Here is a 72,089-nt window from a genome sequence, read left to right on the forward strand (position 1 = left end):
CGTTATGTATAACTCTACCTAGGACCAACCGTCAGTAAAGTTAAAGTGCCTCCTCCTCACACTACTTTTAGCCCGGGGGGAGGAGTATCCAGCATTGCAAGAGTGGGGAGGGTAAGGGGCGAGCCACGAAAAAAGTCCTGCTACTTTTGCCCCCTAATGGAGTGCGCGCAATTCAATATGGTCTCATTTGCACCCCCAAACAGTCCACCCCTGTCCCAATCTACCTTTTTATCAACATAAGTGGCAGATGGCATTTTAATACATAACAAAAAAAGAAAACTGCAGGATCATTACAGATGCAGGAAACCTATATATTACAGCTCTGTCCAGGCGCTCTGGGGAAAAATACATGTAAACCTGAAAATGTACATATGGATTGCACCAACAGAAGTGACTACACAGAAAAGAACATTGCAAGGAGCATCATCAGTCTTTCATACTTGGAGGCACCATGGAAGTGACTTCAAACTGCTATAAGTAAGCCAAGTAGCAAATAACTTTGTGGTGCAAGATACCCACATTGCACTATTATTATATATGGAGCAACTATATAGTGATTAGGTCTTTTTTAAAATGATAGCATGATATATTAACATAAACTATGAAGTGAATCAGAATCACTTACAGAGCTGCAGATGGGGGCATGGCCTGAGCTCATGCAGTGAGGCTCTGACTGTTTTGAGCTCCCACTGGGATCCTGTCTTGATCCTTTCAGCACCAATTATTATGGTTTAAATATGCAATAATAGGACACCCTGGTGTGGGAGAAACCAGCGCCTGCCTGCTGCATTTCAACAAAATCAGTGCCAGCAACCTGGAGAAACAAGCGCCGAGAACTGGAGCCCATACCACCCAAGATGGCGCCCGCTGTAGCGCACCACAAGTAGCCGTCGGGACAACCGCTGAGACAGATTTTGCTGTCCACAAGGGTATGCTCCCACCCCTATACCCCATGGACCACAGGCTTGGCACTGTTGGATGCCAGTGATGGGACATACCGCAGCTAGGAGCCTGCCCTCTTGAGCTGCGTTCACCCCCGGACTTCAAGGGAACATGCCTGAGGGGGAACCACACCTGCCGCCCATCCAACGACCTACAATAGTCCCCTGGAGTACGGGACTGTGCCGTCGCTGGGCAGATGGGGCTGACGAGTCTACAACAGACATAGAACGAAGGAGAAGCCATCCCGCTGCCACGATGCGCTGCCCAGTAGCAACACAGAATCTGCAGGTACCTTCAGCAGCCCGCCTGCTGGGGCTTGTCATTACTGCACCCTTTACTATTCGCACTTGTGCCAAACAGCACCATCACACACGCAGCCTCAGCCCTTGAGCTGGGCTGCATAGACACATCCCCACCTACTGGGTAGCAGGACCTACACTAGCCATGTCCACCTCTGGACCCCATTGCTACACACTCATTCAGGACCTGTGCTTGCTGCCCACCCAATGCCCTATAGTCTGTTCCTGGAATGCGGGACTGAATTGCCGCTGGGCGGACCCAGGCCTTACCACCCATTATTTGTGCGGGGGCTAATGAGGGAATGCCGGATCTAGGACAAGAAGAAGCTCCCCGGCTGGCACGGCACACCGTTCAGTAACAGCATAATAGCTGCAGGTACCTTCATCAGCCCGCTTGCTGGGGCTTATAATTACTGAATCCTCACTACTTGTGCCTGGGTCCAGCAGCACGATCACACAGGCGTACCTGGCACTTGAGCCAGTGGGCACAGACAAGTTCCCCATCTTGGACGACGGGACCTACACATGCAACTGCTACAACAGACAACTCCCGGTGGGCACATGGGGACCTGGGTTGATGGAGGCGAAGGTTAGATATTCAGGCAAGTCGGCTCTCTCCCATTGAGCTGTATTGACAAATGGAAACCCACTCAGCACACCAGTGCGGCTCCTCTAACAGTACTTGAGGGGGCTGTTTGGATTCACCCCATCTACGCCAGCAGCACTACCAATAGTAACTTGACCTGTAAAGCGACACCACCCCGGAAGTGTCAGTACTATCAGACCCTGTGTGCACAAAGGTCACTGTTGAAACAGTGGCACACCCCCCACACCAACTTCAACAAAACCAGCTCCCTAATATGTTACAGACAAAACATAAAGGGAAAGCCACCACCATGGACTTTTTCGCTAGCCAGGGGAAACACGCTGGTGCACCCCAGACGTCAGGCGCTGAGCAACCGCCACCTCAACCGCCCAACCTTGACCCTCAGGAAAATCAAGTTCTGGCCACAATTGCCACCCTACGTTCCTCATTAGAAGCCAGGATAGACGAGGTGAAGGTAGATGTGCAACTTCTATGGCAGGGAGTCAGGCAACTATCAGAGAGGGTCACTTCGGCAGAATTGACACTAAATGACACCGATACCACAACCAAAGATCTGGAGGGAAGAGTTATGGAGCTAGGAAGAAGGAATGCCACATTGGAAATGCGTGCTGAAGACACCGAGGGCAGATCACGCAGGAATAACATACGCGTGCTTGGCCTACCAGAGGGCTCAGACCTGATCCGACCTCGCATGTCAAAAATCTACTGTTATAAAAGATTGTCCCAGGCAAATGATCACAGGGGTTCGCAGTGGAGAGAGCCCATCGGCCCCTCCAGTACAGGCCGCCCCTGAGATCTCACCCTCGTCCAATGATCGGTAGGATTCTCAATTTTCGAGACCAGGAGGTAATCTTATGACACTCCAGGGCAGGCGGGGAGATACTACAATATAACTCAAGAATAGCCTTCTACCCAGACTATACTCCTGCAGTACAAAGAACCAGAAATATATTTGTGCCCATGAAGGCAAGGCTCAGGAAACTAGGGCTCAAATACATGCATATGTGCCGCAGCAGTCTGAAGATCCTTTACAATGGGAAATCGTATTTCTTAGACAGTCCTGAGGCGGCTACCATGCGGATGGAACACACCAACCTGTCCAGTAACAAAAACCTGGACACTTGAATAAAGGATGGGGGCCGCAAACCACACTTCACCACCTTTATTCTGTAGCAACTGAACTTCCCACATTGATGTGGGGGTCCTCCATACGTACTGCGGGGCCACCACTGAATGCAAACCTGGCTCTAACACCGCTCGTGCAGCAGCCTCCCCACTCCCGGCACTCGCATACAAGTTTTTCCCACTGGTCTGGCTGCCTGTGCCGCTGTTAATGTCCTGCTTTGTTCAGTGGGGGCGAAACCCAGTTACCTACTGTTGGACTCACCAACCCACTAATAACAGTTAACGGGATCTAGCCTTTGCCTGGGACGCTACAGCCACTCCAGGCACCTGCGGTACCGGTATGCCTGAACAAAGTGGTTTTGTTGGGCAATGTTTCATGATTGTATTGTTAATGTTACGGTCCTGTTCACTCCATACATCTTGACTCACAAAGGAATATGTTTGGCCCGACTGGCGGGTGCTACCAGGGTCCAGTGGACACACATGGAATTTTGTCACACCCCCATCAACTAAGCACAGTAGCTCATCCACACCATGCAGGGAAGGATTGGGCAGGAAAGTAACAGGGTACACTAGAGGGGCTCCCCTGGCCTCCTCAGGCCTACCCAATACATGCCAATGACATGGCTACTATCGGAATACTGACCTGGAATGTGCAGGCCTTAAATCTTACCTGTGAAGGAATAGGGTGAAATCGTACATAGAGCGAAGGAACATTTCTATAGCATTACTACAGGAGACCCACCTAGTAGCTGAAGAACAGGAGGCATTACTGAACCGCTGGGGCGGAATAGGTTACAGGGCCACGTACTCCAAATATTCCAGGGGAGTACTTACGTGGTTTGACGGGTCGCTCCCCTTCCACCTGCTTGAGATTGTGAAAGATAGAGAGAGGACATACTTAATCATACGGGGTTACCTTAATCATAGGGAAATCTGCATTATCAAATCATACTTCCCGAATCATGCTGTCCCACCCCACATACGCATACTCTGCAACCTTGTCGTGCCCAGGCGAGAGGGCATTCATATATGGGGTGGCGACTTCAACTGCGTTAGCGATGCAGTGCTTGACAGATCTACCCCCCCCCCCCCTTTGTGGCCCTTCCCTGACAACTATGGCCCTGAATGACAAATGAACAGATTTAGACCTGGTCGATGTTTGGAGAAAGATACACCCCACTACACGGGGGTACTCCTTTTACTCCTCTCCCCACAAATCACACACCAGAATCCTCTACTTCTTCGTCGGGTCAGGGCAATTACATGAACTTTGCAGTGTAGAATACATGGGTCGCTCGATGTCGGATCATTCCCCTTTGCTGGTTGAGTGGAACTTTACAGGCCCCAGACCCCCTATCCCGACTTGGTGCTTGCTGGTCGAGGCACTGACCGACAAGCTCTTTAGGAATAAGTTATCAACCTCCCTGACTCATTTTTTTTTCCTCAACATTGGGAGCGTGGACAACTGGGGCACCATCTGAGAAACCATGAAAGTGGTCACCTGGGGGGTGGTTATATCAAGCGCTGGGGGTATTCGTCTGCAATTGCGGGAGGAACTGAAGGCCACTGAGGACGAGATCAAAATATTAGAAACCCATCACCAAAAACGGCCAGGCGACTAAAGGGGAAATGGCGGAGGCTAGCTCCAGGTGCCAAAACACATGAGATAGACTTTCCAAATTCGATTACGCCACACGGACAGCCTGTGCCCACAAAGATAGGGATAAACCTGGTAGGATACTGGCATGGCCCTGTAAACACGAACACCTTAGGCCATTGACTACATTATTACTAGATGAATGCAGAGTCCCCTGGAGATCCCAAACGGCAATCAATGACACCTTCACCACTTACAACACACAACTATACAGTCACAATGACCCAATTCACCAAGAAGAAATAAAGGAGGCTCTCTCACTGATCAGACTACCTAGGCTTGCAGTGGACCAGCAAACCTCCCTAGATCAACCAAACACTGTGGAGGAAATAAGTGTAGCGATCACCTCCCTTTCCACCTGTAAAATGCCGGGCACCGATGGGCTTCCGCCGGAATTTTATAAAGCATTTGAGTCCACCCTAGCTCCAATGCTCCTAAGAGTATATGAGGAGGCCTATGAATGTGGGATTCTACCGACTAGCATGAGAGAGACCTTGTTAATAACTATCCCCAAACCCGGGAAACCAACAGACATATTTGACTCCTATAGCCCTCTTGGCCTATTAAACTACAATATCAAGATACTCACAGCGGTTCTGGTGGCTCACCTGCATAGAGTTATTTATTTATTTATTATATATTTGTTTTAGTTCGTAAAGTACCTTTATAAAATATAAAAACATACATTACATCTTAAAAACACCATTAAGACAACATTTAAACAACGTTTAAAACATTTAAAACAACATTTATATTACATGTAGTACAGTTTACCGCAATACGAGGGTGCATTCCTGTATACTTATACTGGCCTATTACATGTATCTGCTCTGGTGTAGGTACATTTTAGTTTTTAAGTCAAAGGCCCTCACCTACATCCTGTCGTTTTATTTCTTATCAAAGATCAGAGACCTTTCGCTCCTATTTCTACTGAGGTTCTAAATGTATTCTTATGTTCTTCCAGATTTGATAAAGCTGTTTGTATCTTTTCCAAATCTGCATTCAGACAGAAGTCCCAAAATTCATCTGTTTTGATAGAGTCATACCTCCAAACAAATTGGCCCAGTAGAGTCATATATGTGGGTCCCATTTTCGGACATAGCGTTAGCACATGACACAGAGTTTCCATATTTTGTTGGATTCTACAGATACAGGATATTCTATGCGCATTTGGTACTTTAGTCCTTGCCCCTTGTAGTGCTAATAGGGGAAGTTGTTTAACCGGAGCTGTAAAATAAAATGACGCAGTGCCGGGCTCGGGCACTTAACGAGGTATCACTGGGAGTACAAGTATGTATGTCTCACTATATTTACATATTTATACTGTTTTAGTGTCTCCAGGTGGTCATAGTTACTGATCCAATCCCATTTAGCAACCATATTTTTATACAATATTCTCATGGTGTCGTAACTTGTACCCTGGTAAAATCGGGCGCACACCCCGTCCTGGTAAAACTTTCCTCGTTCAATTCTACATACTTTCGAGCCACCCTGCTATCATTGATCGTTCCCAGAAAGTGTAATAGGGGGCATTTTGGATTAGATTGTGATTTGATATAGCACAGACCTCTCTGTAGCAACAAATGGCTCTTCGAGGATAAGAGGCCTAATTCATGTCTAATATAGGTGTTGAGTGGGGCAATTGTAGTAGTTTCTTTCCAAAACAGGCCTTCGATAACATTTAGCCAATCAATATCCTTCATGCTAATTGCTTCCAAACCATACAGAATGGCAGGTATAAAACTCTGTTTATAGAGTTTCAATACCCTCTCAATCGAGTACCCTGCCGTACCCTTTACAAACTTATTTATTACCCCTGTCAATTGTCTGGCCTTTCTTTTTTCCCTTCTAGTATAGTACTATAAATTGCATGGGCCCTTAACTCTAGTCCAAGGTAGGAGTAACCATCCACATACTCCAATGGACGCTCGCCGTCCTCCCCGATGTTAACCCTATTTATTTTCCTTTTAGTTACCACCATCATTTTTGTCTTGTCCTGATTTATTTTCAAGTCATTTTGTTTGGCATACTCGCATAGGTCTTTATCTTTATTTTTGACCCCCCTACCGTACGGTCTAAAAGCACAAGATCGTCTTCATATAGGAGACTCGCTATATAGCGGTTACCTAGTTTGATTGGGCATCCTTTGACCAACAGTAAGCGCCAAGAGAGATCTGCCAGGTACAGACTGAGTAATAATGGTGCCAAAGAGCACCCTTGCCTGACTCCCTTATTAATTACCATAGAATATGTCACCACCCCTGAGTTATTCATTCGTACTTGTGCTGTATTATTGGTATAAAGATGGACCACCAAATCCACTAGCCCTGCTGGACATCTCCATGTTATTAATTTCTTCCAGAGGCGTGTACGGCAAACCGTATCAAAGGCAGAGCTAAAGTCCACCCAGATCACATACAGCACATGGTTCTCCTTTTCGGTAGCTTCTACAAACAATGCGTTCAATAGCCTAATGTTATGGGTGGTAGCAGAGCGCGGTCTAAACCCTGTTTGTGTAAAATGCAGTATATTGCTCTCCTCTACCCATTGTTGCAGTTCTCTTAATACAAAGTTTGCAAAATGTTTACCGGTTACGTCTAATAAAGAAAATAATCTATAGTTCAACAGGTTTTCCCTGTCTCCCTTTTTGTAGCCAGGGGCAAGGGTTACCTGCTGCCAGGTGCTTGGTACCTCTTTATTGTGGCAGACTTTATTGAATAATATTTTTAGTACCCTGGCCCACAACCTCTGTTTGGCCTTTAATACCGCATTTGACAAAGCATTCGGTCCCGGGGCACAGGACCCCAATAACCTCACAATTACATCACTGATTTCAGCCTCAGAAGGTGGGTTCATCCACTTCCCCTCATATTTTACATAGGCACTTTCCTCTATATTACTCACATATGTGTTATGACATCTCTGATGCATGCAGACCAAACCAGCTTTGTGCCAGGCCGTAATACCACTTTGAAGCTCTGCAGACTGCAACACATTATCGACCAAAGAAGCACACGTAAAGAACAGTATGTAGTGGCATCCCTTGACGCCACTAAGGCATTTGACTCTGTATACTGGGAGTGGCTGATCACCTCACTACGGTGCTTCGGTCTTGGGGATGGCTTTATCAGATGGGTGGTGTTGCTGTACACCTCACTGACGGCCCGAGTGAAGTCAGGTCTTTAGATTTCTGGAGTCTCGAACCTAGGCAAGGGCACCCTTCAGGGTTGCCCTTTCTCGCCCATGCTATATAGATTGTCCATGGAATCCCTGGCAGTATTCCTACGCCAGGAATACTTAGCAGTGGGCATTCAGATTGGGGGCCACAACAACTTGATATCCCTTTATGCAGATGACGTCCTACTCTACCTGTGTGAGCCGCAACACAACCATCCCTATGATCCTGGAAGTACTAGATAGGTTTGCAGAACTATCTGGGATCTCCTTTAACAAAAGGAAGCCCTGCCTCTTCCCGTTGGGTGGACTCGGGGAGGAAAATATGGCAGAACTACCTGACCTTGCCCTTACCTGGGAAAGAGTCTTTTAGATACCTGGGAATCCAAGTCACCCACTCACTGAAACACACCCATACCCAACAGGCTTCGGGTGGTGGAGGGCCTCAAGAGGTCCATGAACTTCTGGGCTTGGCTGCCGTTGCCGCTCATGGGCAGAATCACCATTGTCAACATGATTGTCCTTCCTACGTTCCTCTACAACTTCACTAACATTCATCACTATATTGAGGCTGCTTTGTTCCGTTCACTAGACTCACGAATTAGAGACTTCCTCTGGGGTTCGGGTCGCTGCAAACTGTCCCTCGCGGCGCTGAATCTTCCCTATAAAGATGGTGGGGCACAACTGCCGAGATTTGAACTCTACTACTTAAGCGCCCAATTGAGTTTTGTGTCAAAGTCGCTGTCTGACACCCCCACGACTGAAACTGCACTGCTCCAGCAACTGGTGTCAACAGCCAAACTCAAAGAAGCATTATGGCTCCCAGCTAGTTGCATGAACTCCCTGCCTCAACTGGTAGTTATTGGCAGGCAAATCTGGTCCAGAGCTCTGTAGGTACTCAAGTTGACCCACCCCTACTCCCCTAGCACCCCAATAGTGGCTGATGTATGTATGAGCAGGGAAGACCTGGCCGGGGCTAGGCGCTGGAAGGAATTTGGCATATATACCTGGGGTGATCTGTAGGACAATGGGAGCTTTAGGGGCCTGGAAAGCGTGAACCACAGTCAGGCTTGCCCAAGGGGCAATATTTGAGATACGCTAAGGTGAGGGGGGCTGTTAGACGCAGATGGAATGGGTGGCCTGAAAAACCGGAGGAAGCACCACTTCTGCCTAGGCCCAAATGCTAGAAGATGGCTTGAGGCCTGTATTTGAGGCTATACGGCTGCCTGCTGGGGTGCTATAGCACCAAAAACCCTAAACGGAGATTTAGCTGGGAAACAGGTGTGGGTGAGGGAATTACTGATTTGGAATGGGACTGTGTGCTAGGTTTCCCCCAAAACGCCAGGTTCAGACTGTTACAGATAGATATTCTCCACTGCATGTACATGACCCCTGACAGGTTAGCCACATTTTGTAAAAACACATGACCTATATGCCCCTGGTGCCATAAAGATAATGCAGATCTTATTCATATGTTCTGGAAGGGTGTTAAAATACAGGCCTTTTGGGACCATATTGAACAAGGGTGCAAGTCTGCCCGAATTACTAGATACGGCTGGACCGTGAAAGAATGCCTACTGGGCACATATGTTAGACATAGCAAATTGAAACATATCAACATGTTTATGGACCTAGCGTGAATACTCGCCAAAAGGCGGAACACCATGTCCTGGCAGTGTCTGAAAGGTCCCCAATTCAAAGCATGGCTCTGTGAGTTGAAGTCTTGGAGCGAAGCTGAAACAAGAGCATGGGGAGCATTGATACACTCTTATGGTGATGGTCCCCCGAAACATTTACGGCTAGTAAGTCACGGATCTAAACCATGTTCCACCCCTCTGATGACAAACCACCATGAACCCCCTCCCCTGGTCGCTTACCAAAACTGCAACTAAAATTCAAGTAACACTGTTCCCCACTCTTCAGATCCTTAACAAAGCACAGAGGTCGATTCCGCCCGGTTCCCTAACTAGTGCAGCCCATGCCAATGCTCCGTTTAGTTAATTCAACAGCCGGACTCCTCCTTTTTCTCTTTTCTTGTGTACAGGCCAAGATTATGTATGGATTATGTATGGAAAGTTAAGTTGCTTAAGTTTTGTTCATGGAACTTGTTGCAGTGCAGTGAACGCCTTGGACATATAATACTGTAACGTTGCAACTCATATAAGAATCTGTACCATCTCATTACTATATGTGCAATAAACACATTTAAAAAATAAATTACATAGCTGCAGGTGAGACACAAAGCGATTAAGTGCTTTGCCCAGGATCACACACTTTGGCTAAATGGTGAAACTGGGATGTGGACAATTTAAGCAAATAAGCACATCTCCACAGGTTTAGTTGATATAGATATTTATTAAGGTTTGGCTTTGCATTTCATGTGCTTAAATAATACTTTATTTATAGCAATGCCTTGGAAGCAAAGCACATTACATAAAAAACTAGCCTTTCATAGTAAACTAACTATACACTATATGCATTGTCATCGAAATATGTTGAGCAATAAGAGTATGGCTTTAGTTTTATTCTCCCCATTCTACATGCAAAGTCAGAATAGCATAACGCATATTAATGTAAGCCTAACGAATCTGCCTTGGGTTCTAAAGCCATAGTCATTACTTCATAAAGCATGCAGCATTATTCACCCTTCTCATTCCTGATCACTCCCTCTGATTCCTAAAGAGACAAAAGTCCCTGCTAATAGTCCCCCCCCTCTCATCAGTGCCTCATGTAACCTTGTTGGTCAGACGCCTTAAGAACCTTTGAGTGGTCAAGGCATTTCACAGACCTTTTCTCTCGATTTAAAAAACAAAACAAAAAAACAACACAGATCTGTGACCTATATGGTGCACGGATCTTTTCAGCAGCTGCTCTATACAATGAGATATCTTGACCTTTGATTATGTATCCTGCAGGTCACATGGGGGTAACTAGTTTACTAGGATGAGAACTGTGGGCCCTGAATGTTGTATATAGATCTCTGCCGCATCTGCTCAACCCGCTGAGTTGAGCATGCGCTCGCAAACCCCAGTGCTTTAATCCATCTGCCCTGCCCAATGGTAACCAACCATAAACCAATATTTATTATATTTTTATGATCAAGGAATATCCTGGATACCTCGCGGTATCCAGGACGAAGATGCACTGACGGCACTTAAGCATCCCAGGACCCCATTGGGGGCATTTATCCATATTAAACAAGCCTTGATAAAGACCCACGGGTCGAAACACATGTCGGCTGACCATAACTGGGACCATGATCCCACGTAACAAACAACTTGATGAATAAAAATGTTCTCTTTGCACTTATCACTAAATAAACGGTGTGGAAAATCTATTTTCTGGAAAAATAAACAAACTGCGAGGTATTGAGGATATTCCTTCATCATACAGCAAAGTAGATGTGGGCTTCGCCTCTAAAACACAACCTGTGACCTTGCACTAGAAAAAAGGACACCTTAACAAATAGCAGAGTTTAGCAAGGACGGTTCCACATCTAGGGCCCCAATACAGAAATCTTATTATATTTTTACTCTGAGAACACAGGAGTAACTCATGCAATGTTTTTAAGTTTTGTATTTGGTTTGTACAAAACATTTACAATTTTTATTTAAAGATTTAGGTTTCGTTAAAACACATGTCATACATCTACATACATTTACATAAAATATGTCATCTATAAAATACATCTTGAAACCAAGACATTGAATACAATTTTCCATAGTACATGTAAAGTACCGGTGGGGGGTGGTCTGTACTTCTGCTCTCTATATGGTAGAGGGGAGGCACAGAGGACCCCAGCCTAGATTCTCTATTCGATAGCTATGGTCGAGCAATCAAGGCCCAACTTCTCAGGAGGTGATGCAGGCTGGTTCTTAAGTACAGTGTAGTCCCCAAGCCCCCACAAAGGAATGTCCACACACTGTATTGGTTAGAACACAGTCTTTATATAATCAATATTCAAGGTTATGTACACTTATCATAATACCTCACTTTGTACTTAGGAAAATCAACAATGGCAAATATATACAATTCTAAAGTGGTACCACCCTTTGTGTTAGATCTCATTAAAGTGCATCAACAATACTGTAACAATGTCACACAGATCAATAGAGTGAAACCAGCAATAGAGAGAGGAGAGAAAATAAGATGGTTGAGCAATAGGCAGAATACTGGCCCCTATCACTAGACACAGTTCTGTGTGGAGATCCCCCCACCTGGGCAACCTGTAAAATAAAGATATAGCACAAGCCCAGTCCATATATTGTTCTGCAAGTCTTATTCCCTCCTATAATGTTTTTACCCCCCCAATGTACCTGGTGGAGTCGAGTTCTTCGAAGAGGCGTCGACAGATCCTTCTTGAGCGACCCCCTTTCAAGCGGGAGTCACGGATCGTCGAGAGGTGTCGAGAAGCGTCGAGGAACTCGGCGTTCGGCGGCGGGGAATCGACGGCCCTTCTTGAATGCCTTCCCTTTCAAGCGGGAGACACGGGGCGTCGAACGTCCGTCGAGGAACTCGGCGTTCGGCGTCGGGGAATCGACGGCCCTTCTTGAATGCCTTCCCTTTCAAGCGGGAGACACGGGGCGTCGAACGTCCAACAACAAACAGGGTAGAACGGCGTCGATGAGGCGGCAGCTTCGATCCAAGCGGTGCTCGTCGACGACGGAGCGTCGGCGTCCTGCAAGGCAGAGGCGTGCGGGGCACCTCGATGACAATTGTTCTGGACCGCAAAGATTGTGGAGACGGGGGCCCAGCAAGGGCGTCGAGTCGTTCGAGTCTTTGTGGTCTTCGGGTGGCGGGAAACCCACCGGTAGGATTCTCCTCGGCGCGTTGGTCGTCCTCGACTTTCTCCGGTAGGATAAAGCGGTCGACGGTGTGGACGAGGGAGTCCTTCGATTCAAATGTTCTTAGGCAAGGAGCGGACGGCTCCGGTCGTCGGCGGCACGGCGTCAAGTGGTTCCCACGGCTGGGCAACACAACTTCTACGGGCCTCCAGCGGTTACACAGACCTGCGAAACCTGGTCGACGGCAATGGACTTCGATGGCGGCGATGTCCGGGTGCTTCACTTCGATCTCCTCGGCGGTCCCGTCTCGGGTCGGCAGCCTTTCGAGGGTCTGTCTTCCAGGGCGCTTCGGCGAAGATGGAGCGGTGCTCGATGGTCCCTCGGAGCACGGGAAGAGGGCGCCTTACCAGGTCCACTCTCGGGTCAGTCCTCAACGAATTCGGCAGCCTTCGGATCGGTCGAAGCAAATGCAACAGCAAGTTTTCTTCTTCCAGCTGGACGTCGAGGATCAGCAGTTCCAGTTACTCTTAGAGTGGAGACTCAACTCCAGAATGCTTCTGAACGCTTCTGAACGCTTCTGAACGCTTCTGAACAATTACCAGTGGTGAGAGGTCCCCAGATATACTATTCTGTCTCTCATCCACACTACTGGCACACACTCAGCAGCCAATCATACAGAAGGGCATTCATGCAGTCAGTCAGCCAATCAGGCACACAGTGCATTCAGGCCACACTCCTCCCTTTCAGACACTCACAACAAGGAATGTGGATTGGGACAAGTACCCAGCCATTCAACACTACACACTGCATTCAGGCCAGTTTCGGGCAGGGCTGTCTCAGTCTTTGTCTCTCATGCCAGAAACCAGACAACCACAACAAGGAGTGTATATTGGTCACACACTCCATTCACCCAGGTCCCACCCACAGAAGGTACCCACAACATACAGTCACTGGGAAGGCTCCAGTCAGTCTAGCTGGGCCTTCACAACAACACCAAATATGGAACTTCCACCCAACAGCCAGTCAGGGGGAAGGGACAGAGTCAGGGCTTCCCAGGACTTTGGGAAACCAAGGTAACAGGCAATAGAAAGCAAGAGGCCACAGGGGCCATCTTGTTTCCTATCAGGAATCAACTGATCTCAATGGCAGGGCCTGGGTATCCCAAAATGGAGGACACCCAGAGCACCTGTCAAATTCAGCATGGAGCTGCCACCAGCCCATACCCTGCTCTGTGGGCCACCCACAGGTGCCCAAAAACATACACTAGGGGTACAGGGTTGTACCCATACCCATGGGTGCCATAAGGGTATCCCATGGGTCTGTTCACCAAACCAAAAGAGAGAGCTGCACTGCCAGGAGTCCCACATGGACTCCTGGGCAGAAAACACGACAGAACACACGATAAAAAGCAGTAAAGGACAAGGATTCAGAGGCCCTGTCCCTCTGATGCATTTCCAGCATCACAGTACACTCTGCAAATCATCGCATATCTGAAAAAAGGAAAACATAATACAAAAATGAACATCATACAATACAAAGTTATTAATGTCACTAGACCACACAGTTAAGCATAACCAGTCTTACTAAATTACATCAGTTCCTTATTAATAACAGTCAAAAAACGGGCGAGGGCAATAATTAACGAGTTGTTTCCCCCCCCATATACATCTCATCCAAAGAAAATGTTTTGAGTAAATTGTGTCACCAACGTTCTCTGCGCCAAACATTTTTTATCCTAACTAGTTCAAAGTAAGGACATGTGATGATACGATACAATTGTTATGCAGCATTTTATTTCTATTTCTTGGTGGGGCTTTCCTAAATTGTGCTCTTTCATGGAGCAAACTTTTCCATCGCCATCTTCCTATGATCCTCCTAGTCTCGCCGATAGAGCAACGCAAGAGCCCCTCTGCTGCCCAGAGCTCACTGGGACCTTGTCCTGGCACTGGGACACCTCTCCCGTTGGAAAAGGGTAAGGTGTCTTGCTGCCGGCCCAGGTCATTGAGCGTGCTGTGCAGGAATTTGCTCGCCACACAGTGTCCTGGCAGCGGGAATCCTTTCCCGATGGGCACCCTCATTGAGGTGCAGCACAGGAGAGGTGTCCCACTGAGAAATGTCCCGGTCTGGCTCTCAAAAGAGCCACTGGGGGGCAGCTTGCCCCCCGCCACCCTTCGGTACGTCACTGGCTTTTAGCCATATCAACTTCAGGCTTTGCATCTAGTGCTTCCATCTCGCCTCTTCCATGTCTCCTCCCTCACTGATGTGTCACGCCTCTAGCTCATGCCTCTCACGTCTTCACCCCATTGGTGGGTACAATTCTGGATCTCATTACTGTTTCTCTTTGGACTTGTGAGGTTGGAGGAGATGATAGGTTATTTGATATGATAAGGTTATTTATAACGCGCTTAATACCCAGAGGTTTCTAAGCACGGGGATTGCTCCGTGTCGTCTTGCTTCCAAGGCGAGCACATTGCCCCTGAGCTATCCTCCCGAGACAAAGAGGAGCGTGCTCTCAGTTCCATTGGTTTATCAAGAGTAACTGACGATATCTCTGACGGCTTGCGTGCAACAAGTACATACTCCATACTGTGCATTTGTGAAGCTATATGGGGTTTTACGTGTGTTTGTGAATGGGTGCACAATAGCTCAGTGAGTTAAACACTTGTCTCAGATATCTGTGCAAACTGCAGTCACAGGTTTAAGTCCCAGCAGGCCTGAGGTCAACGAAACACCATTAAAAACGGAAGCGTAGGAGCTCCTATTATAACAGTGGGTGTGCGTAAGAGGATGAAGACATGTACGAAATCATTATTATTTTATTTACAGAAACTTCATAATATAGTGCTTGCCATCAACTGGCTAATGTGTTATCATATCTAGTTACTGCTGTAAATCCGTGCTCGGCAGCCTGAGGCTCTCTTGGTGTTTTGAATTACAACTCCCATAGACCTATGCTGTCAATCAATGTACACACAGCAGTAAAACCAGTAAAAACAAAAGACAACTGGGCAGAGTGGAGCACTTAACTGATCACACAAACACATATACTCCAAATTGCAACAAAGTTACCCCATTGCTATCAGCAGTGAACGCAAGGGCATGACTTTTATAGCAATCTATTACATTTTTTTTTTTTAATAACATATTTTATTGATTTTAAACATACATACAATGCATCTACCTTACCGCCCCCCCCCTCTCCCTCCCTTCAACACTCCGGTTGGTACATCCCTTGACTCCAGTCATTGCTCCTCCGTACCATTGTTTCCGAGGCGTGTGTTTCTTTCCATGTCTCGTATGTAGAATGTGTCCATCTTTCCCCCCCCCACTTCACCGGCAATTTCTACCACATACAGTCTTCCCATTTCCCCCAGATCTTGCGAGCCTTTGCCGGGCATCCCCGTGCTGTGTATATTCTATGCTCCTGTGCTGCACAAATGTCCATTTCATTTTGATTGTAGTAAAAATATTTGAGTGATGTCATTAATAAATGCTATTATTTTACCCATCTCACTCTTACTCAAATTATGACCTCAAAAGGATGAGTGGCTGAGTCGCCAAGCCCACGATTCGAACCTGTAATTGCAGTCTGCACACAGCTGCCCACGGAGTGAGTTAACTGGCTGAGCTCTCTTGCCAGGCTTCATATGAGTGACTGGAATGTTCTTTTTGGACCAATATTTAATTACATCCCACACTCGTGCACCTATTGAGGAAGAGGCATGTGAACCATTTGCAGTGAAAACATATTTTGGTGAGTCCCCGCTGCGAGGTAGCGTCTCTGCCCGGGGCGGTTTGTTGGCAGTTGAACGTAACCCAGGGCCGTGCAACTTCCTGAATGAACCATAGTGACGGGCAGCCGTAGGGAGCGGCTGATGGAAAATGGATATCGGCCTGACCTCTCTGCTTCTGGGAGGAAGTTCTTCCTGTTGCCAACTCCACGCTTCCTCATTTGAGTTTTAGAACATTCTTGGCATAACATAAAAGACATCGGTTCCATCCCGAACGCAGTGTTATCGTTCATTCATGGGGTGAATGTGCTGGTGTTACACGAGCTCTCTCGATCCTGTTCCATTCATTCCCCAACATGTGAAGGCCCACGGCCCTGCCTGTTGCCCATGGACAATGCCTGCTGTCTTCTCCATGCTTTGCACGTGCTTTGTTCCCTGCTCTATTGTGCTTTACTGACCTGCATGTGTTCCCTTGACTCATATTGTACTGTCTTCTTACTCGGCTAATCCTCTTTCCAAGATTGCAGGTACTCTGCTTCTTCCTCCACTAGCTCTCACCTGATGGTTGCTGGTATTCTCGCCTGCTGTGCCTACTAGCTGTCACCGGAAGGCTGCTTTATTCTGCCGCTGCCCCTGCTATCTCTCATCTGAAGTTTGCTGTCTCCATTAGCTCTCATCTGAAGGTTGCTGGTTTTCTCTGCTGATGTTTCCACTACCTCTCATCTGAATGTTGCTGGTACTCGCTGCTGCTGTCTCTGCTGTCTCTACTAGGTCTGATCCGAAGGTTGCTGGTACTCTCGGCTGATGTTTCCACTAGCTCTAATCTGAATTTTGTTGATGTTCTTACTCTCTGCTGCTCTCTGTTGCTGATTCCACTAGCTCTCATCTGCAAGTTCCTGGTACTTGCTGCTGCTTTCTCCACTAGCTCTCATCTGAAGGTTGCTCGTACTCTTGGCTGATGTTTCCACTAGCTCTAATCTGAATTTTGTTGATGTTCTTACTCTCTGCTGCTCTCTGTTGCTGATTCCACTAGCTCTCATCTGCAAGTTCCTGGTACTTGCTGCTGCTTTCTCCACTAGCTCTCATCTGAAGGTTGCTCGTACTCTTGGCTGATGTTTCCACTAGCTCTAATCTGAATGTTGCTGATGCTCTTACTCTCTGATGCTGACTCCACTAGCTCTCATCTGAAGTTTGCTGGTACTCACTGCTGTCTCTACTAGCTCTCGTCTGAAGGTTACTGGTATATCTGGTGCGTTCTTTACTACCTTCCAGCATCCATGTGTCAACCTCTCCTTTTCCCAGCAACATCCTCACAGCTACTGACTAGTATACAAGCCAAGTCAAATAAAATGCTACAAAATCCTTGTCATTTTTCATTATTTATATATTGTGCATTTGTAAGGCGCTTGTACGTCGAGTAAATTGTGTTTCAAAACGCCCACAGAGCAGCAGGAAGGGAACATGGGAATGAAATGCAAATATAACAATGAAAGAGAGAGGCGGTCCTACTAGGCCTTGTGAGCATTCAGAGCGTGTAAGTGCAGGGGGATATTAACCTATGGCTCGACCAACCACATAATTCAAATTCCAATCCATTCTGCCAAGCCATGAATAATATGGGTTTGAAACCCTGGATTAACAACTCTACACAAAGATGACATACCCTTGGCATCATCTACTTGTTTGAGCTACACCTCAAAAAGACCACACACATGGAACAGTTATCACCATCTGCTGCTAAATCCATGGGAGATCCATAACCATTATATAAATAATCTAAACAAAAAGTACAAACAAAAACACCATATCCATAAAAGGACAACAACATTTTAAAGAAAATTTCACAGCATCCGAGAAGGACAATAAGGCCGAAAATGACCCTTCCCCCCTTACTAGAAAAACAGAACATGCAAATCACTAGAAAACACTGGACATTAGCACCCATGGCGGGGGAGCCAACCAATCAGGTTGCTCGGATCGCGGGCTAAATCCCACAATATCAGTTTACGTTCCGAGCAGCTTGATGGCTGCTTCCTCTGCCCCACCATCTTCCCCCACACTTCCCCCCTTCCCCTCAATTCTAAACTCCCTTCTCTCCCCACAGTCGTACTTACCTGATAGATTTTGCTGGCTGCCATTGAAATGGAAGAGGCGTTCCGCATGGAGCCCCGCCTTCCATCTCCACGGCAGCCATCTTGAGTAAGTATTTTGTTTGAATGAACGGGACAACGCAAGGCGTCCCGTTCATTCAAACCAAATACTTTGCTGTTAGCACCCCAGGTTTCTAGATTGCAAACCCGGGGTGCAAATAATAATGAGATCCTCACCGGCAGGACCGGAGGTAATGGCGCCGGGGTCCATCGTTATTACCACCTGATCTGGCCCGCCAGCTCGGGTCTTATTGCTTATTGATTGCAACAAAGAAACAAATACAAACCCTAACCAAAATCAATACTAAATGGTTTAATGACGATCTAGACTCCATTACAAGTACAGACTGCAATCTACAACATACATGGATGAAATCAGTCACCTAATGACTAAGTAGCACTCACAATTTATAGCAGGGACTACCATAGCATACCATTGTAACAAAGATACAACTATACTATCAAAACCATATCTCTTCTTCACAGTGTAAGACTAAAAAGGTTTTCAAAATGTACTATTAACTAACCGACCCACAACAAACTAGTAATCAAGCCAAATACACAAACGAAATGACCAACACTCTTGCTAGGGCCTTTCAAAATACAATTCCAAAATATAACCCAACATTGATTACCAGAAATGAACACAGAGCAGCCACCAGAATCCAGGGTCATCTGCCTATATTTATGGAATTCAACTCCCTTACAACTGAAGAGTTGATTAACATCATTAAAAAACGAAATGCCTCAGCTGAACAATCTGACCCATGCCCAGCCACCCTAATCAAGGAAAACATAGCCAACATTGTGGAACCAATGCCCGCAGCATTTTTAGGGGTTCTGTCACTTCCAATGGCAGGGTGTGGGGTACTAGAGCCTCAGTTACAGTAGGCCATGTCCACATAGCAGTTTCACCATGCATGTGTCCTTTGCATGGTTAAGGAGAAGAGCTTTCCTCTTCTTTGGAGTCTTCTGTGTTCATCCTGTGGTAGGTCTGAATCAGGAGACAGGCAAGGAGGCATGATTTTCCACACGTTTATTCTGTCTTCATAGAAAAGAAGCCTACTGTCTCCCCAAACTAGGAAGAAGTGTTGTGCGCTCTCTCGCTGTCACCGGCCACACACCCTCTGTGGGCGTTGGCGCAACTGAGCTCTGAGCGCTTTGTGGAGGCTCTGCCCTGATTGGTTCTCTCCAGTAAGTCCCTCCTTTGGTTTGTTTGTTCTTCGGCAGCCTTATTTATGGGCTGGCCCAGTCTTGGCCAGAAGCCTAGTAAGCCATGGTTAAAGGGACTATAGGATTTTCATACACTTTAACTCCTATATAACCCATGTAGGTGTTAGTGTCTGGGGGGGAAGTAAAGTGACTTAAGTTTCTCTCTGGGCTTTCCTGTACCCTAAGGGGGAGTTAACTTCAGAGGGATCCCGATTACACTGACCCCTAGGGGGTGTTAAGCATTGCAGGCTCACCTCCATAGTCTTTGGGGAGAGGTGACAAACCTTTCCAATTTGTTACAATTCCTATGGCAGAGGACTTTAGGATGTACTGTATCCCCAGCAAAATTCCTTCTAGTCTTGAAGTCCAAAGATGAAATCAACTAAGGGGAATTTCCCCCCCTTTAAAAAGGAAAAAGGCTACAGAGAATTGGCCCAAAGAAAGCCTGTTGTCAGGTATCCAATCCAGGCTGCCATGACAAGTGTCGTTTGCTTTCTGATGTCATACCCAGGGTGCTTTGTCTGCCGTAAGTGGGGGTGGGTGGAAGTTTAGGGATCCCTCAGAGAATCCAGGATTGCAGAACAGAACCCCTCTCTATGTTAAACCTCTCTTCTGGGATATTATTAATCCACCGTCCTTCCTGTCTGCCAACTTCAAAAGGACTCCAGTAATCAATATGGCGTGAGAGGGCCTTTGTCATGTCAGGACTGCCTTTAATGCACCAGTTCCCAAGGGACCTCCAGGGAAGGGTTCCTGTGTCCTTGAGGAATGTGTCAGCCTTCATTAGGGGATAACAAAACAGAAGCTTCCTGGGTAGGGCTAGGATCACACATGGTAGTTGTGGGTAAACCCAGGCAAGACGGCGAAGACACACCAACCCCTGTCATGAATAGTTCACCTCGCTAAGCTGCTAACAATATGACATCTAAATGCTTGTGGCTTTATAAGTGCAACTTCAGTAGTTCCCATAGTACAACTAGACATGGCTTATATTTAGAGTTGAACATGCCACCAGGCGGCTGGGGCACACAATTATTATGTTTGAACTTTGTGTTCCAGAAACTGCTCAGGAATGCACATGTGACCTATGAACCGACTTTGTTGCCATAGTAGGCCAACTACTGGGATATATCAGTAGACAGCTTCAGCCAGGTACATTGTACACTATGTGTTTTGGCATGGAACATTTATGAAAGAGAGCCTGGTTAGCAGAGCTCACTTTCAAGAAAGAATTACCTCATTTTATTTCTAAACATCTAAAAGGGTAAAGCTTTTACACCCTTGCAGATGGCATTCCAGCATATCCCACTCCTCCCCCTGAGCCAAAAATGGTTTAGCACCAGCCTTCTAAGGGTCTGGCTCATCCCCAAGGTGAGACCATCTATTTTCTTTATTTTTTTTAATTTTAAACAACCCTTTAATAACTGGTTCACATCTCCATCTGCCACCATATCACATTTACATCAGTGAAATACAAGCTCATCAGCTGGGTAGCAACAAATAACACCATGTAACCTTTAGGACTCATTTGGCGCACCTACTGAATGTCCACTTCACCCCACACCTCCATCTGCTGGGTGAGGGAGTGTGCCTCCCGATCCCACCCCCCCATCATTCCATGTCCTCATCCCTCGCCAACAGATACGCTGTCAATGGACCCCATATGTCCTTATGTCTATTCTGCGGTCCACACAGGGCGGCATAGTCTTTATCGGTATCGCTCAGCCGAAGTAGGTCCTTCAACCACCCTTTCACCTCCGGAGGGGGAGGTATGTGTCCATTTCATGAGAATGCATCTTCTAGTTATAATCATACAAGATGCCAGAAGTTTACTACACTTCGTGGGTATACCCGGAAACCACCCCAGCATGCCACGAAGCGTCGTGCGTGGAACATTCTGCCCCATGATTTCCATCATGATCCCAAACACCCACTCCCAAAAGGGGCGCAGAGCGACACACTCCCATAGCATGTGGATCATATCCGCCTGATCTTTCCTACACCTCGGGTAAGCACAGATTTTGTTGCATCAAATATATGCGCTCGTGCTGGTGAGACATAGACCCTGTGGAGTGTCTTGAGTTGAATTAATTGCAACCTTGAACTGAACGCCCCAGTGTGCATGATTTCACATATTCTCCCCCATTGCTTGTCCCCAAGAGTGACCCCACTTTCTTGTTCCCATTGCCCTTTGCTTGGGGGGGATCCCGATGTGTATCTGCTAGTATCATTTTATATATTGTCGATACCACACCACTGCACCCCTGAGAGTTGCGTATGTAGTTCAGCAAGGGCGCAGTCCGAGGGACCTCTGGGAAACCGGCGACCACACCTTAAAGGCCACCCTCATCCTGTAATACTGTAATGTGCGTTGAGGGTCTTTGCCCATCATACCCCCGAACATCTGTTAAGACATAAACTTCCCCTCACCATACATGTCCTCCAAAGTTTCAATCCCCACCCCTCCCCAATCTCCTACTATGGACTTGTCACATGTGGGCGCCAGGGCCTCAAACTGCCATAGCCGAATGCCCGGGTCAAACGGGTGTTCCACTCCTACCCTTTTCATAACCTGCCTCCAGGCATGCACCGTACATGCCATGGGGTCGAACCTGCATTTGTCAGCCACTCTCCCTGTAACCAAGAGTCCCTGCAGCGAGTAAGGGTATACCGAGCCTCTCTCAATATGCACATGCGGTGGCCCCCGCCCTCCCTGCATACAGTATCTCGCAAAAGACAGCTGGGCCACCAGAAAGTACGCCTCGATATCTGGGGCTCCAATCCGTCCCCTCTCCCATGGCTGCGTCAAAGTCTCCCAGCTTATCCTTGGGGTTTTGGGATACCAGGTCAGTCGTACCAGTTGAGATCTCATCTCATGAAAGTAACCCTTCCCCGGCCAGACTGGTATATTTGCGAACATATACAAGAGCTTGGGGACACTACCATTTTAATAATGGCCACTCGACTAAGTGTGAGTGGTAGCTTACACCATCTGTCTATTTTTGCCCTCAGTGACCTTAAATACTCCCCGTGGTTCATATCCAGCAGAGACCGAGCATTCCTACTAACCACCACCACAGGTATGTAACCGTATCCTGTACCCACCCAAACCCCTCCATGCTGGTCGGAGGAGTTGTTACCTCATTCAGAGGGAAAAGGGAGGATTTGGCCCGATTCAAGCGGAGACCAGAGAATTCGCCGAACTCAGCTACTTCCTGTGTGAGGGGCTTAAGGTTAGCCTCAGGTTTCCTTATATAGATAATGGCATCATCTGTACAATGAGATCAACTCCCTCAGCCCGCCCATGCCCAGCCCCCTATGTCCATGCATCTTACGGAGTCTGCCCGTCAGTACCTCTATAGCCACTGCAAAAAGCAATGGGGAGAGCGGGCACCCCTGCCTTGTCCCCCTCCCGAGCAAAAACAATTCCGACCAAAAACCGCACACACTTATCTGAGCACTATACCCCGAGTACAACAACTTCACAGCCTTCACAAAGTATGGAGGGGTTCCCACACACGCCAGCACCTCAAACAGATACTCCCACTCAACGGAGTCAAATGCCTTCTACATATCTAACAGTGCAGCCACTGCCTGCGTCCCCGGGTCTATTTGCGCCAAGAGCGCGAATAGTCGCCTAAGATTCAAAGATGTCGACCTCCCTGGGATAAACCCAGATTGGCCCCTGTGCACTATTTGTGGAACATGCGGTAGCAGTTGGTCCCCCAAGACCTTAACAAAGATCTTCGTGTCAAGGTTTATCAAAGATATTGGCTGGTACAACGAGCAATCGAGTGGGTCCTTGCCTGGCTTTGGAATCAGCGCGATTACAGCTTCCCGGATCGTAGGGGGGAGTAGACCCATGTCCACCCCCTCTTCCACATCCCCAACATATGACTAGCCACCTCCGGACCCCATTCTTTGTAAAACTCGGCCGTTATGCCATCAGTACCCGGTGCCTTCGCGGTGGGTAGGGCTTTTATCGCGCCCAACACATCCTCCACCGTTATGTACCTGGCAAGGGACTCTACCGCCGCCACATCAAACCTGGGGAGCGCCGCACCCTCAATGTAATCCCTCAATGCAGGACCCGAAGGTGGGCACCTTGCGGCATACAAGGATTCGTAGAACCTGCGCAACACCCCTGCTATCTCACATTGTTTCACCAGGATCTCTCCGCTGCTGGATCTCACTGCCGTTATTTCCCCAAATCCCCGCTCTCCCCTGACTAGAGCCGCAAGGTATCTGCCCGGCCTCCCCTGCTCACCGTATTTACGAGCTCTTGCCGGTCTCGCAAAGTACTGTACCTCCCTCTCCTCTAGCACCCTAAACCTATCCAGCCCTTCCTTCAACTTGGCAAATGACTTTGATGACCCCAGACTCTCCACCTCCCCCTCACACTGCTTTATCTCCAATTCCACCACATTAAGTTCTCTCTGTATTGTCCTCAACACCCTGAGCTCTGCAGATAAACACCCCCCTCTCAACACCACTTTAAACGCTTCCCAAAGCATTCCCTTGCTTGTACCGAGCCTACGTTTTCCTGGAAGTAATGCTTAAGCAAGCTATGTACATTACTTTTAAAGGCAATATCTAGCAAGGCTGCTGGTTTAAACCTCCACCTAGGCCGAGGCAACGATTTTCCCAAATCCACTGACCACAAAACTGGAGAGTGATCGGACAGAGTCCTAGGTAGCGTTTCACAATCCACTGTGCAGCGAATAACATGGGGGCAGCCCAATATATAATCTATCCTAGTTGACATGTTGTATACTGTAGAATTATGTGAATAGCCCGCCAGTTCCGGATGCAGCACCCTCCACACATCCCCCAGCGCAAGAACTTCCATAGCCCCCAACACCGCTTCCGCCTCCCTTGTGCGCCTCTTTCTCTCCCCAGTAGTCTCCAGCCCCGGGTCCAAGATAACATTCAGATCCCCGCCCACAAAACAGACGTGTACCGATACTTTAAGCATTTTTCCCGGAGACCCTCAAAAAAGCTTGGATCGTCCACATGGGAGCCATATATATTGACCAGCTTTCATTTTGATTGGCCCAGACACCCAGAGACAATGACATACCTCACAGCTGGGTCTATCTCGGTCGCACTGACCCTGAAACCCAACCATTTATGTATTAAAGTCATTACGCCTGCCGAATATGTAGAATATGTTGTAAAGAACTTGCATTTACCCCACCCTCGAGCCACCCATTAATTCCCCTGTCCCTTACGATGTGTTTCTTGCAACAAAACCACTTCAGCGCCATGCTTCTCACAGTACTGCATGACTTTTCAGGCTTTGCCAGGGTCGTTCAGGCCCCGCACATTCCAACTCAACACCCTATACACCATGGCTCAAGCCACTGCAGCACCGAGCGACAATATACCTTGTCCAGGGGGCCATGCCCAGTCGTACACCATGGTCTTTCTGATGCAATGTGAACCCTTTTCATGAACCCCAACTCTGCCAACCGGGCAGTTTATACTCCCCCGATCCCTACCAACCCCTCTCCCACCACCCCCTGCCCACACTGCCCACCCCCAACTTGCAGTGATCACACCTCCCCCCAAACAATCCCGCACGAACAATAGCATGGGCCACTGCCCGGGGCGCCGGACACCACTTTCCAAGCGGCCAACTGCACTTTAACAGCAGTGGAGGATCAACCAAAAAGAAAATAAAATGAGATAAAAGCATTCATGCATGCCGCTGGACTGACTAGGTGCATAACTAGCTATATTCCAGCTTGACCCTCTGGAGTACGAGTCCCGATTAGGCCCGCTTCCTGTTGACCTCTTTCCTTTGGCATAGATACGCCTGGTTACATATCTCCTCAAGCGCAGCCTAACGGACCATCTCATAGTCCCTTATCTTCTCAGTTCGGCAGATTCTCGATAAATTCATGTGCAGCTGGCACGTCTGTAAAAAAAATACGCTCTCCCATTGTGCTGCACCCTGAGTTTGGATGGGTACTGCATGGAATACTGCAGACCCTTCTCACGCAGCCTCCTCTTCACAGCTGCAGACGACATACGGGCCTTCTGCACTGCCGGGGTAAAGTCAGGATAGAACAAGACTCTACTGTTCTCATACATGAGGTCCCCAAGCTCCTTAGCCCGTCTTAGTATGGCGTCCCGGTCGCGATAATTGAGTACCTTAGCAATGACCAGCCGCGGGTTTTGACCTGGCCTTGGCACCACCTGCGTTATCCTGTGTGCTCTCTCTCCTAAAAATTGTGAGGACAAAACAGGCCCCTGTAGTACATCCTTGATAAATGTCTCCATGAACACCTCCAGGTTCGGCTGGGGAACAGTTTCCGGGATTCCGACTACTCTTATATTGTTCCTTCGCGACCTCGCTTCGAGATCCTCATTTTTAACCCTAATGGCCATCACCTCTCTTCTCAATTCTTCCTCAGCCTGGGCTGTCTCATTGCTTGTATTTTCTAGCACTCCCACCCTTGTCTCCACCTCCGAGGTTCTGCTGCTTTCCTTGTTGATCTGTTCTTGCATCCTGTCCACCTTATAATTCAGTCCATCCAGCTTGGAGTTAATAGCAGCAAACCCGGACCTCACCTCAGCTAGGATCACACTCATTTCTGAGGAGGGGAGTTCCTCACTCAGGCCCTTTGATGGTTCCGCGAGGTGCTCTGCTTGCGCCATGTTGGCCGGAGCTGTCCCCGGCTCAAGTACTTCTGGATCCCTCCAAGACCCCTCCTTATTCGTGAACGGCAAACGAGTTTGCTTCTTGCCACCCATCGCCAACAATGTCTTCCCGGTTGCCGGCCGCCATGCACCCTTCCAGATCCCGGGTCCTCCAACCGTACCCCTTCCTTGAGATTAGTCCAGGATCCCAACCACTACCTCAACCAAGTTGGCCCAGTATCCAAGCAGCCCCGCGCGCTACTTCCAGACCCTCCGTGCATATGGGATCAAGCTCCTGCACTCCGCTCAGCCAGCAAAGTCTTCCAGGCCCCTATCATTCAACAGATGCCTGCTCGCCCTTAGTCTGCAACCTCTCAGGCCTGCTTTCCGGGGCTGTGGGCCCCTCGCACTCTCCAGCACGCAATGCAATTTCTGCGCTGACTAAGTGCCACCTTTCCACTAGGTGTTACCGGCCGCAGTGCTCCGTGACTTCAGGGGGCCTCCTGTGTCTGTCTGCCCCCACCCCCTTCTAGGTGCTGCACTGACGGCAATAGATATCCCAGAGCCGGTGGGCCCTCCACTGTCAGAGTCCACCCGACCTCCTCGGGTATCTGAGGCCTCCTCGCACCGCCTCCTCACTGGGCCGAGGCTGCCCAGCTCCTCGCTACTTCACTACCAATATGGAGCACTGCTCCTCCGTGCTCCTCCGAGGCTCACAGCTGGTCACCTTCGGCACCAGAGGACGGGGGCAGAGGGCACCGCTCACAGGCCCCACGGCCCTCCTCCCCTACACCGCCAGGACCGACCTCACGCGGAGCTCCGCTCGCTCTGTCCCGCACCTCCAGCTTTCCACGCTGACCTTCTAGCCACGGCCTCCTCCTCGCCTCCCCTCCCGGCAGCCACACTGTCCCGCCGTCACAGCTGGTCCGGCACGAGCACTCAGGCAAGAACAGGGCCGAGCCACGCCGCAGGACCCAGTCCTCCAGCTGTGCTACCGCAGCCCGGCCGTCGCTACAATTACTCCGGCCACTGCCACTCCGGCCTCTGGTTTCCGTCTGCTGAAAAGGCTCTCCACGCCCCTGATGCCTCTCAGGGCCCTCAGCTGGACAGCCTCCGCACCAGAGGGCACTCCACCTCCCCGCCGTCAAGGCAGAACTCTGCCCGTGCCAAGCTCCACACACTCTTCTGCTGTTCCCCCGGCTGTCTCCACAGGGCTGCTGGTTGCGGTCGCCACTTCGCTTCCTCTCCCCACTGCCATGTGATCCCACAGGCTCCATTGGTCCAGCGGCGCACAAGCACTCAGTCCGGAGTGGAGCTGAGCCGTGCTGCCGGACCTGGTCCACCAGCCGGGCCACCACTTGCCGGCCACCTCCCCGGTCAAGCAGGCCGCTTCCACTTCTGCCCCAATACTGCTGCACCAGGCATCAAGACTTCATCTACTGCTGCCTCAGACCTCCCGCAGCTTTTCCCGCTAGCCTGCTGCAGTTTTGGGTCCCAGAGGATCGGATTTCGTCCTCCTCTGCTATCGGGCTCACACAGACCCCGCCAACTTGGTCGTGGGCTCTCTAGCGTCCCCCAAGGTGAGACCATCTATTGAAACCATCTGCTATGAAATGTTGCGATCCAAGCTTATGCAATATGTCCATGTGGAATCTATGTAGAGATATGTCCCAATGCCAAAGCTCTGGATTCTTTTAGACTGTGGTCCAGTACCTTTCTCTTCTCATCAGTCACCTGTTAAGGTAGGCAATAGGTGGATCATCCCTATCTGAGTGTTTCTGCGTTATAACAGCTCCAATTTCAGACTAACAGGTGCCTGCCTAGCATATGAACTCCTGCCCACCCACACGCGGGGAGTTCTAGAGCTGAGGCCCTGAACAAGCCATATTTTAGCTACTAACAAGCTTTTTGGCCTCTCCCTTTCTTTGTTATCTGCATAGCCACACACATGATGTATGGTCCCCAAAGATTTCTTCCCAGGGCATCCCAACCAAGAATGTTCTCTTCCTCTCACAAGACCACCTAACCACAGGTAGTGGAATTAAGGGGGCCTCAGTTGCCTCATGTGACTTATCAGAAATTTGGCAAGACTGCAAGGAGTACAATGTTTCTTTCATTTTTACACCCACCTAGGGCAAGTAAAAATGATCTGACAAACTGTCACATGCCCAAGTCACCTTTAAGGAAGCAGCATCATTTCAGAAGCCAAGTCTGCTAGGAACTGATTAGGGCCTGGGAGAACCACCAATCTCTGGTTGCACCCTGCCTAAACATTTTTGGACTCACTGTTTTTGTACAGGCCAGGGCCTTTGCCTGCTCCCTGATTGGGAACAAATCAGGGCTCTCGCCCTGTGCCTGCTCACCGCCATGCTTCCGCAGACCTGCCAGAGAGGGACAGTCCCCTATGTTCCTGGAAAAAGTCAACCTGACTTGGGCCTCCAGCTGAGGAGAAATCATTCCGTTCTGGCAGAACCTTCAGGTCCGAAGCTTCCTGCTCCACCATCTCAGTGTCTGGTCCTGCAGGCACATTAGTGGCCACTGAGTTATCTCCCGGAGCAGCAGGCAACTCTGGGGACTTCGGGTGTTCGGACTGGGAGCTACTGGTGAGAGCCATCACCTGCACTCTCTAGCAGACATAGCCTAAGTGCCTAGGGCCTCAAGTGATGGTTCACTTGCTGCTTGCAGAGCTCTCGCTCTAGAGACTGCTGGGACTATGTATGGATCAGGAAGGTCAATAGCTAACAGATACCCTACTTGAATGGTGTCTTCGACTGCAACGCACTGCATGGAGTCTTTCTCCCTCCAACTAAGCTCTACCATTGCAATGGGGCTTTGGCTGAGGTGAACAAATGATGTGAAGTTGTGATCTATTTACTGTGCAAGTTGCACCCAGTATTGCCTTACATTTGTGACACTAGAAACTGTGTCACGCAAGGCAGGAGTCTTTTCTCCATTTATGAATACATGACCTGGTGTATTGACATAAAATGGGACCTCCTCTGGTCACCCGGGGCCGACCCAAATAAGAGTGTCTAGAGAACATTCGACCATTCCTTGGCTTAGTGGGATGTCATCTGCTAAGATGCCTACACTGACTATGGCCTCTTCTATGAGACCAGCAATCACAATTACCTGTTTTGCTTTTCCCTTGCAGGCTGGATCTCCCTTCTTAATAACATTGGCAGTGTGGGGTGTAAGAAATCTGGGGGTGTTCTCACTCCTGTTCCCAATGTATCCTCTGCGCCGGTGGCCAGGGAAAGGTCATCGCTCTTGGATCTGACCCTGTAGTTGGACAAGCGAGGAAGGATCACCTGGGTGGAGGATTTGTGCGGACTAGGAGTGGGATGCCTTTGGGAGAGACATGGTATCCCCCTTTCCCTAATAATGACCAAACCAACCCATCCCCGTCTCTATGGGGGTAATACAAAACAACTCCCCAAGACTAATCACACATGACCACTAGAAGTACTGAGACGAGGAACAAGTAACTGAGAGCAGTGAAGACTAGTTGCTTTCACCACATAGGCAAAGCAATACAAAACTAGGTACTTTCCTATTTTTTGTTTTCGGGGGACCAATTCAATATTGGGAAGATATCGGAGGCATATAACACAAAGATGGTCTGGTTACCCCTCTCTTAGGTCCGCGCAATTGTAGTGATGATGCCCAGCAATTCCCTGCAGTGTATGTGCATTGTTTTTCACATTGTACTTGGCAAACACATTTATATTTCAAAAATATTTTATTCTAAGTCTGATTTTTTTTTAAAAAAACAAATTCTTACTTGAAAGCAATTTGTAACATCAACACAACCAACAAAACGGATCCTATCAACTTTTGCCTTTATACCAAAAAACATACAACAGATGTTTCTGTGCAGGGGTTAGTAAGTGATACTTGTATATCAAGTTCAATATTATTATATAGGAAGAGGAGGAACAGAATGGGCCTCATTACGACCCTGGCGGTAGGGGGGTTAACGGCACCGATAGAGCTGCCGGCGCCATTGACCCCCTACTGCCTCATTACGAGGTCTGCTCACGGGACCCGCTAAGGACGCCTGGTTTTACGCGGGTCCCGCGAGCAGACCAGGATGCTAACAACGGGCCCGTTGTTAGCATCCTCCCCATTTCCATTGAGCCCTATGGGGGCTCAAATGGGAATGGGGATGTACCTGGTCCAGGTTCCTTGAATGGGAAAATACCGGGCCCTCCAAGGTCGGAATGGCCCGGCATTTCCCCATTCAAGGAATCCAGACCCGGTACCCGGTATGGGGGTAGCCATGCCGCTGAAAGCGGCATGGCTACCTCCATACTTGTAATGAGGCCCAATGTCTTCCTTTCTTCAAATAGCTTATTTGTGGTTGATAGCAACACAAGAACACAGTCAGAAAAATTGCAGGTATTTTATATGAGGGGCTTCTCTTGGTGGTATGGCCTCAAAACAAGTCAAGGCACTTGAGTGTGGCCTTGCGGATAGTCGACCTATGTGTCGGCCCCTTAAGATTTGTTGTCGTTATCCCCAACGCCATTTTATGGGCCTTCTTCAGAACAAGATATTTCTTAGCATCATGATGAAAATTCACAACAACCCTGTGAGTGTGTTCCGTTTCTTGACACTTCAATATCAACAAATATATACATCCACATTAAAATCAGATTTCAACAATAAAAAGACTGTGGTGTGTTTGGTTGTGGCATGATTCTCTTAACATGTTGGTCACTGACCTCAATTTTTAGAGCACATGGACCTGAGCAGTCGCCCCCGAACTGGTTATCTCTGTCTCGGCTTTTCGGTTTGTCTTAACCCTCATCTCTGTGGGATAAGTGGAAATACCTATTACCGTCACATATGTTGGTGGTATACCCATTGTCTCTTAATAAGTCAAAAGACACTTCATGTGGCATTTCCTTGTTACTAACCTTTATTTTGGTGAATCTTATCAAACGGGAGCTATTCTGTTTCTGATGGCTAATCTTCAAACCAGAGGACTGTGTGGAAGAGGTGAGTCTGTTTTAGCATTCAAGGAATCACATCATGTCATTAATCTTCAATTCGCGCGTGTCTGATCGGCTAATCACATCTGTATAGTATGCTGCTATCTATTTCTCTCCTTCGTTTTTCATCTTTAATATTTTATTTAAGTTCAGTTTCTTCATTTATGTTTCATTATTTATGTTATAAATTTGACTCGGTACTGCTGCTGTTTAGTTTATTGAGTCTTTCTGCTGTGCGTTACAGACATTTATCATCAATCTACTATGGAGCCTCATATTCTTCAGGGGACTTTGTTTATGCTTGATGAGCCTAATCTTACACCAAGCAGCACAATTTGTGGTTTGATGCTTATTCAAAAACTCTGACAAATATCATGCGCACCCTGTCGACTGATGTTATTGTTACGGGCTCTAGGTATCTTATCTTACCTCGTGTCTGGTGTACGCGGGTGTGCTCTTGCTATGGTTCCTTCCTGAACAAAGGGGTCTCGACTCAAGAGTCTCTGTAACACTTACCTTGTCCCTGCAGGAGTGTAATTGGTCTGGGCCCCTGTTTATCTGCGAAAATACTGGTTAAAACAGGATTTTTCCCTGTGTCAAAAGAGAGAACTAAATTTGGGAATATAGGAATTCATATTCTGTGTTCAAGGTGTTACGGCTTACCCCTTTCTTTCCCACCCTGCGGTTATTCCCAATCTTCTATGTGCCCCGTTCTCCCTCTCACCTGTGTTTTGTAATTTGAGCTTTCTCTTGACTTTGATCTAATGAGTCTCGTTTTCTTTTGCAGGTTCGTTGAAGAAGAGCTTTTCTCTTGGGTAGCGCTGATGACTTTTGAAGAAAAAATCAAGTCTTCTCATAAGGTAAGCATGCGCGCATGTTTTTGGATAAGCGCAAGGCACAGCGTGCCTTTGTTGCCAAGTTATGGTACCTTCTCTGAGGGAAGACTTCGGGACGCTTGGAAAAGCTTGTCAGAGCTTCAGGTACGTAAACGTTCCTTTTATCTTCACTCGTTATCGTTGGAATGTTCTTTATTTAACCTTTGTATCTTGTCTTTGCAGGTTTCCGGAAGTCAGAGGATTCTGCGAGGGAACAGCGGCTGAGGAAGAAAACTGCTGAGTGAACTGCAAAGAAGCCACGGCTGAGGCAGAAGACTGCTGACTGACCTGCGATACTTCGGATAATGAAAATCACTGCTTGGAGGACTGCTACATGCAGAAAATCTTGTCAGGTACGTTCAACACTTAGATATGTAGTTTTTCTGTTAACCTAGCAAGTTGTTAACATGACTTTTCTTTTGTCTTGTAGGTCTGTGAGCTGAGCGCCGGTAGCACCACACCGCTGTCAGCGGAACTAACGCGAAGCGCCAGTTACTGCGTGGGCAGGGCTTTTATAGTCCTCAATGCCCAACCACTAGTTCTTTATAATCTCTTAGACAGTGACCCACAGGGCGGCCATCCTACAGGGAATTGTGACCATTGGAATTATATGGGGGCCCATTGTAACTTTGGTATGGAGGAATGTGGGAACGCCGGGTTTGCCATGCTAATACCCATTTAGCCCCAACTGATCTGCAACAAGACCCCCCCTGCCCAAAATACCTAATCCAAACTCTGCAGCTCTGGAGGTGATTACGACAGTTTCCCCCGCAAGGCCCTTCCTAAGGATGGTCCCCTCGTCCCTGGCTTAGTGTGATGGTTCTGATGAAATCTTTTAAGTAGCTGGGGAGCATGAATATTGGAACTGGGTTCCAAGGTTCGGTCTTGTGGACCGAAACCCTTCCAATCTACCAGGTAAAACAACTTCCTCTGACTAGTTTGGGATCTAAAATCTCTTCCAAATCTGGGTTGGAATTTACGTGGCCATTTAAGAGTGATGTATTTAGAAGATAGCCATACCTTGTTGCCTACTTGATAATTCAGAGTATCTCTTCGGTGATTGTCAGCAAATTTCTTTTGGCTCTCCTTCGCTGTGGTCATATGTACCAAAGGTTCCTTTTTAACTCGAGAAATGTACTCATGTAAACTTTGTATGGCTGGTATCTCTAATGGCTCTGGTGGATCAAAGGTGGAAGTTTGTGGATGGCAACCATTCAGAATATAAAAAGGCGTTTGCCCAGTAGACGAGTGTTCAGAATTGTTGTAGGCATACTCTGCAATCCAGAGTAAATCTACCCAAATGTTATCCGTCCAAAGGAGGAGACATCAGAGATACTGCTCTAGGGTTTGGTTTGTTCTCTCTGTCTGTCCATCGGTTTGTGGATGGTGGGTAGTAGACAAATGCACTTTCTAGCTTGGCTATCTCACAAAATTGGGATACAAATTAACTTCCTCTGTCGGAGACCACATCGGACGGAAAACCATGTATACAAACAATATGTTCCAAGAAGACCTTAGCCAAGACTGATGCCGACGGAATTCCTGTTAAAGCCACAAAGTGTGCCATTTTAGAAAACAAATCCACCACTACCAAGATCGTATTGTAACCTGAACAGGGTGGCAGCCCTGTAATGAAATCCAATGCGATGGTGTGCCACGAGGTTGGTGGAATAGCCAATGGTTGAAGAAGTCCTGCCGGTTTTAGTTTTGAACCTTTATTTTGGGCACATATCCCACAGGTTTGAACAAAATTGATAATGTCCTTGCGCCATGTGGGCCACCAGAAAAGTTTTAAAATTTTAGCTGTAGTTTTAGCGATTCCTGGATGACCCTGCAATAGTGCTCCATGGTAATCTGCTAGAACCTGCTCTTGCAAGACCTGAGTAGGCAGATAAAGACGTCCCTGAAAGTACATTAGATTCTCTTGAATTGAACACAGAGGCCATTTACACTCACAAGCCTCTAACTCTGAGGTTGTCATACTTAGCCGGATCTTGGTCTTCAAATCTTCTATGGAGCATCCTGTAACACCCAACATCTTTTCTTCCGGAATGATGTTCACAGGATTTTGGGCTACATGGACATCTTCAGCCTCCCTGATGCGTGCCAAAGCATCCGCCTTGCCGTTGCACACTGCAGGGCGGTATGTGATGACAAAATCATATTCTGCAAAGTACAGAGCCCAACCGAGCTGTCTCGAGGACTTTGCGGAGAATAAGTATTGCAGGTTTCTATGGTCTGTTAGAACCGTAATAGTGTGGCGAGCTCCTAACAAATTATGTCTCCATTCCTTGAATGCATTTTTGATTGCCAACAGTTCCTTGTCTGTGATAGAATAGTTCAATTCTGCTGCTGAAATCTTCTTAGACCAAAATGCCACTGGGTGCAACTGTCCAGTTTCTGAATCCTTTTGAGACAATACCGCTCCCATGGCAGCACTTGAAGCATCGGTTTCCACCACAAATGGCAGATCAGGCTGAGGTTGTCATAATCATAATACTGGGGCAGTGGTGAATCTATTTTTCAGGGTCTGGAGGGCCTCTTCAGCTTCCGCGGTCTAATCAAATTTTCAGTGTTTCCGGAATAACAAAGTTATTGGATGGACAAGTTAAGAAAAACCAGATACAAAAACTGGCAATAAAAATTGGTGAATCCCAAGAAACTTTGGACTCCTTTCACTGATGTGGGAGATGGCCAGGTTAAGACTGCTTCTATTTTTCTGTTGTCCACCTGAAAACCCTCTAGTGACAGGACGAAACCCAACAATTCCACAGAAGTCACATTAAAGGAGCATTTTTCCAATTTGACGTACAGTTGATGTTGCCTTAACTTAGTAAGTACCGCTCGAACATGAGCATTGTGTTCCTGGGCTGAGGTTGAATATATTAGAATGTGATCAATTTACACTACAGCAAAAACATCTAACAATTCATGTAGAACATCATTCATAACATTCTGGAAAGCGGCTGGGGCATTGCATAAGCCAAATGTCATCACTTGGTACTCAAATAATCCATACTTAGTGCGGAAAGCAGTCTCCCACTCATTACCTTCCTTGATTTGCACCAGGTGATAAGCTCCTCGAAAAAACGTTAGCGTTTTTTACTTGGTCCAACAGCGCTGGAATTGAGAGGGAGCACATACCCGTTATTTACTGATTTAACTTGTGATAGTCTATACAGGTGCAAAGGTACCCCTCCTTCCTAGGAACGAAGAAAAGCAGAGAAGCTACAGACGCATCATGAATCACATCATGTTTCATTAGAAACCAAAAAAGGTGCTCAAATACATCCATAATCAGCACTGCGCCACGAACACCGAACACCGAAAGCACAAATAACACTTATATTCCACAGTGCATAATATAGGCATTGTTTTGCCTTCCCAAGATGGCGGACGTAATAGACGCCTTTGTTAATTATGCTTAACGTGGAAGATGCCCACGTTTGCATGGTTTATGGCCGGCGGCCACGATCAACAGGAGGGGCATTGAATGAATAAATAAGAGGAAAGGAATGATTTCCTTTTTTGCCTGACACTCGAGTTGAGTTTGTTTGGGAAGGAACCATAGCGAGTGCACAGCCGTGTACACCAGATACGAGATAAGATAAGATCCTTCGAGCCCGTAACAATAACATCAGTTGGCAGGGCGCGCATGATATTTGGCAGAGTTTTTGAATAAGCATCAAACCACAAATTGTGCCGCTCAGTGTAAGATTAGGATCTCATGCATACCTGTAGTCCCCTAATGAATATGGGGCTCCATAGATAAATGTATGTAACGCACAGAATAAACAAAGACTTAATAAGCTAAACAACAGCAGTAGTGAGTCGAATTTATAACATAAATAATTAAACATAAATTAAGTAATTGCACCAAAATAAAATATTAAAGCTGAAAAATGAGCTAGAGAAATAGAATGTGAATAGTAACATACTATACGGATGTGACTAGCCGATCAGACACACGCAATTTGAAGATTAATGACATGATGTGATTCCTTGAATGCTAAAACAGACTCACCTCTTCCACAGAGTTCTCTGTTTTGAAGATTAGCTATCAGAAACGGAATAGCTCCTGTTTGATAAGATTCACCCAAAAAAAGGTTAGTGACCAGGAAGTGCCACATCAGGTGTCTTTTGACTTATTAAGAGACAATGGGTATATTACCAACATATGTGATGGTAATAGGTATTTCCTTCCACTTATCCCAAAGAGTTGAGGGTTAAGACAAACCAAAACGCCCAGACAGAGATAACCAGTTCGGGGGTGACTGCTCAGATCCACATGCTCTAAAAATTGAGGTCAGTGACCAACATGTTAAGAGAATCATGCCACAACCAAACACAGCAGTCTTTTTATTGTTGAAATCCGATTTTAATGTGAATGTATATATTTGTTTATATTGTAGTGTCAAGAAACGGAACACACTCATGGGGTTGTTTTGAATTTTCATCATGATGCTAAGAAATATTTTGTCCTGAGGAAGGCCCAGAAAATTACAGTTGATAGGCGTTGGGGAATAATGCCAGAAAATCTTTAGGGGCCGAAACATATGTCGACTATCCGCAAGGCCACGCTCAAGTGCCTTGACTTGTTTTGAGACCATCCCACCAAGAGAAGGCCCTCATATAAAATACCTGAAATTCTTTTGACTGTGTTCTTGTGTTGCTATCTACCACCTAAAAGCTATTTGAAGAAAGGAAGACATTCTATTCCTCCTCTTCCTATGTTAATCAATAATACTGAACATGACATACAAGTATCACAAGTCACTTACTAACCCCTGCACAGAAACATCTGTTGTATGTTTTTTGGTATAACAGCAAAAGTGAATATGATCCGTTTTGTATTGATGTTACAAATTTCTTTCATGTAGGAATTTTTCATTTTTAAAAAAATCAGTATTAGAATAAAATATTTTTAAAATATAAATCTGTTTGGTCAAGTACAGTGTGAAAAACAATACACACACATTGTAGGTAAATGCTGGTTCACTACAATTGCGCAGATCTGAGAGAGGGGTAACCAGTCCATCTTTGTGTTATATTTCACCACATAGGTACTGGGACAAAGAAGAGGCCTGCTGAGAGCAATAGAGGTCAGGCATGCCCATTTTATGATGGTCAGGCAGGGCTAACAGTGAATTCACACCCGCTACCTGTTACAGGGCTGCAGGTGTATAAAAAACCCCACCTAATTAGTGTGAAGAGAGGAGGAATGGTGACAGAAGCAGCAGCAATGATTTGGCAGCTGCAGAGAGGCCAAGAAGTACAACAAGGTGAGCGACACGCTTATGGTTCGTGGAGGAGTGGCCTGCAAGCAGAGGCTCTGTGGAACCGACAGAAGCGTGAAAGGGGAGCCGTGCTGGAAGGTTTTTTGACACTTCAAGGTGCACGTTTTCCTGGGGCCAGAAGCTGATCCAAGAGTGCCTGAGGGGCAGGAAGTGGAACGCTGAAGCGAAGGCGAGAAAGCTCAAAGATCTGCACTGCCAGCATCAAAACAACCAGTGAGTTTCTAGACAGAAACCCAGTATGCAAGTGTTTGATGCTGCGTGTAAGGATACTTTGTTACGGAGTGGTCACGTGGATTGAAATACATGTTGTCGAAGGTCTCTGCATAGAATCCTTTCAAACCAATGAAAATTAAAAAGGTGCTAACTCATGAAAGCCGAATGAAAACCTTGTTACGTAGTGGTCGCAAGCAAAGGAAAGCATGTTATCGAAAGTCTCTGAATGATGAGAACAATTTAATGGCACATGGGAGCTCCAATACTTAACTAAATGAACGGGAATATTCAAACCATAAAATCTACATCAATTGTGAATGCCGCATTGAAAACCAAATCGCATGAGAGTAACTAAAATACTTACCTTAGAACCTGTACATGCTACGGAGATGCTGAAAAGTGTAGAACCTTTCAATTATAAAACTGCACCATTTTGAATACTGCATTAAAAGAAAACCTTTACTTATGAAGAAACCAAGAGAAGGGAAGCTTTCCCAATATAGTTACCTACACCAGATGATAATTCCAAAAGTGAAAGAACCTTTAAATCGCAAACAACTTTCAACTATGTTATTTCTACAAATCCATTGCATATAAATGTAAAGAGGCCAACGAATGATGAACTACAAAGTGATTATAAAACGTGCAAACCCAATGGGTATTATTTGCTAAAGTGAAGGGAACTTTGGGAAATGAACTTTACAGAGGTGAATTTAAATGATTACTCAATTGCAACTAAAACCTTTTTGTGATACAAAGACCAGCAGTATACAGAGGGTCCCACTGTGGCACAGAACATCAATGAAATTGAGAAACACCCTCAAATGAATACATCATTATAGTTGGAATTGTTTCTTTGTCTTGAGAAAGGAGCCTCTGGATATTTTGTGTGTTGAACTGTGCTTTGGAACCTGCTGAGGGAAACCCAGAGTATTGCTCAAACTTATATTATTTTGGAACTCAAGGCAATCTTAAGACTTGTTATAAGAACTGCGTTATACTTGGGAAAGGAGGCTGAATGAACATTAAAAGCTGAACCAAGCCTTGAACTTTATGCTGAACACTATTCTGTTGGTTGCTGACAACCCATATACGTTTTATAAGATTAGTTGTGAGGGCAAGCATAGGTTTCGGAAGCAGACAGACTCCTAAGTTGATCTTATTGACTTTGACTTTCCTTAGTTTTGGTTTGGTAGGGAAATCGCACCATAGTTTAAAGCAAGATAGGCGTTTTTCCATCCTGACATTTAATTTAATAAAAGAGTTTGTTCTGAACTTTGAATCTGTTGTCTGTGTCTAGGAAATCCCAGAGGGATATTATACAGATAAGGCATTGGCCTTATGGTGTCCCTTCCAGTTTAGCCAGAAGCAAGACAGTAGAGAGAAGCCAGCAGTATATTCTTTTTTTTAAAACTTTATTTATTACTGGCAAAGAGGGTACAGGGCAGCAGGAGTAGCTTACATAAGATGAATAAGCATATTCGTGACAAGCAGCAGTGAATTTCATACAGCAAAACAGATAGACTCCGTTGCAGTGGTACAGGCATAACACATCTCAATTTAGTATGGGTACATCTGGGTCACAGAGGTAGGAACGAAAGGCTGACCAGACATCCCGGGGTCTAGAGCGAAGGGGTAAAGTGGAGATATATAGATCTTCGCATATCTGAGCCCATGTCAGTGTCACCAGCCAGCCTTTTGCGTTTGGGGGATTTTTGTCCTTCTATCATAATAGAATGGCTCTCTTAGCAATCATGCATGCTATGGACACAAAAACACGATGAGCTTTGCTATGAATTTCTGGCAAGATGCCAAAGAGCATTCCCAAGGAGTTGCATTCCAATGAGGTGGTCAGTACCTTGGAAATTGCGTTTGTAATTTGATCCCAGTAATTACTTATGCACAGGCATGACCAGAACATGTGCAGGTGGTCTACGGGAGAGTATTGGCACGTTGGGCATACGGGGGTTAATTTGGATAAGAGGGCCATCTGGCGGACACTGTCGCTCATAGCCTGTAGAATTGGATATGATCCACCCCTTCATTCTCTGCTTGCTTGTGACCCTGCTTCCATGTGAAGGGGGTGATGAATCTACCCCCGGGAAGATATCTGCTAAAACCCTGTAGCCCAGCCATTCCCAGCTTGTCTGAATCACTTTGTCCCATGTAGGTGTAAGTTCTGGGAATTTCCACAGAGGAAGCCATTGAGAGTAGGGTCCGCCCACCTGGCACCTTCCAGGTTGCCGCCCTTTTCCCCACAGAGCAAGCCCCGCCCACCTGGTGCCTTCCTGGTTGCCACTCTTTTCCCTATGTAAGGAGCCCTCCAGCCTCTTTTCCTTTGCAGATGAGGAGCAGGCGCAAATGGATCTAGGTCACCTGGCCTAAGCACTACCCACCTTCTTAGCCCCGACTCTTCCTTCCTGCTCTTAACTCTTAGATCAAGGGCGTTTCTCACCTGGGTGTCCGACGCGAAGGGCAGATGAAGAAAAGGGCAATTCCTGTTTGCACCTGATCGGACCAGGAGGACCCAGAGCTCGACCCCCTGCACAGACAGCAGGTAAGCAGGCACCAACATGTATTTACTCCCTCTGTCCCCACAGGCCATCCTCACCCCCTCTGGTCCCCTTGTGATGTTCCCCTTTGCCCCCCCTTCTCGCACACAGGTGTTGCCTGTTTTGCTTGCTTCTTCTACCCTCCTCCCCCACCCCTCCAGCCTATTTCTGCAGAAAGCTGTCTTGATACATTCTGGTTTCACCATCACCGTCTTGTGGCCATTGGTGGATTTGACTTTTATGGACTTCATTGATTCACGGTGCATAACCCTTTCTCACCTCTCATGCAGGACTTCCTTTGTATCTTGTACTCATGGTGGCCCTGAATCATGGTGTTCCTGGCTTGCAACATTATGTGTTACTACTGACTCTGCAATTGTATTTGCTTTCCCCTCTTGCATCTCCACTCTTTTTGACTGCCTACTCTATGTTCTCTCCTCCTCTCCCTTTCTCCCTTTTCCTATCTCCTCTCCTCCTCTCCTTACTTTCTTCTATGCACTTACTCTATCAGAATTGTCCGTGGACCTAGTATGATAGCAACCTCGTCTGTATCCTCCCCCCTCTCCTTAATTGTTTCCCCCCCGCCCCTCTCCAGCACTATCTGAAATGTCATCAGGCCAAGTATGATAGTCGCCTGTCTGTTTCCATTCCCTTCCCACTCTCCCACTCCCTTCCTTATCTATGTTTTAGCTCTTGCACTATCTCAAATGTCGTCAGGCCGAGTATGATAGTTAATTTCACATCCTTACTGTTCATGATCTGTAAGAATGTCATTGTATTTTCCCTTGTTCCCTCCCTTGCCTTGAAGCGCTTTGAAACACATTGTGTATAGACACTATATAAATAAACTATCATATCTTATCAAATCAGTGCCGGCATAAGCAAATAACAGGCGCCATGCGCGGAGAGTGGAGGTAACCGGGTCAAAGCGGCAGTCGTCCTTTTAGTTTTGAGTATAAGTGTTTTTTGTTGCAGCTAGGCCCACCAGTTTCAATTGTGCGGGGGGGGGGCGATGACATAGAGTACCACAACGTGGGGAATTGCACCTGAGTGGCAATCCAGTACAGTTATGGATTTGGGGCAGTGAAGCCGCCCCTGTCATAAGAGTGCGTCATATCAAGCCATTTCTTGCGAACTACTCCGGAGTTCCACAGAAACTGCGCAAATAGGTTGTTTAGTTTGGCAAAGTATGCTTAACCCGGCCATATTTGGACATTGGTGAAAGCGTATAGCATCTTGGGGAGTATTATCTTGATTAGTGATAGTTTGGCAGCAGGGGAGAGTGGGAGAGTTTTCCATTTCTGGATTTTGGTGTCTGTATACGAACTGAACATGACTTAATTGTGCTGTGTCATGGATGAGTGTGACCGCGATACAACCACCCCCAAGATTTTTAATATGGTCCGGAGACCAGTGTAAAGCGGTAGTTCGTCGACAGTCTAGAGTCCCGTCAGTGAGGGGATGTATTTCAGATTTTGAGAAGTTAATTGTAAAGCCAGAGAGAGTACCTATCCGTGTGATGTCATTGAGTATTGGTGACTGGTTGGTAGAGGGGTCCCTTATATACAGCATCACGTCATCCGCGTATAGGGAGATGATCTGAGGGGGGGTGCTTAAGCGGATCCCACGGTGTGCATGGTGTATCCTGACAAATTCCGCGATAGGTTCAAAGGCTAAGGCAAAGAGAATGGGAGGGAAAGGACAACCTTGTTGGGTTCCCGTCTCGAGTTGGAAGGAGGTGGACGTACATGCATTAACGAGAACCTTGGCAAGTGGACATGTGTACAGGAGTTTGATATAACTCGGCATATTAGGGCCGAATCCCATCCTCTCCAGAGGTGCAAATAGGTAGTCCCAGGCAACCATGTCGAATGCATTGTGTGCGTCTATTGTTATTGCCACTCCTTGTGTCCCTATTCTTGCTATTATATTAAATAACTGCCTTATATTGAGGGTGGTTGACCTTCAAGGGATGAAGCCAGCCTGGTCGGGATATGGCATTAGAGGGAGTAGGCGATTAGCTAGCACCTTCGCTGGTATTTCGGTGTTGCAGTTTATGAGGGAGAGGGGTCTATATGAACCACAGTCATTGCTAGGCTTGTCAGGTTTAAGCATGACTGTGATTAGGGCTTCCCTCAAAGATGCTGGGAGGGTGCAGAGGTGGAGGGATTCTTCCCAAACCAGGAAGAGCATCGGAGCGAGTGTCGCAGCCTACTCCAGGTAAAATTCGGCCGTTAAATCATCCGGGCCGAGGCCTTGCATTTCGGGAAGGGTGGAAATGAACGCCAGGGTTTCCTCGAGGGTGATCGGGAGTTCTAGTTCATCCCTGGTTTGAGCGTCGAGACAGGATAGCGGGATAGATTGGAGGAAGGCACGGGTAGCTTGTTCGTCGCACGGTTTTGGTGCAGTATATAATGTGTGGTAAAAGGTACGAAACACCTCCACCACCTCTGCATTGGATCATCTACTATTCCCGTGCGTATCTAGAATTGAGTCCACATGAGCTTTCCCGCATCCGGAGTGGACCGCCCTTGCCAATGTTCTACCAGGTCTATCGCCTTCCCCATATTTCTTGGCTGCCATCGGGCGGGAGAAGTATTGGGTTTCTCAAAGTTCTCTAGTTCAGAGCGGATTTTAGCGAGCAATGTGGGCTCGGAGGTTCTAGAGTGTTCTTGTTCGAGGTCTTTGAGCACCCTCTCAGTGTTTTCTAGGTCTCTTCAGATGCATTTAAGGACTCTAGATTCCCTTGACATCACCATCCCCTAATATAATCTTTGAAGGCCTACCAGCTCATGCTGTGAGAGGTATCATCCGGGGCATTGATATCAAAGTAGGTATCAATGTCGGATTTAATGTCTAGCAATGCGGAAGATTTCAATCTCCAGGAGCAGTTTGATGGAATTGTTTTAAGTTTCAGTGTTACGAGACCGGGGAGTGGTCGGACAGAGTGCAGAGTCCAATGTCCACTTCTAAGACAGTCCCCATTAATGAACTAGAGATGAGAAAGAGGTCTATGCGGGAGGACATATCGTGTGGTGAGGAGTAGAACGTGTATTCCCTGGAGAGAGGATGTGTGGTGCGGCACGCGTCCCTGAGTTCGAGTTTTTGCATTAGAGACAGAAGTTGGTGGGCAGCCTTAGTCTGGGGGTTGAGGGGAGCTGGATCTGTCGAAGGTGCAGTCAAGAATGAGATTCATGCCCCCCCCTTATCAGAGGGAGCCCGTAGTAGGCGGAGAGGGTGTCTCCTAGGCTACCGAAGAATTCTGGGGAGTCTATATTAGGGCAGTAAGTGTTTATAAGAACAATTTCTAGACCTTCCAGGACTCCGTGAACAACCAAAAACCTCCTGTCTGGATCCACATGTGTGTGTTTCATCACAAATTTCAAGGATTTGTAGATAATCACAATGACACCCCTAGATTGAGTAGAGAATGAGGTATAATATCTGTTTCCCCCACGTAGTGGCAACGTTGCGACAGGTGGCTTCCTTGGCATGCATTTCTTGTAGAAACAGTATATTGGCTTTTTGCCTATGGGCGTAGGAAATGATTTCCACGTCATAATCATAGCTAGTGTTCAGGTGGCGGGTTTGAGGGAAGTTACAGTCAGCACATGTCATTGTATGTAATATAGGCATTGATCATAGGCACTAGCGAGCGAGCAGGTCGACCAGATTCACTCTGCCGGCCCCACTGGGGGACCGGGCAGTGGGATTTGCTCTTCAATAAATTTCACTGCTTCGCTGGGTACCGTAAAGAAGTACATCTTGCCTCGGAATTGTAGTTTGTGGCGGGCCGGGAATAGCATCAATTACCCTAGACTCCTGTTAGACTGTGTGGTGGGCTGTTCGAGTAAAATTGGATTCGCCCCGAAACATTTATATAGTATGGACATCATGAAGGAAAAGTGGATCCTCATAGCCGATGTTAGGCACATTCAGTCAGAGAAGGGTCCTCTAATGTGGGAGAAGCTGAGGAAACGTCATCAGCAATACTGTAACTGGGTGAGAGCATACAAATGGAGGCTGGACCAATCTGGCGCTGAATCCATGCTATTTTAGATGAGAAACAAGAACATAGCTGAAGTATGGAAATTGATAAACTCAGTGGGGTCGTATCCTAGAGCGATCCAAGTAAATGCAGTATCCGAGCAAGGATGGGTGAAACACTACACTTCTTTAGGAATCAGGTGGAGTTAGGTGAGGTCCCAACTACATCTAAGGGAACCCATGGACCTTGGGATTCGAGAAAGAAGACATGTATGACCTAATAACCAAGGCAAGTGATTCCAGAGCACCGGGGCTGGATGGCCTAACTAATGTAATGCTCAAAGCTCTGCCTAGGGCTTGGGCAGGCTTTCTATGGATCTTCTTTACAAAGATTGAGAAACTGGGAATGGTCCGGATTCCCAGAAAACATCAATAATAGTTCTCATTTTTAAAAAGGGCATCCGGAACAATGCAGCTAACTACTAGCCCATTGCTCTGATAGACGTTATCGGTAAAATCTATGCAGCATTGTTGCTAAAGACCTTGAGACAGTGGATCTCAGACTCAGCCAGCTCCGACCTATATCGGTCAGGCTTTGTAAAACAGGCGGGGACATCATAAAACATCTTGAAGACGAGGGTAATCAAGACCAAACAAATACATATTTGGTGTTTGTGGACGTTGAACAGGCGTTTGACTCGGTTGACAGACAGCTGCTGTGGGAAAAATTGATGGAGGGGGGGTTCCCAGGTGGGATATTACAATCAATCCAGTCCCTTTACTCTGGTACAAGCCTGAGAGTAAGATTAGATGCCAGGGGGAGACTCTCTGAGTCAATAGAAACAAGGTGCGGCCTCAAACAAGGTTGCTTCTTGGCTCCAGAACTCTTCAATTCTTTGAACTCGGATCTAGGGGCTTCACTGGACAAGGTAAGATTGTTCCCGCCTAGGCTCAATGGGTGGCGTGTGGGGCATCTGCTTATTGCAGATGACTTGGTCTTAATTGACCAAATACCCATTGGACTTCAGCGTCAGTTAAACGAGTAGCAGGAATACGTAAAGTTAAACAGGCTCAAGATCAATGTCTACAAACAGAAATTGTAATCCTGGAGCCTGCGGTAGGGAGAAGAAACTCTAGACCAGTCTGGTGACTAAATGGGGAACGAATAATGGTGACAGATTCCTTTTTGGATTTAGGCATGTTGGTGAACATCAGCCTAAATGATAGTCCCAGGATAGCCCAACTAAAGATGAAGGTCACACATCTAGCTTCACAAGCATGGATCCTGCTAAAGAGATTTGGGCGCTTCTCAATGATCCCGGTGATCAGGTTTTATAAGGCTAAGGTGATGGCCATTGCAACCTATGGTGCAGGGGTGTTTCTGGCAACAGACCGTGCATGTTGGGCGGTACTAGAGGGCCGGTTCTGGAGGAGAGTGTTAGACCTCCCCAGGAGCACGCTGATGCCTGCAATTAGATTTGAGCTGGGTCTCACGTCCTTACGTGCAATGATGGAGTGGAAGACCCTGTCCCTGTACAGAAAAAGTAGAACTAAGCCCTCTGTGAGAGGGCTCAAGATTTTGAAAGGGGCCTTAGATGCTAAAAATGAACCTACCCTGAATGTTTGGAACTCTGCATGCAGCACATTGTTGTTGGAGTTGGGGTTCACGGAATCCGAAACTGGTGAGCAACCCAGAGGCAATTAAAACTAAGCTATGGAAGAACGACTGGGTGGACACAATAACAGCAAGGGGGTAGTACCAGACATACTGTAACTTCAAAGAGCAATGTAGGCATCGAAAACACTATCCCGAGATACCTGGGATTGTTTCCATGCAGCTCAATTCGATTGAAATTCCTGAGGTTTAGATTAAACCTATACCCTGCAAAGGAAATTCGGATGAACAGGAAACAATGGCAGGGGCCTGATTTGAATTGTAGGTTCAGCAACAAGCCTGAAACAGAGGAGTTGCTATATCACAGCCCCTGACATCCTCTGTGTTGTCAGGAGCTGACGGAGAAGAGAACTCTATACTTGGGTGAAAGTTTTAACAGCACGACTACACCATCCCTAGATTAATGGTGGAGTAGGCTCATGGGAGGAGAGAGTGTGAGCTTGACGATATCACTGTTTTAATACCTGGATGACATCTTTCAGGGGTTAGTCAGTGAGATTACCTGAACCTCCAAATGGAAACTCCAGCAGGGCAACTACCAGGACCTCCTTCTTGGGTGTTTTATTTTATTTATTTATTTGTTTGTATAGCGCTAAAGCGCTAAAGCCCGCGGGCATCAGAGCGCTTTCAAAAAGACAAGACAACAGAAAGTTAAAGACGGGACAAGATATGGATGGCCGATATACCTCATAATAGATTAGACCTGCTTCCCGGATTTATTTGAAGAGTAATGTTTTCAATTTTTTCCTGAAAAGGATGTAGTTGGATTCGAGCTTCAGTGAGGTGGGAAGTTCGTTCCATTTTTTGATACTTAAGTTCGGGAAAGCCTTGCCTAGGCCGTGCTGCTTTTTCGTTATGGTAGTTTGCAATTGACCGGTGTTGGAGGATCTGAGCCGCCTAGGTGGCTCGTACCACTTGAATTGTTTCTTAAAGTAAACTGGAGCTTTGCCATATAAGCAGCAATGAACCATGGTGAGAGGCTTAAAAGTAATTCTCTCTTTCATAGCCAACCAATGGAGAGCCTTCCTTTCTTTGGTGATATGTTCCCTCCAAGATCTTCCTGTGATTGTCCTGATGGCATTATTTTGGATTACTTGGCATTGTTTCACACATTTACTGTTTGCTCCTAAGAGTAGGGAGTTTCCATAATCTAATCTAGATAATATAGTAGCTCTAATGTACAGGGTGGGTTTTTAACAGGTTTTAGTTGAGGATGTATTATGTCTTGTGTACTGTGGGTTTTGTTTCTGATTTGATCTTTCGATGAAATGAGGGATCTGGGATTCTATTTTTTTCTGAAAGGTTTATTGTGAGCCAAACACTAATAAAACATTTTTCTTTTTAAAATAATTACCCTTTAAGCTTTAAATGTCATATAGATGTAGCCTAATGTTTATTTAAAGATTGTCCCAAATGCACAATAGGTGTGTTTGTGCAGCACCGGGAGCCAAAAGTAGCTCCTGGTGGCTGCTTGTGTCAATCTAACCAGCCTCTTCTAGGCTACAAGCAGGAGCTAAATAGCTCCCAACTCCTCTCAATTTTGAACCCTGTGAGGGCAAGCATGGATTTTGGACACAGAAAGACTTTTGAGTTGAACTTTATGACACAGTCTATCCTTTGTTTCTTTAGGTACGGAAATCACACCTTAGCATAGGGCAAGTTAGGCCTTAATGTATCCTGACATTTAAGAAATAAAACCTTAATTTTTAGAAAAGTGAATCTATTGTCTGTGTCTTACTTCATGATGCCTTAACAAACCCCAATAAAAATGACCTGTGTCCATGGAGATGAGAAGGTATGTCACAAGACCCCAGTTACCATCCAAGTTCAGGGGGAATCAACCCACATAAATGCTGCTGTTATTTCTGGGTTACCAGAGGAAACTATAATTGGCCCAGATTGCCCAAGTTCCGAAACCTTACAGAAAAATGCTAATAAAACCCCTCTTCCCTATTCCCCTTTCAATTCCTGGGACGAAGATGGTTGGATCCTAGAAGGTCCCATCGGGAGGTGGGATACCAACATTAGAGAAGACACTCCTTATGTAGAAGAAAGTATTGACTAACACCAAAATAATAGTGATCACTGATTTCCCGGTAGTGATCTCCTACCATGTGGCCAGGGGATGGCAGCCGCTACCTGATCCTGACCCTGAGGGCAGCTACATGAGGGAGGATCACAAGGGGGCAGGCAACCTCTGGGGAGATGTCATGGCTTCTGTCATGACCCGCTTTAAGCAATATTACTTGTGGCAGAGGTGGCGTCGGATCCATGGCACCACTGTTTCCTCATCCAACATGGCACCGGCTGTGCCGAGTGATGGTCTAGCTGTTCGCAGTACAACAAGCTATGTCATTGCAGCTCTGCTGTCTGCATTGGCTCGGATTTCGGGAAGTCTACAAAAGAGAATCTGACAAAATACATAGGTTGGCTTCCAACATGTTCTTGCATAATAAAAGAGCATATTTTCAAGTATTTTGGATGCATAAAGAGAACCTTAAAACAAAGAAAATGTTTTGTTTTTTCATTTTTCTTTTTTAAAACACGTTCCTATTCACAAATACACAATATAGAAAAAGATATGTATTTATTCATTGTACCTGTGTGCAGCAATTCTATATACTCATGAAATTAGGTGAACAGGCAGTTACCAACCGAGATGAACAAAAACAATAGTGTGTAACACAGTACGCGACAAAACACCAATACCTAAAGCTAGTACATTGTAGTGTATACAGATTAAAATAAATACAATAATGACATACAGTGAAAACACAAATTGTCTTAATTTTTGTAGGCACATTATATGATGTACAAGTGTGGTGGTTGTGATACTTGTTTAGATTGAACAAGGAATAAATCCTGATGCAGGTCAAAAGAGCCGTTACTATGTGCAATGGCGCATTGCTACTCCATTAGCAAGACGCTCATAAGTTTGTTCACATAACCAATCTATGTACTTTTGTTCTCTTTCTTGCAGCCTCTTATATCCTTTCCCATTCTGTGTGTTCAACCCTTTTTCTCGTGCTTCATTTGAATACAGATCGGTTCCCATAGCCATAGCGAGAATTGAGGATTTTGTCCCCGCGTCTTCTCTGACAACGTCGCAGAGCCTGCGCCTTCTACATCATGCTGGTTACTGGTAGGACTGTTATCCACTTCCTTCTTCACTGGGAAACAAACACTTAGATTACATCACAATGCTCTACCTCTTAATTCATCTCCCTGATTCTTACCTTACATTGTTGTTCACTGCGGCGCATGATTTCGGAGGCTTACCCCTACTGAAGATACAACATGAATCCATACCGTAATCTTTGTGTTAACAGTAAAAGAAGAATAACCTTCCATCTGTGCAGTATACTACGACAACAAGAATAACAACTAACAGAACCACCCGGGTTTAATTCCTCAGAGGGTTTCCCTGGCACTTTTGTCTTCCCTGTCGGCAATACCAGGGAGATAAAAGTTTCAGGGCAGCCCCTCACTGTTTGCTCACTATTGCTGCAGCTGACAAGATTAGCCCTAATAACATAGTGTCTTATATTAAAAACAGATAGCAACGCCCAAAAGAAAAACATACCAAATCATTTTTTACCATGGATCAGATGCAGCAATTAGTAGCAATAGTGCAGAATTTTACATTGGAGATACAAACCCTTAAACAAGAAAATGTTTATTAAGATAGCAAGTTGTTTGCAATATAGGGTCAGGTGAATTGCCTCCATGTCCCTTACCTGGGGCTAAAAGTATAGAAACCCCCATAAATTTAAGGAATTTTTGGATCATTGTACAATCCAATTCACTTTTAAGGCAGTTTATTTCCCCTCCGATAGGGATAAGGTAGGAGATCTTATTTCTCATTTGACAGGAGCAGCTTTAGCATGGGCCACTCCTTTAGTCACCACCAACAATCCGATTCTGGAATCATATCCAGCATTTACAAACAGTCTCTGTGCCACGCTTGGACGTCACAAGATAGCTGTGTCGACATAAGAATAGTTATTGGACTTTAAGCAGGGAACTATGGATATATTAACTTATATAACATGGTTTAAACAGATGGCAGCAGACCGCTTGGCCAGATGATGCCTTGATAACTATAGTCAGAAGGGGTCTTTCGGAAGACCTGAAAGATGCAATCTTTCGAGTGTCCCGGTCAGCGAACTTGGCTGAAATGATCACTCTCGCCATGTAGAAAGATTACTGTTTGCAGGAATGACGTGTAGATTGCAAGAAAGGTAGAACGGTTCAACAACTGACCAAAAGCAGTTCGGACCCTCTCAGTGAATATAAAACCTGAAGAACCCATGCAACTGGGAGTAGCTAGGGGTCCTTTATCTACAGAATAGCGTAATAGATGAAGATTGTTAGAATTATGTATGTATTGTGTTCAAAATCTAATCTGGTTCGAGAATGTCCCGTGGCACCGCCTAGACGTCCGGGAAACATAAACTGCCAATCGTAGAGGGAACCGTGATTCAGTAAGGACATTTTGGTGCCCCTATTCAGACAGATAGTTCTCAGTCTAGCTCTTCATTGAAACATTCCATGGTGGTAATCAGAGTGATGATGACATCTCCACCTTAATCGATTGCGGGGCAGTGGGTCTGTTTATCGATGACCAGTGGGCTAGAAAGAAAGGACTCCCACTTATATCCAAAGAAATCCAAGAGTTGACAGTTCCCTGACAGTTCCCCATTAATTTCGAGACCTATCTGTTGTTTGTTAACAACGCGGTTGTGAGGAGAATTTAGCTCCATATAAAAAGGAACAGGGATTATCCCGAAATTCCAGCATCCACCCAGAATTTGTTCTGCAATCATAAGAGAATATTTAATCAACTATTGGGTATATTGTTCAGTTTTGAAAAAGGCCAGGGGCCGAAACACGTGTAAACCCAAGGACACAAACTTGATTAAAGTTTTTTCTGGTGCAATTTTTGAAGTGGCAATCAATTTCTTCCTATCTGTGAACAAACCACAACCCCGTCCATGCACATATGATCCCATCAAGAACAGATCTCCTTTGACCTCATCAAAGCCGCTCACTATCCACTAATATTTGGATTACCCTGGTTACAATGTCGTAATCCCTATGTTGGGGCCTCCCTCTGGAACATCCCCCCTGCCTCTCTTATACTTGAGCAGGACCACCTAAGGTTCCCAGATGCAATTCAAGACCTTCCTTTTCGCTACTGCGTTCTCTCTCTCTCTCCTGTTGATGCTACTGTCTGCTGCGCTAACTGGTTACCTGGTCACCCAGTGAACCCCACGAGCACCAGGCTACTGCACGACCATTAGCCCCTCGCACTGCCTCTGGGCCTCTCACCCACTTAGGGACTGTATCTGCAACCCTACAGTTGCCTGCCTCTTTGCACTTATTTGAGCCACCACCCTGGCAGCACTTGCCGCGTCTAGCAGCACTTACCATGTCTTGCCACTGCACTCCCTCCCTCTCCCCCAGGCACTTCTTCTCTTCCCTCCCACTCGCCCTTCCATCTGCACAGCCAAAGTTTCCTGGCATTGTTTCTGCAGAGGCGAGATAGGATTGTGAGGTGCATTCAAAAACATTTGATAGGGCATGATAGCGTTGGGCGATGGTGCAGAGGAAATTCAATTTAACATACATACAATATAATTTGCATTTTAATGCTTTAATAGATTTACCCACATTTGGTCATAAGAAGATGTGAATGTTGGTCTACACCGATGATGTAGTCTTGTTGGCGAAGTCCTGAGGGGTTTACAGGCACTAATCACAGCATATGCAGACTTTAAGTTAGATCTTAGTGTCAATGTGTTGACATCTAAAATGATGCTCCATAGGTTTCCCCACAGACCTTATAAAAAAGGTACGACGTTCATTCATTGCCCGCTTTCTTTCGTTTAGTTTTTTGCTGTTGATTCCTTGCCGCAAAAACTCATCCAAAAATATAGGGAGTGGGTAAAGGGATATAAGGTGTAGGGGGTAGTGGGTACTAGGTCGTAAATAGCTGGGAAGGGAGGCTTGGAGGGCAATCCCCCCAAGAAATCGATTCGTTTTTGCAACAAAAAAATCAGTGGCAAAAAAAATGCAGCGGAAAAAACAAGCGATGGAACGAAATAGAACCATAAAAAATAATAATAAAATATACCAATTTGTAATAGTTGTCCAGTTTCTCATATTTATTTAAGGGTACTATTTTCAAATAGCTTGAGTTGGTCTCCACACTTAAAAGCCCAAAGTAGTTAAAACATCTCAAATACTGATTCCTTAAAAAGGTACATATATAAATGGCTCTTAAGATATATAATGCACAATTTATATCTGTGGCTCATTATGGAAGTGGAATAGCCAGTATCGCGGCTCCTACAATAAGGCTGATTTTACAAAGAGCTCAAAATTAATTTTTCATGATGGGGGGCGTCAAAAGCACTTAATTCATATGCACTTTATTTGCCATTATGCCATAAAAGCAAAAAACAATAAATACAATAAAAACGGCGATAAATACATTGATCACAATATCAGCAATTAATACAGGTGTGGCTTTTGATAAAAGTAACAACACACAGTCTTCTTCACTTTACACATATTTTACAGGGGTTTGATAAAAGTAACAACACACAGTCTTCTTCACTTTACACATATTTTACAGGGGTACACATGTTTTTCGTAGAGGCACCTATGTTCCATGGTTCCTTCCCCGCATACCAGCTCTGTTTTATTGCCTTTAGAACGCTTCCATCTTTGTTCTTTTAAAGGTATTTGTCCTGGTCTCCCTAAAATGTCGACTTGCGATTGCACCTCTAAGTTCATGGTTCCGGTTTTAGAGGTCCCCACACAGTAACTGAATATATTTTCTTTTAAATGATCTGATGACATCCGCTGTTGCCTACAAACGTAAATGGCTTGAGGCTATTAGGTATTTCTTGATGGATTTCGGATGTATGGAATTGTATGCGAAGCCTAGATTCCAGAAAGCTGCTGTATTAGGGATTTGAGTTCTGTTATAATGAGAAGGAACACAATTTTGAAAGCTTTGAAATGAGTTAATGCACTGTTGTTTCGTATTTACCATTAAACATTTCTGCTGGCAATGAACCGTAGCTGAATTAAATTCATAAACCCCATCGGAGACCGTTGTTATTTAAAATGCGCATACAATGCTTGCCATTAGGAATAATGTGGCCCAATAGGATAAAACCGCTAATGCTACCGAAAAACGTGTGGGATGCTCTGGCCTGTGAAAATGGTGTACATTTTACTTTGTGCTGTCTGTTTTATACTTATACCAGGAAAAGATTTGTAAAGCCGATTTTTAATCAATAAGTTATAAGAACTGTTTAGGTAGCTATTTTACATATTTTTATGCTACGTGATTTACAAACTGCGTGGGCTGTTCTTTTGTATCTTGAAAAATCGTTTTATGTTAGAAATAGAATGTTATTATCTTAAAAATGAGCGTGGTTTTATGAAGAGGTGTTTCGTCAAATAAGGTTTTCATTCATTCGCTCAATTTAAGCACTAGTGTGCCTCAAATAAAGCAGTCGTTAGTCAACCAGAACCATGTGTCAGCTGGATCTCTTGCGCCATCCACTCCAAAGGTGCTGCAATGTAGTGCCTCCCTAAAGAATCACAAATACACACAAAACTGACCTACCTGCTGTATGCAGGCCCTGGTGGAAGAAGAAACACAGTCAATCACCCGTGATAAACTAGGCAAACAGAGGACACAGATCTCTGGCAAAAGCGTTCCCATTAGTGAAAGTGAAATCCAAGATGGCAGCCTGAGCTTTAAAGAGCCCCACTCCCCAGACCACGTGACTAGAGGTTAGAAACGCAGAGTTTTGGTGAATGAAGAGGAGCAAAAAATCAGTAGACCAATGAGAGCCTTTAGAACAGCTCACAGGATTCCCCAGAAACGCAACAGGTCTGAGTCAGCAAGTATATGAGAAGGAGACGAGGCACTGTGTAACATTCTAGTGGTTGTGCACCCTGCCAGCCCACTTTCTATGTTTTACAAGTGGGCCCAGGCAGGAAGCATGTCACACGTGTTTCCACAGGCAGTTGAGCTCCAAGGAGGAACAGAGAAAGTTGTTCCTGCATACTCCGCTGTCCGTGTGGTCTTTGTTCTGCTGCAGCCATTTATTTATTTATCGGTTTGTACCGCGCCGCAGCCCATAGGCATCAGGGCGCAACAAAAAGACGAAGACAAGACAAATAAAACAGGACAAGGTTTAACCTGCTAAAATGATGGGGTTGTGAGCAATAAATCCATGATTGGCCCGTAACAGCGAAAACAATACTGCGAATACATTAAGCTCACCCCCAACGCTTCACGGCCACATTACACATGCAAACCGTCATCAGCGCCACCAGCTGTGTGCGGAGACGCACCAGGCCACGCCGGCGGCGCGCTGCACTGCACCCTTTAGCGGGTGTGTATGTGCCACGTGAGCATCCGCAGCCTATATCTGGGAGCGGGTCTATGCTCCAGGACAGGAACGTTGTACTGCAATTCTACTGGAAGCACCAGTAGCCTACAACGGGGCAAATCCAGGCTCCAGGACAGGATCAGTGGGCTGCACTGTAATGCCCAAGTGGACTTCCATTGCATTTGGCACACTACATCTGATGGCAGGGTCAACCTCCCGTGCTGTGCTAGACTGGTTTTGGTGCTGGACAGCCCGATAAAACAGACACACATACGACGTGCCAGCACTTGCCGAGGAGTATACACTTTATTGTAATCAGGTGAGGGGTCACCAAGGCCATGTCGTCCGATGAGCCCTCTGCGTCCACGCTGGCCGCCCCCTCCCCCATCTCGCCCATCACGCCTGTGCACCATGAGCTGCAGCCAGAAAATGTACAGCTCCAAGGGGTACCGTCATTCGACATCACAGATGCAAGTAGGCTGGGGCTGAGATGGGCTCGATGGCTTCTGGACTTCTACATTTACATTGACACCCTAGGGTTGCGAGAAACGCAGTGTTTGAAGGGCATTCTGATGCACACACTGGGGCCTACAGTGCGCCACATGGTCTACGAGATGACGCAGCAGACCACAGTTTCATATACAGATGTCATCGGCACTTGAAATGCCTACTTCGCATGCATCGGAATATAGAATACGAAAGGTGCATTTTCCATACTACCACGCAAGTTAAGGATAGACGTTGGATCTATTCAATATGATATTAAGGGAGAGAGCAAAATATTGCGATTTCGACAATTACTCCATGGAGGAGGCCCTCAGGTCCCAAATGATCGCTGGCTGTGACTCCCGGAATTTCACAAGAAGCTACTACAGAAGAGGAGATCCTTGGAGGACATTCTCATGTTGGCGAGAGCGGACATGGCCATAGACAGGCAGGCTTAGTCCATGGGGAAGATCTCCATCTCTCATGCTGCGCTGGCTCCCCTGTGCCAAATACAAGCGTCTGACAAAATGCGCAAGAAGGAACTCCTCAAATGCTACAGGTGTGGCTATGACTACTTCCCTCATGAAGGGGCGTTCCCTGCTATGGGCCACCGTGTGATGCCTGCGGTGAGGACAATAATGTCAAGTCCATGTGCAAAGCAACGGGATATGGATCACACAGGTCGGTGAAGTACTCAGGAAGGTCATCCGATGGACGGAAGGAAAAGCACCGGAGATTCTCACCTCATCGTAGCAGAGGGAACTCCCCTGTACTGTGTCGCACGTCGCCTTGGAGCCCCAATCGCACCACCGTAGGACGGAATGAATGTCGCAGATCCAGCACGCCAGATGACCAGAAGCAGAGGTCGATGAGACGAAATGTGCGCTACATTGAGTTGTCCCCCAAGCATCAGTCAGGGTCAGAATCATCGTCAAATGGTGCAAGGAAAAAAGGCTATGTCGACGCCATTGGCTACAGAATGGCAGCGCTCAAGTGTTTCTCACTGACACAGGACCCACTGTGAATGTCATGAGCGAGAAAACCTACGCCGCTTTGAGACACCCTGCCAAGCTGAAGCCCTCGGACTTTGACATTTATGCATACGAGTCACACCAGCCACTTACCTGCAAAGTAATGTTTGAGTGCACCTGTCCCTACAAAGATAAGGCAGAGAGGATAAGGATCTATGTGATAAAGAGTGACGTGCCCGGAGGTAGCATATTGGGCTTCAAGTCGGTCATCAAGATGGGACTGGTACATATCATGTACCATATTATGTCAGCCTATACCTCCAGCCCCAACGACATGGTACTCCAGATGTTCCTGTCACTGTTTCAAGGATTGGGAACCTGAAAGGAAAACAGATAAAGCTACACATTGGCGAACACGTAAAACCCATGGCTCAGCACTACAGAGGCATCCTGTTGAGCATCCAAGTACAAGTCAAACCGGATTTGCAATCCCTGCTTGCACAGGATATCATAGAGCACGTAAGGGGAACGACGCCATGCGTGTCCCCCATTATGACAATGCCCAGAAGAGAACACAGCGACAAAATACTCCTCTGCGTTGACATGTGGATGCCTAATCAGGCGATAGAAAGGGAAAGGCATCTGTCACCCAGAATGACCGACATAATGCACTTACTGCATGGTCCCAAAGTATTTTCCGAATTGAACCTTGCTAAAGCTTACCACCAGTTGGAGTTACATCCGGACAGTCTCTACGTCACCACATTCACGACACATGTACAAATGTTCAGATATAAGCGTTTAAGCTCCGGGGTGTCTTCTGCTGCAGAGATTTTTCAAAATGAGATCCACCAAGTCATCAAGCACATTCCCCAATGCTTAAACTACAGCAATGACATTTTGATCTTTGGGGCCACACAGGAAGCTCATGACAATACCATGCACAGGGTCTGTACGGGGCTACAACAAGCCAAGTTGACTCTCAACCCAAACAAATGTGAGTTCAGCAAGTCCACTTTAAAGTTCTTTGGACACATGTTCTCGTCTGAGGGTCTACAACCGGATCCAGCCAAAGTGCAAGCGCTGGTTTTCATGCCCACATCATCTTCAGTCTCAGCCGATATGCCGTTTTTAGGGATGGCAAGCTACTGCACGAGTTACATCCAAGACGTTGCGTCTGTCAGCATGCTGCTGCGGCTCCTCATGGCAAAGGGGCAGGAGTTTCTTTGGTCTCAAGAGTGTGAGGATGCATTCCAGGAAATTAAATCTTGCATCTCTTCGGCCACCTGTAGGGCATATTATGACCAGACTTGGAGACAGAAGTTACGGTAGATGCCAGTCTCATGGGACTAGGAGCCATCTTGGCACAGTACAAAAAAGGATCTACGTCACCCAAGCACATTGTCTCCTATGCCAGCAGGAGCCTATCCAATGGCGAACACTCCTACTCACAGCCAGAAAAAGAAAACTTGGCTGGGGTGTGCACTTATGAGTAATACCATTGGTTCTTGTCAGGGGTCAAGTCCCAAAAATGAAAGTGGGGGGACTTATTAACAAACGCGATGGGATGCGACATCGCCAGAAATTAGCATATCAAGGTGAAATGTGCACATTTCATTAAATTGGCTTTGCATAACCACCCAAATTGCACAGGACAAATGGAATTTACCTTTTATAAAATCAACACAAAAACAAAACCAAGAGAGGATATTTTCCTCTAATAGTGTTTTTGAAAACGTTAAAAGGTGTGCATGTTTTAAACTCCAAGAACCAATACAAATGTTTTCTCTGGAACATGCAGTACGAAATGCGACATTTCATCTTTAGTTGTTTGTTATTTTTCATCAGGTTATGTACTGCAGTGGTGAAGTGTCTGGCCTGCAAACCAGACAACAGCGGTTCGATCACAGAGGTTGGCTTTAATTCATAAATTAAAGATGTCATTCTTTGTTTCTCATTTTAACTGGGGGGACTGAGTATAAATAATGTGGGTGGAGTCTGTCCCCCAGCGTGTACCCTCGACTTGAGCCCTGGTTCTTGTATGGAAAAAGATTCACCATCGTGACTGATCATCAAGCCCTCACCCCATGCCTCCCTGGATAGCAAGATGGGGCCTCCGCCTGCAGGAATACTCCCTGTCTATATGCCCAGGAAGGATAGCAATCCAGCTGATTTTCGCAGACTTTTAAGGCGGATCAATACGTCAACTATTTAGTGAACAAGGCGCTCCCCACAGCACTGACCGTTCAAGAGATAAGACAAGCAACAGAGTGTGATGCGCTGTTGCCACTGGTAAAGGAGAAGATTCTCACCGGACGATGGCGCACCATGGTGAGAGGAGAGTCAGCGCTGAATGAGGATCAACAAAGGATGATGAAAACTTTCACGCTCATGAAAGACGTATTGTCCACGTCGGCACAAGGGCTGATAATAAAGGAAAATCGAATAGTCATTCAGTCCTCGTTACAAGACCGCATCATTGACCTTGCTAATGAGGGTAACAGAGGGATTGTGTCCACTAAGCGACAAATGAGGACCACAGTGCTGTTCCCCAAAATTGACTCGAGGATTCAGGTGGGTTGGAAGACTGTTTAGTGTGCAAGACTGTGGTACCACACACTTTCCCTCAGCCTTTGCAAATGTCTCCAATGCCACTCATTGTATGGGATGAGGTGGCTGTGGATTTGTTTGGGCCCTTGGCTAACGGCAAATACGTCTTAGTGGCTACAGATGAGATGTCTCAATACCCGGAAGTGCATTTGGTGTCCTCCATGAGCGCACATGCCATCATCCCTGCACTCACCAAAACCTATGCAGACTATTGTGTTCCCACCATGGTAGAATCTGACAATGGCCCTCCTTTCCGCGGTCAGGAATTTGCCATGTTTGCCGAACACCTCGGATTTCAACACAGAAAGATCACACCGTTGTGGCCCCAGGCTAATGGCACTGTGGAACGTTTCATGCTAACATCAAGCGCACTTTACAAATATGTACCATCCGCAATGGACCGTTCATGCAAGCCATGTGTGCCATGTTGAGGGATTACCAAAATACTCTGCACAGCACCATGGGGGTATGTCCCTCAGAACTAATGTTCAATCGCAAAATTTGCACACTCATGCCTCACGGGCTTGCTGTTGATCCGGAAGAAGACATGACATGAAGTGCCTGGCGAAAGGGACAAAACCAGCAAGTGTAAGATGAAGAGATATGCGGAGAGCAAGGGATCATGATATCCATGGCGGGGAAGGAGTTTTAGTGTGTTAGAGGCAGACTCAGAAGGACATGCCTGTATTTCATCCCAGGCCTCTGCTGGTGACGGATGTAAAAGGGTCCATGGTGTCAGCCGAAGATGATGTTCATCCATCACCCGAAAATCGTCATGTTTCAGGAACGTCGGTCAATCATTCATCCCAGAGTTCTCATCAGAGGAAGATAGTGACAACGTGGCCTGTCCGATAGCTGCTCTTAGGACATGGACGCTGATGTGGGCAATGTCGACAGCAGTGACAATGAAGTAACTATGCAGTCACCTGGTCGAAGCCCGTCTAATAGAGTTGTGCGTCGACCTAGGAGCTGGATCGAAGAGATGGAATGAGTTCATGCATGTTGTGGTTTATGTTGAAGGGGGAGATGTAACGTTCTAGTGTTTGGGTGCCCTGCCAGCCCACTTTCTATGTTTTACAAGTGTGCCCAGGCAGGAAACACGTCATACGGCAGTTGAGTTCCAAAGAGCAATAAAGGTTGTTCCTGCATACTCCTCTGTCCGTCTGGTCTTTGTTCTGCTGCGACCATAAATCCATGATTGGGCCATAGAAGAGAACATAATACACAGCAGACAGAGAGAAGCTGAAGAGACCGGGAAAACAAACAAATAATAGGAAGCAGCTAAAGCCTGTACGAGAGACGGCCGAAGGATTTTTGGGAGGAAAAGGTACCTTGACTTTGTTTGGGTTGGACGCAAGTGCATACTGCAGCAGAGAATCCAGGTTTTGGAGAGGTGTAAGGGATGTTAGAGACAGTCCCACAACGGTTGTGAGAGATCCTGTGAGAGCTGGAACTATGTTAAGAGCACAGTGGGATGCTGTGAGAAGCCACTGACGGAAGAAGTCAGAGGGGAAACATCTGAACCAGAACAAGCAGAAGGACAACGTCAAGTGGACGAGAGATCCTGGAGTTAAGAATAAAGCCCATGAGAAAGAAAGGGCACAAGGGTGTGGCGCCCCTCTGGTCCTGCTAGTCCATGGAGGGACACCATACTTCTGGCCACGCCCCCTCCCATTAACTGCTGCCGTGAGGCCCGCCAGGGCTGAAGCCTGCAAGGAAGAAAAGGTGCAAGGGTGTTGTGCTCCCTCTGGTCATGCTGGTCCCTGGAGTGACACCATACATCTGGCCACAAACCCCTTCCATTAACTGCTGCTGTGAGGCCCACCAGGGCTGAAGCCAGCGAAGGGTGTTGCGCTACCTCTGGTCATGCTGGTCCCTGGAGGGACAACATACTTCTAGCCACACACCCCTCCCATTAACTGCTGCCGTGAGGCCCGCCATGGAGAAAGGGCAGAAGGATGTTGCGCTCCCTCTGGGTGCTCTGTGAAAGCTGGAAAGCGGAGGGGAAGGCCCCCAACAATTGGACCCAAGGTGAGAACGCTGTCCTGAGGCCCGAGTCTTGTTCTCTCGTTTTGGTGAGGTTGGGCTGACGTTTCTGCAATGGAGGACTTTTTATCGCTCCCCCCCCCCCTTTTCCTTTGTAAGTCCACCCTTCTCTCCAAATTACAAGATAATATGGTCCCGAAAACGAATAGGAGAGTCATGACGGTCCGGAGAAGGGTGGAGGATCATCATCTGCCACAGGGAGGAGGAGGCGACCAGGCTGTGATCACTGACTTTGGAAGGGGCTCTTATGCAGTCACTACAGACACCTTATGGATCTTGGAGAGAGGAACCAGGGAGACACTTGCGAGAAACTTGGTAGCCCTGCTGTTCATAAGGGGGGTCTCTCCCCACTCAGGGTTGTTCAGTGCCATGCCCCCCCCAAAATACAGTCTATGGGGATGATCCCTTTAGTATGGAACAAGACAAACCAGTGCATCATGTAAATCCGCCCTTCACCTCAGGGGTCCCTGATCATATAGCCGCTTCAGTTCTCTCAGCTGCCAGAGCTGAGAAACCATCTATGGGCACAGACAAACTCAGTGGGGGTAGCGATCTGTTAGATATTCGCCTGGATGTCCATGCCCCTTCTGGTCTGCCATCATGGCCCGATTTTGTAACTGTCTGCCTGGTTCCCGACCCGGACATTGTCGTTGCCCGTTTTCCATCAATCTTCATTCCCCCGTCACAGACTTAATGGTTTTGGCCCCTGAAGTGATTGTCTGCCCCACTCCTAGGCCACCTCTTGTTAATCCACCCCCCTTGTGAATCTGTCTGCGACCCTTGACTCTTTGCGTGTACTGGTCCCTATTCCTAACCGTTTTTTGCCAGCCACGACACCCCTAGCTTCTAATCCAATGGATAGAGAGACAGATGGAGCTACTGGAAATACTGAGGATAAGTCTTCCCCTAGCTCTGCTGGCAGCACCAAGAGTGAGAACTTGTTTCACTCTCAGGTGCTAGCTCTTTCCTTTGACTAACCCCCCATAGAGCTCGCAAGCCCTCTGCTCATGGATGTCAACCCTCTTGCATACCACCAGACAAGGAGGTTCCTATCCGAAGTTGCACCTGTGTACGAGTGCATTCCGAACTAGCAGTCATTAAAACACTGCTTTTGACCTTGATTGAGGCCCAGGGGATGGGAGCAGAGGGCAAGGGCGGAGAGAGTTTGCAGGGGGAGTTCACCAGTACCCTACCTGTGGCCTCGGGGCCCCACCCTGTGCACCAGTCCTTGGTTCCTGCACCCAGTGAAACCTGCACTCCTAAACTAGTGAGACAGCCTCAGGCTGAGCAGTCGCTACAACCCAAGAAAGCAGGTGGTCTTTCCATCTCGTGCACTAGCCCAACAACGCTGGTGGGTTGTACCCCATATCCTCAGAAATCTATCTGCCCTCGGGTGAGTGGAAGTAGCACACATAGTTTTCGACAAAGGGTATGTTTACTCAAGCGCCATCCACGTGGGGGGCCAAGAAACTCTATTGTATTCCTTCACGGGGTACCGAAGTTGTCCCATGCCCGGCGCGAACGAAGGGACGCCCTCGCATATAAATGCCTTCATTGGCTCCACTCTGTTGGGAAATGTGCCTCTGTGAGTAAGGAAGCCATGGTGGGATGTCCTAGAATGCCCAGGGAGGGTGGTGGACTTTTTGAGTCTTTCTGTTAAACTGATTTTTAGGGACGTGCAAATGGCCAAGTATTTCTTGGGAAGAACTGAGTCCCACGGATGGGTACCTAACAGTGGGATTGTACACACCCATATCCGGGACTAATTGGCCCCTTTGGAACTGTCTCAAGTACTAATGTTTTATCTGGTGCAAATCTCACCCCCTTGGGAACAAAGCTTCTTGGGAATCAATCTGGCTCCAAACAACTGTAGATTTGAATGATGGCTGATGTTTTTCCTTTTTTCCCAGGTTTAAAATTTTTGGAATTGTATTGACAGGATGTGCGTTGATGGTCTAAGGCTGAATAAAGTTATGTATGAGTAAAAAAGTTGGACCTGACATATTTTGGGAAATGTAGTCAAAGTGACAAAATGTCCCCTGTGGGAGAAAGAAAGCCAAAACACTGAATTCTGCGAATTGTAGTCCAGTATGAAAAATACCCACAAAGGCTATGAGAGAAGGAAAGGCTCAGGCCCTGAATTTGGGGAATTGTCATTGAAATACAAAAGTTTCTGATAAATGCTGTGAGAGAAAGAGAGCCCAGACAGGGGATTCTGGCAATTGGAAAGTGCCATTGTGGCAGAGAAGAAGACTTTTGATGCTGCATTGGGAATGTATTAATAATAGTATGAAAGCATCCCAGAAAGACCGAGAGGACAACCCAGAGAGTGCATTCTGGGAGATGAAGTCTGGAAGTGTTTAGAAGAGGCTTTTGTAAGAGAGACTGATTTGAATGCTCAGATTCTGCATGTGGGAAATAGAAGTGATTTCCCTCAGACTTAAGAGATTTCCTCAGACTTAAGAGATTTCCCTCAGACCTAAGAGAATGTATTGATCCCAACAAATATCGTGACAAGAGTCAGAAAGATATTTTCTTTGGAAGAATAAAATGAAATACTTCTCCCCCAGAAGCTCACTGTCTCCAGAGCACTGGTTCTCTATAGGTTGGACTACTGCAACAGCCTCTTTCTAAATCTGCCTGCCTCTACTCTCCGCCCTCTGCAACTCATCCAAAACAGGACTGCAAGAGTTGTCCTTGGCCTCAAGCCCAGGGACTGTATCTCTCCAGGTCTGAAATCTCTGTACTGGCTCCCAGTGGCGGTGAGGATTAAGTTAAAAACCCTCTGCATTGTCCACAAGGCCTTCTGGGACCGCAATACCTTCAGCTCTCTCTCCCTAAATATGTTCCTTCTTGAGCACTTCGCTCATCCGCCTCCAACTCCCTCAGGGTTAGTCACTTCTCCAAGCAGCAAGTTGGTGGCAGAGCTCTTTCTTCGGCTGGGCCTCCCTCTGGAACAGCCTCCCTGCCTCCCTGAAACTTGAGGAGAACCATCTCCAGTTCCACAAGTACCTCAAGACCTTCCTCTTTGCTTCTGCTTTCTCTCCCCCTCTCCCTTGCTGATCTCCTGGCCGAATCTGAAACTGCACTGGTTTACCTGGCTACCCTCTGATCTCGGGCCCAGGCCCCACACCCCCGCCAGTTGCACACCTGCACTGCCTCCCTGGCAAGTCTTGCACTCGGGACTGTTTCTGTATCCCTACAGCCCCTACTTGCACTTGACACCTGATGTCTGCACTTACTCTTGCACTTGCCACCAGCTGGCTGCACTTCTTATCCTATTTATTCTATTTATTATCCTCACTAATTCACTGTTCATCCCATGTTCTGCACTGCCCCCCCTTGCACTTTTCCCCTCCCCCCTCGACTGCACTTGCGCGATCTCAATGTCACCTGGCCTAGTAGGATTGCTGTCCCTGTCTTCCCTCTGTTTCCCCTCCCTTGCCTCATCGCGCCTTGAAACACCTGTGTATAGGCGTGTTATAAATGCCATATCATATAATAAATAGAAAGTAAATGTGTGCTTCTTTATCTGGTTTGCCACTGGGGCATCAAATGAAAAGGAGCCATCCTCCACATTGCCCTTGGTCCATTGGAGTTGGGGGAAAGGACCCAGCAAATGCTTTCATATAGTGGCCCCCTACATGGGCTCATCTAGCATGAGCACCCACGCCCACATGCCCTAAAGTGGGCGTACATTGTATAGAATGCATGGGGCAGTAAGTGTTTTGCGACCGATCACTGAGACACCAGTTAAATACTTTTGGGGGGTTGGTTTATTTACTTGTTTATTCGTTGGCGATTTCATATGCACGACGTGACACTTGTCAGCTACTTCATTTGTAGGAATCAGTGCTTCCCTGATCAAGTAGCGGGTAGGTAGACCTCTGGATGGAAAGGCCCAGATAAGGAACGAAGAGGAGTCCAGATTCTAAGGGTTCTAAGGGACTGATGGGGGATGAGGGGAATAGGTAGATCTAGACAATTTAAAAGGATGGGAATTTGGTATGTGATGTGAAGGTCAATTAGAGGAGATAGCTGCAAGACCAATTATGCATCCAATTGTTCATGGGTGGGATAGGAGAGAACGATGCAGGAGTACATTTTGATGGGGTATGATACAGACCCCCAGGATATAGAGGCGTTTGATTTTAAAAGGTTGTAGCAAGAAAGAGAAACCATTGAGACCCAAATATTTACATTTTGCAGCATTTTCTCTTAATTTAGTAATGAATTGTCACTAAAAACGCACGGACATCCATTGCAGAGTTCCTTACTGTGCCCGCTGATGGAGCACGAGCTACTATGCTGAGGATATTGGACATCAGAAAGTGGCATACATATTTCCTTCAGACTAATTCAAATGAGTGGAAGAAGCGTAAAATACTAAATTGTAGATGGTCAGATATGTGTGTTATGCAATAGGAGCCACACATGTTTGATATAACTATGAATTTTCCTAAAGTGAAGCAGAGTTTTGTCAGACCTGACGACTTGTCAGCTGGGACTACATAGGGTGGCAAGCCACTCCAGAAACAGCCAACAGTGACAACTTTGGACCAGTGGAGGAAGGCGAGGGAACGTTGCCAGACATAATAATCGATTAAAGACCAGGTGGTACAAAGAAACTAACAGAAGGGATACTGTCTAGATGTCAGAAGTAGATCCAAACCACCTTCAAAACGAGAGGCAGAGTAGCAAGGGGATCTTCATGGGGAGATACTGGGAAAAGCAGCAGGGCATCCAAGTGTACCTCACAGGAGATAGTGCGTAAGGTTAACTAAAAAAGTACACAACCAACCTGATAATATATCATCACTAGCTATACCATCAGGCGTTACCCGGGTCTGTAGCTGACATGCACGTGGTGGTCTGCTGTAGCCTTATGTTTGGTATATTGTGTCCTAACTTCCTATTTGGGAAAAATTGCTAAATCAGCAATCTCCGAGATTTCAGTATCGCCAGTGCACCACAGACTGGTATGTCAAACTCGGGCCAAATTTTCAGCCCACCAACTGTTGTGGGGCTGGAGCCAACAAACGCAAAATCGGCAATCTCTCCGAAATCACCTATGCTGATAGCGCAGAGCTGGTCCCTGCCCTGTTCAGGCAGAATGGGTGGCGTTGGTCAGATTTCACTATTGCCAGTGCACCCCAGACTGGTATGCCGACCGTGGGCCACATTTTCTGCCCACCAACTGTTATGGGGCTAGAGCCAACCCCAAACATACAAACACACTTCCACAAATATATATATATATATAATATGCAGATGTGTTGAGGACAAGATTATGATTATAGCTTTATTGTCCCCACAATGAAGAGACTTTAAAAAAAAAACACAGAAGGAAAATGCATGATAAGGGAACCTCCTTGAAGTCATTGGGCCTCATTACAACTCAGGCGTTAAGGGTTAACGCCACCGTTAACCCTTAACGCCTGATTCTGATTTTAACGCCTGCTTTTAGCAGGCGTTAAAATCCATGGCGCTAACCTGCCATGGTGCTAATTACGCCGCCGTAATTTACGGCGGCGTAATTAGCGCCTTCCCCACTCCCATTATGCCCTATGGGGCAAAAATGGGAATGGGGAAGGGAAAATGGGAAATGGGGATTTACCGCCCCACTCACCTTGGAATGGGGCGGTAAATCCGTCATCCACCATGGTGTAAACGGAGTTTACACCATGGTGGTAAAGTTGGTGCACTTAGCACCAAGGTTGTAATGAGGCCCATTGTTTCATGCACCCCTCTTCTAGCTGATCACACACCATTTGCACTTTTTAAGGGACACCCCACTAGCAATGACAGTCCCAATAACTCACTCAGTGCTGTGGCTTCTACCACCTTAACAGACACACAGTTTACATGCTATGAGACCACTACAGTGGTGAACTGGCGCAGTATTAAAACACCCAATAAAAATAATCTAACACTCAGCCTTTCCGAAATGCTCTGCTGGTAATAAAGAGAGACCCTGCCTCTTTTGCTAAAATGCAAAGCCCACAAAAACGATGATTAGGAATAGAACAATCCAAACGCGGGCTGAAAAGGGAACCGTCCAAATTGACCGAGCTTAGAAGCCTGAATGTGTGATTTGGCTGAATTTCGGCCGTTCGAAAATTCTGAGCGGCTGAAAGGTTCCACCAAATCATGCATTCGGTGCTGGGGGCTGCAGGGGTGTCCCCCGCACACTTGCTCACTATATTGTGAGCAGGGGTTGCAGGGATGTCCCCTGCAGCCATCCCAAAAAGCCCCCCCCAAATAAAAGGGCAGCTGGGACTGCTGGAATGTCCCCCGAACTCTTAATCACCCAAAGAGCCCAAAAAAACACACAAAAAAGGAAAGGACCCTGCAGCGCCAGTTCACGATGACGGAAGTGAAAGGGAACAGGCGTTGCAGGGAAACTGCGAGTCGGCTTCCGCAAGGTAAGTAGGGGGGTGTGGGTGGTGGTTTGGGTGTGGCACGGGTGCCAAGTCAGAAATGTTCTTGGGAGAAAAGACCAAATATTATTTCGGAAAAATAATCTTCTGTCTTTTCTCCCTCGAACATTTGGATCTCAGGCGTTCGATCCCAATCCTTGAAAACAGCAGCTGACCCTGTGCCCTCAGAGATCACCAAACACTAAACATTCCATTATCTAGATTCTGTTCCCATTTTATTCTTATGCACAAAGGGTAACATGTCACGAGCATCCTCGTAGACAGCATTTTGGCCCCTTTGGGCATTTAAGATCGTCTCCAAGTTAGGTGAGTTGTTATGCTTACTTCAAATTGACTTCATAGGACATATATTCTGATTTGGTTTCGAATGTTTAGTTTTTGTGAGACTTCAGCCTCTTAGTTGATGATTTGTTTTTTTAGGACAGAATCGAATTTTGGAAAACAGGGAAGAGATTCCATTATTAGTAGTCCCTCAATGGAACACCACAGCTTTAGACATAGAAGGTGTTCGCATTTCAACTTTTAACTTATTGATAGGAATTTAATACTTAGGATATGTCTTTTTCTTTTAGAAACTATTGAAAACATTGCCACTGATGAAGAGAAACATCCTCGAAATGCGTTGGGTCACATGATTAAATTAATGTTATGTTCCACTACTATTTGGATACAATTTGTGCAATTATGTCATTAAGACTTTTTAGATAAATCTATAAGTATAATAGTAAAAAGATTCTAAAAATGTGATTAATTAGGATTATGATTCAAATGTTTAGCTGTATTTCACACGGCTTGTGATAGTGTGCAGGGGACGCGAGTTCCCTACCTTTTGGGAACTTTTTTCTTTCTTCTGTTACTACCTACTGTGAGAAACCTGAAGGTGTCTCCCTGGGTAGTCCCCGGGTATCTTTCATCAGGGTGACTAGGATACGGCCATCGCCACTGGATCCAGTTCCTGGGGGTGGAACAGTGAGGGTCCTTGTGGCGTGGGAGTGGAACACCGATGAGTGAGATACAGTATCCCCCTTCTTTCAACACCTTTTCCCCATCCAATGACGTAAAATAATCCAAAACACTGCCTCTCCTTTCCCCACACAAACACTTTTGCACAACACGGAAGACAACGGACTTACACCATAGCCGTTTACCTGGCATGTCCCAATACAAGGGTCAGACAAAGTCAGGCAATTGACCAGAATCACACACACCTGACGGCCCTTTCCCTTCCCCACAGTAATAAAAGGAGGCGCACAAAAGCACAGGACGAGCAAGGCAGATCACACGACATGAGAGCTAAGTCAGCACAGCAGTTCAAGAGGAGGAGAAAAACAGCACATACAGCGAGGGTGACAAGGCGAGAAGCAACCTTTCCCTTTCCAACCAAGAACCGTTAAACCTCTGCAGAAGGAATCATAAGACTGCGAACAATAGCCAGCGTGTGTTGCAGCAGATGTCTACAGTATGCAAGACCCTCCTCTGCTGATAACCAAGCCGTGGAAAGACACAAGTCTCGGTAATACCAACCTTGACTCCAAGGATAAAGAAAGGTAAGCGGTTCATCACAGCCGGTGAGTCGAGGGAAGAGCCGATATGAAACCGAACTGTGTTGAATGATAAATAGCCAACGGTTCATTTTAACTTTTGAAGAAGCATAAAGAAACTATTGATAAAAGAGAGTAAACACCAGCAACAGAGGGGTCCGGCACCAAGTGGGTGCTCACTAAGGAAGCTCTGGGTGATTACTCGATGGTAGAAACTACTGTAACCAGAATCCCTTGGAAAGAGGCGAGTAGAGGTCAAAGTGGTCATACAGCGGTCTTGTAAAATCCACTGTACCGTCGAAAGTCTTTGACCGACAGATGATTGCGAAGATGTGATGATCTCTGCTTCCAAAAGGTCAGGGTTTTCCCAACTCCCTTGGAAGCAGATCCATAACCCAGGTTGCGAGTGCCAACCAGTCTCAATTGGGACCTTTTGGACGCCAGTGGCACCAGGCTCATAAATATGCCCAGTCCCAGCGCTGGAAGCGCCGGGCTCATAATGCTTGGGTGGACTTACCTGCAGCAGACCATGCTGCTTACTTGCCTGCCAGTTGAGCCTCTGATCCTCTTCTGTTTGGAACTATTTTTCCTGTTGGGTGGGGCAGGAGCCACTCCCTAGGTTCAGAACACTGGAACTCTTCTGGAAAGCAGGAACTCTTTTCTTACCTAGGCGTGGCTGTGGAAGGAGACACCTAAGCACTACAGGAGGCTATTTAAACCACACCCGATGGATGAATCTTGCTTTGCGTTATTCTGCATCCTCTGCAGCAGAACGCTCATCGTGTCTTCTGCATCTGATCCTGGGCCTAAGGAAAAAGGCTTACCATCCTGAATCCAGTCTTCAGCAACACCTATAAAGACAAGAAAGAACAGGTTAGCATTACGGTCTTCAGTGACAGCGCTTCACTTACCTGGTCCATCGGCTGTCACCAACGCCTCGCGCTGCATTCCGGCATCTGAAAGACAAAGGCTTACCTACTCTTCGTGCGCCCCGGAGGTCTTCGCACTGCATTCCGGCATCTGAAAGACAAAAGCTTACCAACTCTTCGCACGCTCCGGAGGCCTTCGGCGCTGCATCCCGCATCTGAAAGACAAAACAAGGTGCGTTTAAAGACATTGGGGAACTTTAATACTCACGTGCCATTACTCCTTTCCACATCTAACCCAGTGGGTAGTCCGGCATCCTGCAGCCGCTCCGAACTTGTACCTGCAAAATAAAAAGACAGTTAGAGCGCATCGTGAAGCAGGCAACAAGCGCTTACTTACGTGCTTCCAGGCGCTTCTATTCATCACACGGGCTCCATCTTCAACTCACTTCAGCCCGTCATCCGCCATCGCCGGAACCCTGCAAAACAAGAGACATCATTACTAAAGACTTTTAAAGACATTAGAATTACTCGAAACTTACCGTTCGTGCAGTAAACGACGGACAGCAGTCCTCTGAAGTCAAGAGGCCTGCTCCCCTTATCCAGTGAAGAAACTGGTTACAGCACCCTGCCCCGAGGCAGATGGAGAGCACGGCGTTCACTTACCTAAGGTGAAAGCGTTAACCTTTGGGGTTCTACAGGAGAAGAGAAAGGGAAGAAGAGAGAGACATTCAATAACCCAGTTCATTAATCCCATATTTTCTATCTGCAGACATCTTACCCTTCGAGTCAGACATACAGTGCACAGAGGTCCAGCCCAAAGAGCCAGCCGTGTGTTACACATCACCTTTGAAGATACGGTATACGCCCAGTCAAGACCGGCGCCTCTACGGGAATCACGTGAGCGTTACAGAACGCAAAGCCTACCGCAAAACTCCCGTCCAGGCGCTATGGAAACCTCGGATACCGACCTGCTAGCCCAGTTACTTGGGGAACTAAGGGCAGAAGTGCATGCAGCCCGTCAGGAAGCGAACGCTCTAAGAAGGGAACTGATTATTTCCAAGGAGCGAACAAAACAAGGTGCGTTTAAAGACATTGGGGAACTTTAATACTCACGTGCCATTACTCCTTTCCACATCTAACCCAGTGGGTAGTCCGGCATCCTGCAGCCGCTCCGAACTTGTACCTGCAAAATAAAAAGACAGTTAGAGCGCATCGTGAAGCAGGCAACAAGCGCTTACTTACGTGCTTCCAGGCGCTTCTATTCATCACACGGGCTCCATCTTCAACTCACTTCAGCCCGTCATCCGCCATCGCCGGAACCCTGCAAAACAAGAGACATCATTACTAAAGACTTTTAAAGACATTAGAATTACTCGAAACTTACCGTTCGTGCAGTAAACGACGGACAGCAGTCCTCTGAAGTCAAGAGGCCTGCTCCCCTTATCCAGTGAAGAAACTGGTTACAGCACCCTGCCCCGAGGCAGATGGAGAGCACGGCGTTCACTTACCTAAGGTGAAAGCGTTAACCTTTGGGGTTCTACAGGAGAAGAGAAAGGGAAGAAGAGAGAGACATTCAATAACCCAGTTCATTAATCCCATATTTTCTATCTGCAGACATCTTACCCTTCGAGTCAGACATACAGTGCACAGAGGTCCAGCCCAAAGAGCCAGCCGTGTGTTACACATCACCTTTGAAGATACGGTATACGCCCAGTCAAGACCGGCGCCTCTACGGGAATCAGGTGAGCGTTACAGAACGCAAAGCCTACCTCAAAACTCCCGTCCAGGCGCTATGGAAACCTCGGATACCGACCTGCTAGCCCAGTTACTTGGGGAACTAAGGGCAGAAGTGCATGCAGCCCGTCAGGAAGCGAACGCTCTAAGAAGGGAACTGATTATTTCCAAGGAGCGAACAGATGATCTCGCTAGACAATTGCTACAGTCACAAGCCGGACAGACCCCGTTACCCGCATCTGGGGGAAATCTTCCTTCTACATCCTCTATGAATCCAGTGCAGATCAACCTACCTGGGAATGTACCTCTGGCTCTGCCCGAACGATTTTCTGGTGACCCAAAGAGGTTTGCAGTATTTATCAATCAGTGCCGGTTGCATTTCTTATGCCGGCCAGCAGCCTTTCCAACTGATCAAGCTAAAGTAGCTTTCGTGCTTTCGTACCTTAGTGGCAATGCGGCAGACTGGTCGATCCCTCTAGTAAATCAAGATGATCCGGTCCTCCATGATTTTCAAGCTTTTCAGCTCAGTATGGAAAAACTGTTCGCAAGACATTCACAGGGGCAGGCCTTGGACAATGAGCTTCTTTCGTTGCGACAAGGTAATCAAGACCTTTTGGCTTATATTGCGTCTTTCAACAGACTGATAGTGGAAACTCAATGGCTTGAGGACAAAAGGATTATGCTGTTTTATAGAGGTCTACGTGGAGAGCTCAAAGATGTGTTAGCCCAAGTAGTGAATCCCCCACAAGATTGTTCGGACTATATAGACTTAGTCGTTCAAATAGATCACAGACTGCAGAACAGGAAGGCCGATCGTTCCAAGTTTGATGCTCGAGTATTTTCCAAACCGCCAACTCCTTCCAAAGGAGTAGACTCCGGGGAACCCATGCAAATAGGGGGCCTGAAAGGTCCTCTAACACAAAAGGAGCGGGAAAGGAGAAAACAGTTGCAATTATGCCTCTATTGCGGAAACTCAGGGCACTTTCTTCGAGACTGTCCGGTGAAACCTGCCAAGAAGGCAGTAGGAGCTGCAGTTACCAAAGTTAC

Source organism: Ambystoma mexicanum, chromosome 11 (assembly GCF_040938575.1).
Source record: "Ambystoma mexicanum isolate Mex_15411 chromosome 11, UKY_AmexF1_1, whole genome shotgun sequence".
Classification (NCBI taxonomy): Eukaryota; Metazoa; Chordata; class Amphibia; order Caudata; family Ambystomatidae; genus Ambystoma; species Ambystoma mexicanum.